Below are 70,114 nucleotides of genomic sequence, written 5' to 3'. Positions count from 1 at the left end.
TTAAGGAAGCCTGGAATGGGAGAGCTGGAGAGAACCTCCGAGTCTGGATTCTCCATTATTCTCTGATTCTGATCTCTCCCCTCCCGGAGGCAGCCAACACGCAGTCATCCCACATGTCTGAAGTGTTTTTGAACATTTCATTTTGCCAAGGAGATGCTCCGGGTCTTTTTATTATTTGTAATCAAGGAGGGCCTCAGGGAGGACGGGAGAGGGCAACGTCACACTGGAAACGAAGGAGACAGCAAAAGAAAAGGCTGAGATGAACGGAAGCATTTTCAGAAACCTTCCTAGAGCCCAGGTCTGGACACGTGGGTAACTCCCCAGCTCAGGCACCTTCCATGCTTCCCTATTGCCCTGAAGATCCAAGACAAACCCCTTGGACTGGCATTGAAGCGCCCTGACAGTTTGCCTTTGCAGCCTCATGGCGCATTCTAAACCAGCAGCCAAATGGATTCCTTCCTCTATTTCCTGAGCTCAGCATTTCCTCTCTTTGACCTCTGCGGGGCTAGCCTCGGTGCCGAGAAAGCATGCCCTTCTCGTGTGCCATCCATCATCCCCCTTCTCTTTCCTCAAGCATCAGCTCCAATGGGAAGGCTTTCCTCCTCCCCTCTTTTTGTCCCTCCGCAGATGACCTCAAATTTGTTTAACTCCAGCCCACCTCAAGTCAGAAAAACCCGAGTTCAAATCCAGTCTCCGATGCATATGTGACCCTGGCCAAGTCACTTAACTTCGGTGTTTCTCAGTTTTCTCATCTGTAAAATGGGGATATTAACAGTACCTACCTCCAAAGTTGTCGTAAGGACCGAATGAGATGATAATTGCGGAGTGCTTAGCCTGGCACATAGTAGGTACTATATAAATGTTGGCTATTTATTATTCTTATTCTCCAAACCGGGTGGTTATGGTGGTCTCTTTGCTCCTTCTGCTCAGTAGAATAGAAGCTCTCTTGGGGCTAGGTTGGGAACGGTGTATACATAAGATATAGGGATCCATAGATTTTTTGGTAATTTATTATTTTTAATATAATTAATATAATTTGATATGATATGATATGATATAATATAATACAATTTTTATTTTATTTTAAAAACATTTTCCCATGGTTACACGATTCGTGTTCTCTCCTTCCCCTCTTTCCTCCTCCCTCCCGGAACGGATGAGCAATTCCCCTGGGGTATCCTATAACTCTATAGATGCGTGTACATACCAAGGGTGGCTAGTTGGTACAGTGGATCGAGCACTGACCTGGAGTCAGGAAGACTCATCCTCAAATCTGGCCTCAGACACTTCCTAACTGGGTGACCTTGGGCAAGTCACATCACCCTGCTTGCCTCAGTTTCCTCAGCTGCAAAAGGAGCTGGAAAAGGAAATGAGGAAACCTCTCTAGTATCCCCAAGGGGGTCATGAAGAGTCAGAAAGAAGGGATAAGAATGGGGGTAAACCCTCTATGCACATACATAGATATTTTACATAGATAAGATGGAAGGTCATCTTAGAGGAAAGGCAGGCAGAAGCCTGGGAAAGTAGAGAGAATTTATTAAAAAAAAAAAAAGCCAGGAAAGCCGAATGTTCCATATGGGGCACAAAGGGCAGACGGGGAAAACTCTAAGACTGGGGATGCCCTGGTCAGTGTATTGGAAGGTTATCTTGGAAAAATAGAATCAGGGTTAGCATAGAGGGAGGACAGGAAGATGTTAAAAGTCTGGAGAGACAGGAGAGAACCAGACATGGGCTTTAGAAGCCAAAGAAAAGGTTTTGTCTTTGATCCCAAAGGCAATAGGGAGCCATGGAAGTTTCTTGGATGAGGGTTGACTGGATCAGACCTGAGATTTAGGGAAGTCCCTTCTGCAGGGGAGCAGAAGCTGGACCAGTGTCAGGAGAGATGTGAGGCAGGACTACCAGCCGTAAACTCCTATTGCAAGGGCGATGAGAAAGCAGGGATGGGGGTCTGAACCAGGCTGGTGACTGTATGAGTGGGGATGACCTCTGGGACAGATTCTGTGTAGGCAGGAAAGTAGAGATTTAGCCACAGATTGGATGTGAGGGATGAGCGAGGGAGGAATTGGGGATGATTCTGAAGTTGACGGCCCAAAAGGATGGTGACACTCTTGCCGATGGGCAGTTAGGTGGCACAGTGAATTCAGCGCTGGGCTTGGAATCAGGAAGACTCAAGTCCCTGAGTTCAAATCCAGCCTCAGTCACTTCCTAGCTGTGTGATCCTGGGCAAGTCACTTTACCCTGTTGGCCTCAGTTTCCTCATTTGCAAAATGTGCTGGAGAAGGAAATGGCAAACCATTCCAGTATCTTTGCCAAGAAAAACCCCAGTGGAGGCACAACTGAAAAATAACTAAATAACATCCTTGATAATAACAGGAAAGTCGGGAGGGATGGGGATAGGGGAATTGTGAGTTTTGTTTTAGACTTGATTGAGTAAGACCAAAGCACCTTTTCTGCAAGGTACCATCTTGGATTAGAGGTTCCTCACCTGTTTTGTGTCTTGGTCCTCTTTGACATTGGGTGAAGCCACTGGAACCTTCTCAGAATCATGTTTAAAACATTTTTTTAAATATTATTATTGACCCAGGACAATTCTGAGGGACTTGTGAGAAAGAACGTTATCCACATCCAGAGAAAGAACCGTGGGAGCGGAAACGCAGAAGAAAACCATACGATTTATCCCTTGTTTATATGGTTATGTGGTTTGGGGTTTGGTTTTAGAAGATGACTATTACAAAAATGAATAATATGGAAATAGGTTTTGAGTGAGAATATTTATATGTAATAATCCAGTGGAATCACTTGTCAACTCTCGGGAGGGGGCAGAGACGAGGGGATGGAGAAAACAGGAATCTCATAACCATGGCAAAAAATTTAAAATTAACTAATTAATTAGTTGATTAAAAATATCATCATTGGAGGAAATGCCAAATTTTAGTCTAGGTTTGTGAAAAGAAAGGTTTCATTCTTTCCCGATCTCAGTTCGTGGAGCAACGTCCATCAGATCTCTACTGGGAGCCCAAGCGAAGGGCTTTCTACGACTCAGAGAACAGCCTAGAACACTGAGAGATTAATCAACTCTCCAAGGTCTCTGCTTTAGTGTAGTGCCTGGCACCCAGCAAGCACGAACAATGGTGTGATTTCTTCTTTTTCTTTTTTTTTAATCGTTATTTATTTATTTTACTAATGACGTGTAATAACAAATTTCCACACGTCTTCTGAAGTTATATGATCTGACTTGTCTCCCTCCTTCCCTTCCTGCTCCCAGAGCTGGCTAACAATTTGATCTAGGTTATTGATGTGATTTCTTCAGGTTGTTGTTTTTAAACTCTCACTTTCTGTCTTAGAATCCATACTAAGAATCGTTTCCCAGGCAGGAGAATGGTAAGGGATAGGTGATGGGGGGTAAGTGACTTGCCCAGGGTCACTTGGCTAGGAATCATCTGAGACGAGATTTGAACCCAGAGCTGGCACTTTATCCACTGAGCCATTTAGCTGCCCCAGATGATCGACTTATTGTTGATCCAGCCCATAGGACTTGGATTTAATGTGATGACGTAATGTTTCTCAAAATTTCTATTGCAGCTGGGTGGCTCAGTGGATTAAGGGCTGCATCAAGAGTCAAAAAGACTGTGTTCAATCCCAGCCTCAAGCCTAGGGCCTATGTTCAAATGCTGCCTCAGAGACTTATTAGCTGTGTGACCCTGGGCAAGTCACTTCACCTCTGTTTGCTTTGGTTTTCTCAAATGTAAAATGGGGATAATAACAGTACCTACCTCTCAGGGTTGCTATAAAGATCAAATGAGATAATAATTGTATTTTTTAAAATTGCCCAGCATAGAGCAGGTACTATATAAATGCTTATTCTCTCCCTCTTTCTCTCTTATTCCAAAAGCCCAGTTTCTTCCCCCACCCCAAACCCTTATCTTCTGTCTTAGAATCCATTCTAAGGTTGAGGGGCAAGGGCAAGACAAACAGAGTTAAGTGACTTGCCCAGGGTCACACAGCTAATAAATGTCCAGGGTTGTATTTGAAGTCAGGTCTTCCTGGGCCACCTCACTGCTGCAATATCTTTACACACATCCCTTAGATTATATGCAAGTTTTCTGTCAAAGTTTAGTACAAATAAAATCTCATCTTTTTTAAAAAGACATTTATTGTCTCTTCCTCCCAGATCTCTCCTCCCTCTGATTAAACAAACATAAAATAAAACCCTGAGATATTTGTAGTGAAGGGCAGTCGATTTCTTAATTGGCCTTGTCCAAGATGCATCCTTCCTGGTCCCTCCTCCACACCTTCTCTCTGAGATTATCCTCAGACTACCAGGTCCTGATCTCATTTGTACATGATTGTTGGCATTATTGTCATCCCGCATAGTGCCTGGCCTCAAGAAGTACTCAACCTGGGGGCAGCTGGGTGGCTCAGTGGATTGAGTCAGGCCTAGAGATGGGAGGTCCTGGGTTCAAATCTGGCCTCAGACACTTCCCAGCTGTGTGACCCTGGGCAAGTCACTTGACCCCCATTGCCTAGCCCTGACCACTCTTCTGCCTTGGAGCCAATACACAGTATTGACTCCAAGATGGAAGGTAAAGGTTAAAAAAAAAAAGAAGTGTTCAACCTTAGAAAGACCCACTGCACCAGTGAATGCAAAAATCTTATTCTAATTTTATTTTGAAATACCAATGTTGGGGGCATCAAGTGGCTAATTGGATTGAGAGCCAGGTCTGGAGATAGGAGATCCTAGCTTCAAGTCTGGCCTCAGACACTTCCCAGCTGTGTGACCCTGGGCAAGTCACTTGACCCCCCATTGCCTAGCCCTTACTGCTCTTCTGCCTTGGAGTCAATACACAGTCAGAGAAGGAAGGAAGAAAGAAAGAAAGAAAGAAAGAAAGAAAGAAAGAAAGAAAGAAAGAAAGAAAGAAAGAAAGAAAGAAAGAAAGAAAGAAAGAAAGAAAGAAAGAAAGAAAGAAAGAGAGAAAGAGAGAAAGAGAGAGAGAGCGAGAGAGAAAGAAAGAAAAAAAGGAGGAAGAAAGAAAGGAGGAAGTGAGATAGAAAGGAAGAAAGGAAGGAAGAAAGAAAGAAGGAAAGGAAAGAAGGAAGAAAGGAGGGAGGGAGGAAGGAAGGAGGGAGGAAGGAAGGAAGAAAAGAGGGAGGGAGGAAGAAAGAAGGAAAGGAAAGAAGGAAGGAAGAAAAGAGGGAGGGAGGGAGGAAGAAAGAAGGAAAGGAAAGAAGGAAGGAAGAAAGGAGGGAGGGAGGGAGGAAGGAAGGAAGGAGGGAGAAGAGAAAGAAAAAGGAAGTCAGAAAGAAAGAGAATGAATGAAAAGGGTTTATACTATTGTCTTTTATTTTATTTGTCTTATGGATAAAAAATTATGCACTGTCTGTTGACACAGCTTCGTCCCTGAAAGGATTCTGAAATTCTAAGGGGTGCTGGGTGGTACAGAAAGTCTCATATTCTTGAGTTCAAATCTTACCTTGATTCTTATCAGCTATGTGATTTTGGGCAAGTTTCACTTAACCCCTATTACCTAGCCCTATCAATATACAATTGATACTAATAAGGTCAGGGAAGAAAGAAAGAAAGAAAGAAAGAAAGAAAGAAAGAAAGAAAGAAAGAAAGAAAGAAAGAAAGAAAGAAAGAAAGAAAGAAAGAAAGAAAGAAAGAAAGAAAGAAAGAAAGAAAGAAAGAAAGAAAGAAAGAAAGAAAGAAAGAAAGAAAGAAAGGAAGGAAGGAAGGAAGGAAGGAAGGAAGGAAGGAAGGAAGGAAGGAAGGGAGGGAGGAAGGGAGGAAGGAAGAAGGGAGGGAGGAAGGAAGGAAGGAGGGAGGAAGGAAGGAGGGAGGGAGGGAGGAAGGAAGGAGGGAGGAAGGAAGGAAGGAAGGAAGGAAGGAAGGAAGGAAGGAAGGAAGGAAGAAGGGAGGGAGGAAGGAAGGAAGGAGGGAGGAAGGAAGGAAGGAAGAAAGAGAAAGAGAAGAAAAGAAAGAAAGGAAGGATGGAAGAAAGGAAGGATGGAAGAAAGAAAGAAGGAAGGAAGAAAGGAGGGAGGGAGGGAGGAAGGAAGAAAGAAAGAAAAGGAAGGAAGAAAGGAAGGAGGGAGAGAGAGGAAGGAAGAAAGAAAGAAGGAAAGGAAGAAGAAAGGAAGAAAGAAGGAAAGGAAAGAAGGAAGAAAGAAGGGAGGGAGGAAGGAAGGCGGGAAGAAAGAAGGAAGAAGGAGGGAGGGAGAAAGAAAGAAGGAAGGAAGAGAGACAGAAAGAAAGAGAGGGAAAGAAAGAAGGAAGGAAGAAAAGAAAGAAAGAAAGGAAGGATGGAAGAAAGAAAGAAAGAAAGAAGGAAGGAAGGAAGGAAGGAAAGAAGGAAAGGAAAGAAGGAAGGAAGAAAGGAGGGAGGGAGGAAGGAAGGAGAGAGAAGAGAAAGAAAGAAAAAGGAAGAAGAGAAAGAGAATGAATGAAAAGGGGATATCCTACTGTCTTTTATTTTCTTTGCCTTATGGATAAAAAATTATGCACTGTCTATTGACATAGCTTGGTCCCTGGAAGGATTCTGAAATTCTAGGGGCAGCTGGGTGGTGCAGAAAGTCTCATATTCCTGAGTTCAAATCTTACCTTGACACTTATCAGCTGTGTGATTTTGGGCAAGTCACTTCACACTGGTTGCCTCAGTTTCTTCATCTGGAGTGGGAAATGCAAGCTAGCTGTGTGGCCCTGAACAAATCACTTTGCCTGGGTTTCCTCAGTTTCTTCATCTGGAAAATGAGCTGGAGAAGGAAATGGCAAACCACTTCAGTATGTCTGCCAAGATGATGAAGAGTCAGACATCACTAAACAACCTGCTGACTGGAGTATTTGACCAGAGCAGCGTATCTTTCTTCCCCTTTGTAAGCTTGCCTTAGAAGCTTCTTCCATTGTAGCACATCCCCCTTTCAAGGATGAGGATTGAACTTGGGACCTTCAGTTTATGAGACTGATGCCCTCTGCTTACTGTGCTAAGAAGGCACTTCGCTTATTATGCTTAGTACCACCTAACTGGGATCGTCATTTACTTTAGGGTCCATTATTCGGTCTGAAACTGCTAGCCTAAGATTCCCTTCAGGGTGGATTCTCAGGGACCAAGGACAAACTTTGGGGTCTCCAACTTATAAGCTAGTCCTAAAACTTGGGGTTCATCAGATCTTACTAGGCTACAAGTTTGGGGGTTCTAGATTCCACATTGACAGCCAATATAATAAAAATGACAGTCTTACCTGGGTAGCTGACCAGAACCAGCAACAGAAAATCTATACCTAAGGAGCTTCCCATTCAAAATCATCACTATTTCCCCCCAGGAGCCTGTCCTCTAGCCTCTCCACAAGGAGAGTAGTCATCCCAGGCACACACACTGGGAGACACACGTCTTCCTGTTTTGTTTTTTTTCTGTAACTTCCCATTTCTTATCGCCCATTACACTTACATAAAATTCTTCACTTAGCTATTCTCCAAAAGGTGGGCACTCCCTTAGTTTCCAGTCTTGTTCTATGACAAAAAGAGCTGCTAAAAATATCTGCTTTCTTGGATCTGCTTTTGTTTTCTTTAATCTTTTTATAGGGAATATACACAACAGTAGTTATCACTGGGTCAGAAGGTATAGATACACATTTAGTAACTTTTGGGATATATTTCTTTGAAAATTGCTTTCCAAATGAGGGGCTGTCTCTCTTTTCGGGAATGACTGAACAAACTGTGGTAACAAAATGTGGTGATGGAATACTATTGTGCTATAAGGAATGATGGACTGCTTGATTTCTAGAAGAACTCGAGAGACCTTCATGAACTGAAGTGGAGTAAAATGAGCAGAACCAGGAGAACATGGTACACAGTATCTGAAACATTGTGGGATGATCAAAGGTAATTGACTTTGCTACTAAAATCAATGTGTTGATCCAGGATAATTCTGTGGAACTTATGAGAAAGAATGTTCTCCACATTGTGAAAGGAAATTCTTGGTTCTCTTTGTCTATTCTCAGTTTACACTTGTGAAAAGGGAATCCTTTATTCTCTTTGCCTAGTTGGAGTTAACACTTTGGTTAACAATAATTTAAGTACCCCTACTTAGTACTTCCCAGATTGTGAAGACAGGATTAACTCTCCTTTGTCTACTTTTGAATTAATTAACAAAAATACACCCATACTTAACCTTAAAGTAAGGGAAGTCCACAAATTCTTACTACAGGAGTTTACATCTCCAAAAGGAAGACACCCCTACTTAACCTTAAGGGGGGAGGTCTGCAACCCACTGCTAAACTGGGTGATAACTCAGACACTTGTGAATCCTAAGAGGAGAGTGGATGCCTTTAGAGGTGAGAAGACAATCCCACAGACACTGCCCCTGGGCAGTGCTGGACAATTTGGAAATTATGATTGGCTCCTGTGAAGAGGGGCAGGGATAGGAAACCACCATAAAGGTCAAGAAATCCTTCAGCTGGGGCACTCTCATGAAGTTGAGTCTCCTGGATAGTGTCTCCTGGAGATAGTCTTTGAGGGAACTTCACTGGAGACTGTAGCTTGGATTGTGGCTTCAACTTAAATTCTGACTCCTGGACTACTTTGTTGGGTAAGTGACAAGGGCTGACTCTTTTCCTAGTTTCCTAAGAGACTAGCTTCCATGTTGAAGGAAGCTGCATGGTTACTCACTATCAGCCCTCCTGGCTGAGGACTAGTATAGGTATATTCTCTAACCTCTCTCATATTTCTCTACTTTATTGTTTTCCCTCTAATTTGGTAAATAAACTTCTGACTTGAGATATAATAATTTTGGAGACCACGTTATTTCATATAATTTAAGTCCAACCACTAAATTTAACCTTTACGACAACTAGAGAAAGAACTGTGGGAGTAGAAATCCAGAAGAAAACATGATTTATCACTTGTTTATATGGGTTTATGATTTGGGGATTGGGTTTTAAAAGATGACTCTATTACAAAATGAATGATATGGAAATAGGTTTTGAGTGATCATATATATATATCCCAGTGAAGTTGCTTGTCAACTCTGGGAGGGGAGAGGAAAGAGGGGAGGGAGACAACAAGAATCAGGTAACCATAGAAAAATAAAAATAAAAAAATAAATTAAAAGAATTATTTTCCAGAATATCTGGAATTGGCTGGAGTTGGAATACTCCAATGGAGTATTAGTGTGACTATTTTCCTAAAGCCTTCCTATCATTTATGTCACACACACACACACACACACACACATCTTTTTTTGGTTAACCTTGCTTGTCTGATGGGTGTGAGTTGCTTTTGTTTGCGTTATTTCTCCAATAATGAATGATTTAGAGTATTTTTCATAAGATGACTGATAGTTTCAGAAACCACCTATTCATATTTTTGACTCCTTATCTATTGGGACTGGCTCTTATTCTCCTGAATCCGAATCATATTTTTATAGAGCTTGGAGATGAGACCTCTCTCAGAGAAACAGACTGCCAAGATTTTATCCTAGTTCCCTTCTGATTTTCATTGTAATGGTTTTGTGTGAACACTTTTACGTTTTATAGAGTCCACACTGTTCATTTTCTTTTCTGGGAGCCTGCTATCCCTTGCTTGCTCAAAATTTCATTTTCTATCTATAAATCTAGAAAGTCAATCTCTTCCTTACTTCTCTAAAATGCCACCTTTTCTATCTAAGTCACTATCAGTTCAGAGTTTTTACTGGTATACAATATCAGTTGTTAGTTTGTCCTTCATTTCTGCCAGAGGACTTCCCAGTTTTCTCAGCAGATTTTGTCAAAATAATGATAGAGAAAGATAAAGAAAGAATTGATTAAGTACTGATTGGGGAGCTGGTTGTTGAAGTAGATAAAGTGCCAGGCCTGGAATCAAGTGAGTTCAAAACCAGCCTCAGACATTTAACCCTTTTGGCCTCAGTTTCCTCATCTGTCAAATGATCTGGAAAAGGAAATGGCAAACTATTCCAGTATCTTTGCCAAGAAAACCCCAGATAGGGTCAGGAAGAGTAGGACATAATTAAAAAGACTCTGCAACAGTGAGTACCTATTAAGTGTTACACAGTGAAGATATAAATATAAGCAAAAAGAAAGACCTCAAGGAAATTGCATTCTGTTGGAGAAAGACAGCCCACGAATGGAGTTGAAATACTATGGGGAGAGGGACAGCTAGGTGGCACAGTGGATAGAGAGTCAGGGCTGGAGTGGGAAGGACCTAGGTTCAAATCTGACCTCTGACATGCCACAAATTGTGACCCTGGGCAAGTCACTTAATCCCCATTGCCCTTCTGTCTTAGAGTTGTTACTAAGAAAGTAAGGGTTTAAAAGAAAAGAAAGAAAGATTTATTTAAAGTATTTAGATTTATCAAACATGAGGCAGCTGGTAGCACAGTAGGTCTCAGAGCATCAGACCTTAAGCCAGGAAGCCCTGAGCTCCAATTTGGCTTCAGACACTTCCTAAGCTTTGTGGCTTTGGGCAAGTTATTTAACCTCTGCCTGACTCAAATTCTTCGTCGTCAAAATAAGCACAATAATAGCATCTCCTGCCAAGGGTTGTAGAGTCTTTGTGAAAAGCTCTTAGCACAGTCCAGGGTACACATTAGGAGATGTGTAAATGCTTATTCTATGTCCTTCCTGTTGTAGATTGCATTGTTCATCTATTTCAATGATCCCCCTCCTGATTTTTAAAACAATATTAAATCCTTATTTTTTGGTAGAGTGGTTGGAGATTTGGTCCTGTTAGGGCTTACTTTCCCATTTCTCTCCATGATTTTCCTCCAGACTTTTGACTTTTTGTTCCTCCAGATGAATTTTTATTATTTTCTTGGCTCTACGAAATATTCTTTTGGAATAGCTTTGATTGCTACAGCACCAAATAATTGATTTATGTCATATGATCATTTTCATCATATTTACTTGGCCTGCGCACAAACCATGACTATTTCTCCATTATTTTCATCCATCTTTGTCTATATAAGGAGGGCTTTGAAGTTGCGGTTATCTATTCATCTATTCCTGGGTGAGATTCCCAAGTATTTAATAGATTCAGTTGTTATTTTGAATGGAATCTCTCCTGTCTTTTCTTGCTGTTTAGTTGCTAATAGAGAGGAATGCAGAAGATTTATGTGCATTTATTTTGCCTGCAACGTTATTAAACTTGTAATAAATATTGAAGTTTAATTGAATTGTTAGAAAGGATCTCAGAATAGAGAACATAGAATGTCAGTCTTAGAACAGGGAATGTCAGAACTGGGAACAAATCTAGAACTGGACTGTCAGAGTTGGGAGGGAATCTAGAATAAGAGTTGTCCGAGCTGGAGAGCCTTCAGAACCCACGTGATGTGAGCGCACTTTCTAGGGTGCGCGGCCCCTTTAAGAGCTCGCCCTTCCACCGGGAGGCGAGGCCGGAAGTGGTTCTCTTTTCTCCTCCCCTCTCCGTGTCCACGTGGTCCGTAGAGGAAGTGACGCGTGGGGGACCCAGGAGCTGCGGAGAGAGGGCGACGGCGGGGACACCGGAGGAGCCGTGGGGTCTCCCAAGTAGGTGAGCGGGGAGCGGCAGGGTGCCCTTGGCCACAGGGAGACTCTCGCGGGAAGGGACCGAAGGAATGGGTCCTGGGGATGGGGGTGCAGGGCATGGCCCGAGGGGGCGTGGTCGAGGGGGCGTGGCCTGAGTCCGAGCGGGTCCGGTGCTGGGGCGGGGCTTCTGGAGGGCGGGTCCTGAGCGGGGGCGGGGCCGCGGGGTCGGGGAAGCTGCGACTCCTCAGAACCTGGGCTGCCTGGGCTGAGTCACTCGCGGACCCGGGCCTGTCTTCTGTCTGTAGAGACCCTCGAGTCAACGCAGTCGCGGGGGCGGCCGGGACCGCCAGGCCAGAAGCATGGTGAGGACCCCGAAGAGCGGGCGCCTGGCCCTGGGGGTTTGAGTGGGGAACCTGGGGAGGGGACACCTAGTGCAAGCGCCCAGGGGGGCCTGGGAGCAGGGACCTTGAGCACAGGCATCCAGAAAGGGAGGGACCCAGGAAGGAGACCCAGAGTGCAGGCACCTAGCATGAGAAGGAAGGGGGAAAGAAGGCCCTGAGTGCAAGTAAGGGGGGGAGGACCCCAAGTGCAGGTGCCTGGATGGGGGCGACCCCGGGGTGCAGATGTCAGGATCAAGAGGAACCTCAGAGGAGGGGATGGAAACCCCAAAGATCAGGCCTCTGGTCCTGGAAAGTTGGGGGGGGGCCCTGGAGTGCCAGCGCCTGCATCTGGGAGCGATATGGAGAAGGGGGTTGGGGCCTCTTAAGAGCAGGCATCTGGACCTGGGGAGTCACTGGAGTGCAGACAGCAGGATCTGGGGGAACTATGGAGATGGGGGTTGGGGAGCCCAGAATGCAGTTGCCCAGACACCCAGTTTTGGGGAGGTATCATGGAGGAGGGGGCTGGGGACCCCAGAGTGCAGGCTCCCAGCTCTGGTGGGGGCCTAGAAAATCACAAAGAACCCAGGAGCCCAGGATCCTAATTACTTTGGGGTGGGGGCCCAGGAGTGAAGTTTCCAGCTTTGGATAAGAGTATTCAGGAGATGAGGAGCCCTGGGCGGGGTGGGGGGATATATCTTTGTAGGAAAAGGCTGGGTGGGGACCTAGGAAATCAGGCCTCCATTCCTGAAAGGGGGTCCCCAGCAGCGCAGGCTAGTAGGGGAGGGAGATAGTCTAGCCTTCCAGCCTCCCTCCTCCCCTGGCCCGTCAGGCCACCACATTGGACTTGAAGTCCAAGGAAGAGAAGGATGCAGAGTTGGACAAACGGATTGAGGCCCTTCGGAAGAAGAATGCAGCCTTGATCCGGCGTTACCAGGTGGGTTGCTGGTTGGCCTTCTTTATTCCCATGCCCCACAGGTCCCATTGGTGAGGCTCCCAGTCCCAGCATCTCTCTGTTCCTTTTCTAGGAGATAGAGGAGGACCGGAAGAAGGCTGAATTGGAGGGGGTGGCCGTGACAGGGCCCCGGAAGGGGCGCCCTGCCGAGAAGGAGAATGTTGCTGTGGACATGGTGACAGGGCCCCCAGTCAGGGTGTGGGGAAGGGAAGTCTCAGGGAGCTCTCTGTGGGAGCTGGGCTCTCAGGGGTGGGGTCTTGGATAGTGTTGCCTCTTGGCTTACCTGCTTCCCTTACCTGTCACCTACAGGAGAAGAGCATGGGCTCAGGCCGCCGGCTGCCTGCCCCTGCCCGGGCCCAAGGGAGCACTGGGAAGGGGGGCCGCAATGCCCCACAGCGAGGAGGACGTCCTGGTCTGGGTAGAGGGTCCAGGTACTGGGAAGAAGAGGTGGTAATCTATGTGGAGCCCCCACCAGCACGAAGCGGAGGAGGCCGAGGCCGTCGCAGCCGGGGAAGAGGAGGGGCGCCTTACCCTTCTGGGACCAGTATGGCAGCTGGGGATGCCTCAGCCCCAGACAAGAGATCCAAGGTACTGGGTCGGGGGAGGGCCTCTTCCCAGTTTTCACTCCCTCTGCCTCCCATTAAGATGTGGCCCTTCTCCTTGCCCCATAAACCCTTCTGTGTACACAGGTGATCTCGTTCTATCCCATCTTCTTCAGCAGCAGATAGCCTCTCTCCCCACTCTCATGCTCCCCCATTGTTGGCGGCTTCTCTGCTGACTACACCCACACTTCTCTTGGCTCTCACAGTCTTAAAAAAAACCTTCCCTGCTGGCTGTCATCCTTGTGTTTCTCCTCCCTTTTGTGGCTAAACGTCTCAAAAAGGCATCTGATGCTTCCACTTCCCTCTCTTCTTAACCCCTCATGGCTCTCATCATCCCACCCAGATGGATCTCTCCAAAGGGACCAGGATCTCTTAGCTGCCAAGTCCAGCGGCCTCTTCTCAGCCCTCATCTTTTCTGACCTCTCTGCAGTCTCGGATACTGTCATTACCCTCTTGTCCTAGGTTTTATCGCATTACAATACTTGTTCTCTTATCAAGTCAGATCAAACATAAACTCCTGTTTGACTTTTAAAGCCCTTCCTGCCTTTATAGTTTTCTTATGCCTTGCTTGCCCCTTTGCCCCCATGCACTCTACCGTTCAGCAACACTCCATCTCCCGACTGTTAAGGATAAATATAGGGGTTGAGACTTAATATATTTATTTAGTTAGTCGCCAGGGATTTAAAAATCTAAACCCAATGAAATACTCAAGTCAGAATGGAACTTATGGTGGTTTATTTACAATAGAAGGAAGAAATTAAGAATGAGAGAGAGAGGGAAAAGGGAATTGAATTGCTCTGGCCCGGGCTGAGCCAGGCAGGAGTTCAGAGGCCTCGGCCAAGGGACCTCTCCAGAAGCCAAGGGTAAAGAGAGTCAGCCTTATCACTCACCACATGACCATCTAAAGGAAAGCAGTCTGAGGTTGCATGCAGAGCTCCTCCAGGGTGGAGTTCCAGGGCCAAGTCCTCCAAGCATTCCTTTCAAGGAAGTGATGTGAAATATAAAGACAGTTCCTTATATTACTTCCTGTGTCTCCCATGTGCCAGTGGTGGCTTAAGCTTGGTTTAGGACAGCCCAGGGGTCAGTCAATTATTTCTGATTTGTCACTTGCTAGCACATGCTGGTCATAGGCCTTCCTCTCTGACACTTAATCCTTAAGTGGGGGTGTTTACATTTCTGGTTAGAATTCTAAAGACTAAGCAGGGTGGAGTAAAACTAAAATTCATACAACTGTGGGCATTTTCTCTGGCTGGAATTCCCTCATGCTTGTAATGCTTTCCCTCCTCATCTCCTCTTCCTCCTGGCTTTCCTGGTTTCCTTCAAGTCTCATCCTCTGAAAGAAGGCTTTCCCAATTTCCCCTTGACCTCAGTGCCTTTCCTCCAAAACTCTCTCCAGTCTGTAGAACCTCAGTCTATAACTTAAATGCTACTAGTTGTTTGTTTGTTGTCTCCCGGGATGGACTGTCAACTCCTGGAGGTCAGGGGCTGTCTTACTGAGCTGTATCCTGAATAAATGCTTGTTGATTGGACTCTTTCTCACCTTCTTGTTCTCTCTTTGTCTTGGATCTCTTTTCCCTCCTTCTCTCTGTGTTTCTTCTTTCTGACTTGACGTTGCAGGAGTGGGAGGAGCGACGTCGTCAGAATATTGAGAAGATGAATGAAGAGATGGAAAAGATAGCCGAGTACGAGAGAAATCAGCGGGTGAGTGGGAACCAGGAGACTGGAGGTGGTGGGCAGTCCTGCCTGGTCCCCAGGATGCTGGCTCACCGCTGCATACCCCAAACTCAGGATGGGCTCCCTGAAAAGAACCCTGTCCGGAATTTCTTGGATGATCCTCGTCGCAGTGGACCCCTACAGGAGTCAGAGCGGGACCGACGGGAGGGAAGCCGGCGCCATGGACGGAACTGGGGTGGTGCTGACTTTGAGCGTGTACGCAGCGGCCTGGAGCAAGAACGTTATGTGGGTGCTCAAAACTGAGTGTGGGCTGGGGATCTGGGAGGAGCTCAGGGAAGAGCTAGGCCCTGGCCCAGGGGATCTGGGTGGGATGAGCCCTGGGCTGAGGATGAACCACAAGGCTGACTCCTGGGTGGGGGGGAGGCTAGCAAAAGGCCACTGGTCTGGGTGCTTAGAGAGACAGGGGGATCCTGGGCTGCTTGGGGACAAGCTCCAATTTTACTCTTTGTTGGAGAGAGCAGGGGCGTCGGGCAGGACCAGGTGGGGACATGACACTGTCCATGACGGGCCGGGAGCGGGCTGAGTATCTGCGATGGAAGCAGGAGCGTGAACGCATTGACCAAGAGAGGTTGCAGCGGCATCGGAAACCCACGGGCCAGTGGCGCAGGGAGTGGGATGCGGAGAAGACAGAGGGCATGTGGGTGCTTTGTACCTGCCCTCCTTGTGGGCTTCACCCCCTTCTCTGCCCCTTGCTTACCTCTGGGGACCTCTCCTGGTTACTTTCCTATTTCTGGTCCCTTTTTGTTAAGTGATATTTTTTTTAGTCAATGAAAATCCACCTCTCTTTCCTCCCTCCCCTAAACCCTCCCCTAGAGAAACAAAGAAAAAGAAAACCCTTGTTACAAACACCTAAACAAGCAGAACCATCCCCAATTGGCCATAACCAAGACCCCTGTCTCGGTCTGTCTGTGTGGTGAGTCCATCGACTACCAGGTGGTGGGTTAGTGTATCTTAGCTCCATCCTGAGGTATCCTGGTTAGTCGTTCCCATTATGGTGTTTTTGTGTAAATTGTTCTCTTGGTTCACACTTTGCTTTGCATCATTCAGATAAGTCTTCCGAGATGTTCTGAGCCGCCCCCTTCGTCATTTCTTATATAACACAATTGCATTCTATCACAATCAAATACTGTAATTTGTTCAGCTGTTCCCCAGTTGGACAGCCCCTCCATTTCCAGTTGACAGAATGAAACAAACCGCTATAAGTATTTTTGTACATGAAGGTCCTTTTTCTTTTTCTTTGATCTTGTTGGGGAATAGACTCAGGAGTGGAACGGATCCCTGACTCAGAGGGTGTACACTATGTAGTAGCTTTGGAGGCGTAGTTCCAAATGTTTTTCCAGTCTGGCTGAATCAGTTCATAGCTCCACTAACAATGTATTAGTGTTATTTTTTCCTCCCATGATCTCTAGTGTCTGTCACTTTTTTTTTCTGTCATTTTTCTTTTTTAGCAACTTGGCCAAGCTGAGTGGTTGTACCTCAGAAATGTTTTCATTTCAGTTTCTCTACTTATAGGTGATTTGGAGCATTTTTTTTTTAAACCCTTACCTTCTTTCTTAGAATCAATACTGTGTATTGGCTCCAAGTCAGAAAATGGTATGGGCTAGGCAATGGGGGTCAAGTGACTTGCCCAGGATCACACAGCTGGGAAGTGTCTGAGGCCAGATTAGAACCCAGGACCTCTAGGCCTGACTCTCAGTCCACTGAGCCACCCAGCTGCCCCTGAAGCATTTTTTTATATGACTATTATTACCTTGGATTTCTTCTCTTGAAAACTGCCTATCCAATTGTTTGACCATGTAGCAACTTGGAGAATGGATTATTCTTATAAATCTGAATCCATTTCCCTTATATCTTAGAAATGAGATCTTTATCTGATAGATCTGCCCCAAAGATTTCCCCCCCTCCCCCATTATGTGCTTCTCTGTTAATTTTAGCAATATTGGTTGTTTGGTGAAAAACGCTTATGTTTTGTTTAATCAGAGTTATTCATCTTACTTTCTGTGCTTTTCTCTATTCCTTGTTTGGTCATGAATTCTTCCTCTAACTATATATCTAACTGGTAGTTTCTTCCTTGTTCTTTTAATTTCTTTATGATGTTACCCCTTATGACTAATTCATGTACCCATTGCCAGGCCCTAGAATTTCTGTTAGAAAGGGCTTTCCAGTTTTTCCAGCAGGTTTTGGAAATTTTGAGTTCATATCCCAGTACTTGGGATCTATCAAACACTAGGCTACTAGGTTTGTTTGCTTTTTGTAACTGTTCTGTGCCATGAATGGAGTGTTCTGTTTTTTACTGGGCACCAGATTGTTTTGATGTCACCTGCATGACAGGATAACTTGTGAGCTGGTACTTGTAGGCTTGCTTTCTACTTTTTTTCCATGACTTCTCTTGAGATTCTTGACCTTTTCTTCTTCCAGGTGAATTTTGATTTTCTTTTTTCCTCTCTGTAAAGGAATCTTGTGGTAGTTTGATTAATATAATACCAAATCAGCAAATGAATTTAGGTGGATTGTCATCTTTGTCCTATTAATTTGGTCCACCTATCAGCAGTTATTTAGATGTCTTCATTTGTGGAAAGAGAGTTTTATAATTGTATTCCTGGAGTTCCTGGGTGTGTCTTGACACAGATAGATGCCCAAGTATTTTTGGACTACCTGTAGTTATCCCAAATGGAATGTCCCTTCCTGGCTCTTACTGCTGGGTTTTGTAGGTAATAAACAGAAATGCAGATGATTGGTGTGGGATTATCTGACTCTTAAATCCTCAAAGTAAGCCGCTTGTCATCTGTAAAAAGGGCTCATTTTGTTTTCTCTTTGTCTGTCCTTGGACCTTTACTTTTTTTTGTCTTACTATTACAGCTAGCATTTCTGGCGCTGTCTTTAATTAGTAATGGTGAAAATGGATGTCTCTCTCTGTCTGTCTCTCTGTCCCTCTCTCTCTGTTTCTCTGTCTCTCGCCTTCCCTCTCTCCTCTCTGTCTGTCTCTCTGTCTGTCTCCCCCCCTTTCCCTCTCCCTCTCCCTCTCCCCCCCCCCCCCCCATTTGGGGTCACGGGCACCTCCATGATCTTGAAAATCCACATAAATTTTTTTGGCCTTCCCTTTGTACCAGAGAAGAAGTCTGAATTTTTCTATTTCTACCTTATATGCATTTTTGAGTTACTAAGCTTTTTAAGATATTTCTACATTTCTAGCCTTTTGTGTCTTCTGATGGCTTTCTCATTTTCATAAACTTTTAACTTTTTTCTTATTTTAACTTTAAAAAAGAAATTGTGTAAATGTATGGTATTAAAAGATAAAATATGTTGATATTTTACAATACTATACATATTTCTGAATTTATAAACATCTTTTATGTTGCCTCCTGGCCTTCACATGCCCTTTGTGGCTTCTACAAAATTCCCTCAAAATTCCTATTTAATTTCTTATGCCCACTTGTGATATATTGAAACTACAGTGAGAAAGTTGTGATATGGAAGTTCCAAGGCAGAAGAGTAGGAAGGGCCAGGCAGTTGGGATTATGTGATAAACCAGGAAGTGGATCAGGCTGGATTTGAATCTAGGACCTTCCATGTCTAGGCCTAACTTTTTATCTCCAATATATTAAAATACTTTTTTTCTGTAAGTATTCATTAGGAATATTGGTCTATAGTTTTCTCTCTCTGTTTTTACTCTCTTTGATTTAGGAATCGAGACCCTGTTTCTGCTATTAAAGTAACTTGGTAGGACCTGTCTTTTCCTATTTTTTTCAAATAGCTTTTGTAATATCAGAATTAATTCTTTATAAACATTTGCTAGAATTCATTTGTGAATCCATCTGTTTTCCAGAATATTTTTCTTTAGGAGTTAATTTTGGGTTGTTTTATATTTAAGACACTATTTCTTCTTTTGGTAATCTGAACATTTTATATTTTTGTAAAAAATTACCTATTTTGTTTAGATTGTGAGGATTTTTTTGGCATATAATTGGCAAAATGGTCTCTAATAACTTTATTTCTTTATTTGTTATAAATTCACCATTTTCATTTTTGATACTTTTTTATTTTTAAAAATCATTGCTTAATGGTTTGTCTATTTTGTTAGATTTTTTAAGTTCCTAATTTTATTTAGTAATTTAATGGGCTTTTTGCTTTTGAATTTTGTTCATCTCTTCCTCCTTTTTTTAATGTTCAGGATTTCTATTTTGGTGTTTGTTTGTAGTTTTTAGTTTGTTAAAAAATTTTTTTATTGTTGAATGCCTAGTTTGTTGATCTTTTTCTTCCTTTTATTGATAAAAATATTTAGAGATATAAATCTTCCCCCTAAAGACTGCTTTGGCTGCATCCCAAAAATATTGGTATGTTGTTTCATTATCGTTATTAACTTTAATGAAATTATTGATTGTTCCTGTGGTATGTACTTTGACCCATCCATTCTTTAGGATTGCTTTTTAGTCTCTAATTAATTTTTAATAGTTTCTTCAATGGCCCTTTGTTGAATATAATTTGATTGCATTGTGGTTTGTAAAAGAAGCTTTTAAAATTTCATGTTTTCTCCATTTGTTTGTGAGGTTTTTTAATGCCCTAAATAGTCAATTTTTGTAAAGGTTCCCTACACAACTGAGAAATATGTATACCCTTTTAATAATCTCCACATGTGTATTATATCTAACTTTTCTGAAATTCTATTCAGGTCCTTAACTTTATTTTTTTTACTAGATTCATATAGGCCTTCAAGGGGTACATTGTGTGGCCTCTTAGCATTATAGTTTTACTGTCCATTTCTCTTTTTTATAGAAGTATTTATATGCTATGCCATTTGGTTGTATTATTAATTCACTATGATGCCTCTCAGCAAAAAGTGGTTTCCCTGTTATATCTTTTTCATAAGATAAATAATATCTAATAAGGCTATTTCTGATGTTGCTTTGTCTGAGATTTTGATTGTTTCCCTGTGTTTTTTACTTCCGCTGAAGCATAATCCATTCTTCTATACTTTTCTTCATCTCATTCTTCTTCACAATTATGATGATTAATTGTATATTTCCTTCTATCCTGTTATGTCTTTCCTTCTCTGTTTTCTAGTCCCCTTTTTATGAAAAGAGAGTAGTGAGAGAGAGGGGTATTGGGGGAGAGGTGTGCCCAGCACCAATACTCTAGGCTGAATGAAATCTCTTCTCTCACTTCTCTTTACTTTCTCTGGTTCACAGCCCAATCACAGGTTCTTACCCTTTCTTTTTTATCTTTTAAAACTCTATGATCCATTCTCCATAACTAAAGTTTATTTTGCTTAGGAATAATTCCTTTCTAGATCTTCGACCCCTCTTATTCTCACTTTGGCCTTCTCTTCTTTCCTTCCCATTTTCTCATTGAGGGAAGTATATTTCTTTCTTTTTAATTTTTTTAGTTTAATTAATTTAGAATATTTTTCCATAGTTACATGAATTATGTTCTTTCCCTCCCCTCCTCTCACTCCCCTCCAGTAGCCAATGAGCAATTCCACTGGGTTTTACATGTGTCATTGATCAGAACCTATTTCCATATTATTAGTATTTGCACTAGGGTGATTATTTAGAGTCTATATGAGGGAAGTATATTTCTGCACAGATGTGTGTGTATGTGTGTGGTTTTTTTTTTCTTTTGGCCAATTCAGATTGAAATGAAGATCAAGTATTGCTTGTTGTCCCTACTTCCTTTCTCCTTGTTTGTGTAGTGTTTAACTTGTGCATCCCAGTCTCCCCTTCCCTCTGAGCATTTCTTTTCTTCTCCCTTGCCATTAAAAAAAAATCATCGAAACATTACAAAAACACTACCAGGTTTTCTGCCTTATAGGATTCCTCATGAAAAAATGTTCAGAGTGGGGACTGTTATCTCTTCATATTTATCCTCATTTAATGTGTTATGATTCTTTTGATTCCTGTCTTTGTATTTCCTTGGAATTTATTTATTTCATTAGAGGTCTATTGTTATTCCTCAGTAGGATTTGCTCAATTTTGCTGGTTGTCATTCTTGGTTTAAAGCTGTATCTTTTCCCTTCTGTAACCTCATGTTCCAAGCTTCCATTTCTTTAAAGTGTTGTCTACTAAATCTTGTGTAATACTGTCTGTATTTTATCAGTATTTGAATTCTTTCTTCCTGTCTGCTTGCAAGATTTTTTTCTTTGACCTGGAAGATCTGTTTTTTGGTTATAATGTTCCTGGGAACTTTTAGTTGTCCCCCCCATTTTTTTCAATTAGTAAAACCTACTTCCTATTTCCTATTTCTTTTTAATTGAGAAAAAAAGCCATTATAAACATGGATAATTAAGTAAAAAAAATTCCCAAATTGATCACATCCAAAAAAAATTCTAATTTTTGCTCTATGAGCCCTTCACTTCTTTTTCAGAAGGTAGGAAGCCTTTTTCCTTATGAATCCTCTGGAATGCCAATCAGAGTTCCTAAATCTTTCAAAGTTGTTCATTTGAATGTTGCTGTCCTTGTATAAATTGTTCTCTAGGTTTTTTTCACTTTACTCTGCATCCATTTTTACATGTCTTCCCAGGTTTCTGCAAAACCATCCTCTTTTAAGCATTTCTTTTAGCATAATAGTAGTCAATCATTTATTTACTATAACTTACTTAGCCATCCCCAAGTTGATGGGAACTTTCTGAATTTCTGCTTCTTTGCCACCATATATAGAGGTTTGTAAATATTTATGTATGTCCTTAGAGTTTAATTTGTTTAGGATTAACCCTTTCCTTTTATTCCCTCCTTTCTCTTTTTTCCTTGTTGCATGAAATGTATTCCTGTTTTCAGATGTGTGTATATATTTTTCGTTCCTTTGATGGAATCACATGACAGGTTCAAGTGTCATCTGTTACTTCCTCCTTGTTTGTGTAAACTTCTTGTATGCCTTTAGTATGTGATAATTTATCCTAACTTTCCTTTTTCTCTTTTTCCTCCTGCCTATCATATTCCTCTTCCCTTCCCTTCCCATTTCTTTTTTAAGCTCATTCAGATATAACAGGACCACACTAATTGATTCCTTCATTGATCTCTGGTGATAGGAGGGTTCAGAGGGGACATGTGTCATGTCCCCCATATTATAATGGAAATTCTAATTGGAATTGCATTCATTAGGACGTAAATGGTTTATCCTTGTTTAATCCTTTATGATTATTTGTTCCGGCTTACCTTTTTATATTGTCTTTTACTCCTGTTTTATAATGTTAAAATTTCCGTGCAGCTTGGGTGTTTTTTTCATTAGACAGGCTTGAAAATCCTCTTTCATTAGAGCCCCATTTTGTCCCTTGTAAAATTATACTCTGTTTGCTGGTTAAGTTATTTTTGTTTCCTTTATCTTCTTTAATATATTAATCCATGTTAACTACTCTTCTTAGTGATGACAGCTAAGTCTTGTGTGATTCTGGCTGTAGTTGCTCGGTACATGAATTATTTCTATCTGGTTGCTTGCAGTTCATCTATATATAGCTGTATATATCTATATATGTATGTGTAAGTTAATATTTTTTTAAATCTAGAAGCTCTTGGATTTTGGATGTGATATCCCTGAAAGTTTTCAAATAAATTGAAGGTTTCTTCTAGGAGGTGACATATAGATTCCATTTTCTCTTTGTCTTCTTTTCATCCTAAGAGTTCTGAGCAGTTTTACAATTTCTTGAAATATGATTTCTAGGTTTGTTTGTTTTTGGTCAAGGCTTGCAGGCAGAATATTGATTCTTAAATTATCTTTCCTTGCTCTGTTTTCCACTTCAGTTATTTTCCTATGAAATAAGTTTAGATCTTTAATTTTTTTTAGCCTTTTGATTTTAATATTTCATGTTGACTGATAGAATTGTTGGCTCTTATTTGGTCCATTCTTGTTTTGAAGGAGTTTGTTTTCTGGGCAAGGGTTTATATGTCTTGTGCCAAGCATTAATTCTTTTTCCAATCTGTTCTTCCATATCTCTCATTTCTTTTTCATTTCATTGACAAAAACATTTTAAAATCTTTTTTTCTAAGCTCTTGCTTAACATCTTCAAGGAATTCTTTTTGAATCTGTGCCCATGTATTGTTTTCATTTGAACCTTTGCTTTGAGACCTTTTGGAATCATTGTCTTGTGAGTTGGTTTCTTAAATCTCCCCAGAATAGCTCTTTATAATGAGATCCTTTAAAATTTTTTTTCAATTATCCAGCCCTCTTCCTGATCTCAGATTTTATTTTGTTCAGGTAAGGCCCTGTGTGCTTCTACAGGGATCGGGGCTGATCCTGCTGTTGCTTTCTGGGACGTATCGAGTGTTGTATTATCCCAGAATCTGAGGGATAGCTCAGGCTGGAGACCTGTAAGCTTTCAGTACCTGCAAAGTGGTTTGCTCTCTATCCTCTTGGCCTCAGTTCTGCAATTTCTTGACCTGTCTTTGGGTCTGAGCTACAGGTCTGTGTGTTTGCTGTATTCAGTTACTCTCGGTTATCAGGAACTTTGCAGGTTCAAAGTGACAGAAGTGTAGGCTTCCATCTGGTCTGGGATCCCTCAGCTGACTTTTGACTGGCCTGGAACTCAGACCCTGCTCCATTTCCAGGATCTGAGCAACACAGCTCCTGCTTGCCACTGGACTTGCCCCTTGTTCTGTACCAGCCCTGGCCCTGCGGCTGCTTCTCGCTCTGGAACGCCACACTTGGGGACAATTTCCCTCCTCAGTCTGCCCTAGATCTCTGACCCTGAATGGCGTAGAGTCGGGCATAGAGCTGCCAGGTGGCACCTGTTGTTGCATTCTACACAAGTAAAATGGCGCCCTTTGTGTCACATCTGGGAACTCTTCTTGCCTTGCTGTACACTTTCTTGTGTGGGAATGCTCAGTAGCACGTGCCTGGCAAGGCCCCATGCCCAATGCCCATCGACCTCACTGGCTATCTCCCTATGCCTACAGACAAATGACAGTGGATTTCCTTGTCAGGATTTGGCCTAGACTTGTTTGGAGGAGGTGTTGGGAGACGGGGGAGTTCGTTGTTCTTCTGCTTGCCACTTTGCTATCTTGGCTCCACATTTCCCCTCCTATGAGATCTGCGCAATTTTACAATTTGTTGAATCATGATGGTTTTTGGTTACAGCTTTCCAGCAGCCCTTGATTCTCTTTTTAAAATAATTTTTTGATACATTCTGCTTTTTTATAGCCCTGTAGCTTCCTCCAGTCTCCATCTCCTCCCAGAGAGCCATTCCCCATAACACATAGTATTTTTTTAAGACAAAAAAGATGGAGGAAAAAAATTAGCATAACTTTGTCATGGGGTGATGCACATATAACCCTTGTGGAATTCCCCACCTCTGAAAAGGGTTTGGATGGGGAGAATCTTCTCCTGGCTCTTCTTGGGGGGCCATACTTGTTCTCCTAGATTTCTCTGCAAAATGGTCTTACCAGTTTACATCTTAATCAGGAATGCACTTGTTCCTGTCTTTGCACAACCCCTCTGACATTGATTATTCACATCAAAAATGACTGTTTCTGCCAATTTACAAGGCATGAGGTGAAGCCTATAGGTTGTTTTTATTTGTATTTTTCTTCTTATTAATGATTTGGAACATTCTTGTGTTTTTTTAATAGTTTGCAACTTTTCTGAGAATTATTTGTTCTTATCCTCTGACCACTTATCTTTTGGGGAATGACTGTTGGTTGTGTGTGTATACACATAATGTATGCATGTATACAAATGTGTTTATGCACATATATAAACCTGTTTTTGTTTATCTTGGATCCCAAACCCTTAAAAGAAAAATTTGATACAAAGATTTTTTTCTTATTCTTCCACTTCCTGTCTTGCCCTGGATGTATTAATTTGTGCTTTTTGGTTTCATATAACGCAAAATATCTCTTTTTTTTCTTTTGGTTATAAATACATCTACCCATAGCTGGGAGAGGTATATGATCTATTTCTCTTATAATTTTTTTTTGTAGCATGATCTTGAATATTAAGGTTGTGTATCTGTATAGAATATATTGTGGAATATAATGTAAGGTAGTAGATTAAGTATAATTTCTACCAGACTGATGTCTAGTTTTCCCAGCAATTTTTTCTAAGTAATTTACATTTTCCTATTCATCATAATCTATTGATTTTTAAAAATGAGTTTTTGTTGATCTTTTCTGTTTCAGGTTCTTCGATTTTTAATTATAGTTTCTTGATCTCTTTTCTAGTTGTTTCTGATATGAAATACTTTAAATGTTTTTTTGTTTTTTTTCAGCCTTTTCATCACTTGGTCTTTCATTTGTCTTATTGCCTCACAGAGTCATTAACTTCTATTTGGTCTTTTCTAATTTTCAAGGATTCTGTTCCTTGGGTAAGGTTTTGTACCTTTTATACCTGCTTGTTACCTTTCTAGTTCTTTCTCCCATAGTTCTCATTTCTTTTGCAGTTTCTCCTTCTTGTGTTCTCATGTCTTTTCCAGTTTTTTACTTTAGAACTGTCATTTCACTTATAAAATCATTTCTAGCCCTTTTTAAACTCTTGCTTCATCTTTTCCAGGAATTCTAGTTGAACTTGTGGTCAAGCTGTGTTTTTCTTGCAGGCTTGTTTGTAAATGATTTAGAATCATTTTCTTCTGGGTTTGTCTTAAGCAGCCCTGTCGCCTTAACAGTCTTTTAGAGTGGGATTTCTTTTTTGTTTGCTCATTCTTCCAGTCTTTTTCACTCGGGCTCTGTGTTAGGGCTGGACCCTGCCTTTCTGGAGGGAGTATCTTGGCCGTACTTGGTTGTATTGTGTGCTCTTTAGGGCACCCTAGTCTCAGGGCATGGAATGTTTTGTTATCCCAGGATTTCAAGGATAGCTCAGCCTGGGGACCTGCGAGCTGTCAGTGGCTTCAGTCTATTCCAGGGCAAAGTTTGAGCTGTGCTCCTGGTCTCATTCCTGGATTTGTGTCTGAGCAGCAGGCCTTGGAGCGCATGCCTGGTTGGAGCTTCAGAAGACTAGCTGCTCTCTCACTCAGTCACAGGCAGCCTTCTTCAAAGCTCTGGCAGGTTCAGAGTGGAAGAATTGTAGGCTCCCTGTTGGTGTAGGCTTCCTCCTCTTTTTTTTCTGGGCTGAGGACTGAGCCTAAGATCGTGCACCCCCACTGGTGTCTGAGCCCCTTTTGTGATTCTGGACTGGCCCTTCTGTGTGCCAACTCAGCACACAGCCTTGAGCCCCCTCCTGACCCCTCGGGGTGAGCCTGGACCCTCCTATTCTCCCACATAGCCATGGCTCCATGACCGGACTTCCGTGTATTTTCTAGGTGTTTTTGGAGTTGTCATGGGGAAGAGCTGGGCTGCCCTTCCTGCCGCTCCTTGCTGGGTCTTCCTGGGCCCTTTCTCTTTTTCTCATTTCCCCGCCTGCCCTTTATTTGCTCAGCCTGTTCTCCCTCACCTCCCCGTCTCTCCCTCGGCCGCCTCCTCCCCCCTTTCTCTGCTCTGTCTTCACTGCCCTATTCCTGGCTGCTTTCTATCATCTCTACGCCTTTGCCTTGTCGCCCTTTCCTGCTTTCCCCCATCAACGTTTTCACTGGCTAAAAGTTGGTCTGTCTTCTCCAGGTTCAAGGATGGCCCTAGCACTGCATCAGAGCCACCTGCACATCATGGTTAGTGTCCAGGGATGGATGGGGGGTGGGGGAAGGGCTTTGTTCCAGGCTGGGGAGGAGGTTGGCTTGAAGGCCCGTCTCTCCACAGATGAGGGCAGCAGCCGACCCCCCAAACCCCCAACCTTTGGGGACTTCTTGTCCCAACACAAGACAGTGCCTGGCAACCGTAGGAGGAGGAAGACAAGCCGTCCTCGGGTCAAGGGGCCCCCCCGGGGCTACAGGTGAGAATCTTCTGCTTGAGCCTGTTCCTGCCCCTGTTCCGGGAGGATGTTCCTGCCTCTGAAAGAAATGGGGGTTCACAAAGGCTGCTGGGGGTTATCCCCCTTCTTCCCAGTCCTCTTCCTCACTGACTCATGCCTGATTCCCCCAGCCACCATGATGACCGCTGGGAGCCTAAGGAAGAGGTGGAGGACTTGCCTGCGGCTCCCCAGGAGCAGCCCTCCGTCCCAGAGCCAAAGGTAGGGAGGAAACAGCACCCCAGCTGGCCAGATGCTGCCAGGCTCTGAGGGGAGGATGGGGAGGAGGCAGGGACGGGGAAAGAAGATTCAGGCCTGCCCTGCTCTCCTTACCCAACAGCCTGAGGCCCCCAGCACAGCCCCAGAGCCCACAGCTCCAGAGGAAACCGAAGCCACAGCTGATGAGGATGAGGACCAGTGGGAGGATGTGAGTGGTGACGATGACGAAGAGGATGATGAAGAGGATGGAGACTCTGGGGGGGAGGAGGAGGAGGAGGAGGAGGAGGAGGAGGAGGAAGAGGAAGAAGAGGAGGAGGAGGAGCAGCAACAGCAAGCAGGTGCTGGTGGCTCAGGGCAGGCCCCAGGACCCAAGCAGGGGAGTCCTGCCCCTGAGGCCCCAGCCAGCCCCTTTTCTCCTGCTGGAGGCCACCAGCCGGTGTCCGACTGGGGAGAGGAGATGGAGCAGAGCTCACCGAGAGCCACCCAGCCTGATCCCAGCTCCAACCCTGGTGCCACCCCCCCTGGGGAGGGGAAGTGACCGGGGCAGGGTGCATGCTTGGCTCAGAGAGCCAGCTCTGGCTCTCATTGATCTAGTCCCATCCCCATTGCAGAGTTGGGGCATGTTGGGCCCTAGTGTGAGATCTGGGGGGTCCGAGGTTGCTTCTCCCCATCATTCCGTCCAGCACTTCCCACAACCCCCCTGGAAGTTCTGGGTCATTCAGCCTCCCTGCTGGGGGACATGGAGGCAGAGGGGGGAGGGGGTGGTGCCCTAGGGACTGGGGGTGGTGGATTCATCCCTTCCTGGTGCAGGTCGCTGTCCCTAATGCTTGGATCCCTGCCTCGGTGGTACGGGAGGGAAGGGGCTCGGCCTTTCTCTTCATCCTGCGCCCTCTCCCACCAATGTTAATAAAAGAGCCCGCTGTAAGGACCTTGGGTGCCTCCTCTCCTTGCTTTGGGGTCTGTGCCGGATGGGGGGGGAGGGGGGGCTCCAGCACGCCTGGCTTCTTCCCCTTTCGGGGCACCAGTGACCCCATCTTGCCGCTGGAATCGGCCTGGGCTCTGGAGGATGTAGACCTAGCAGAGAGGTGGGATGCTCAGGCTTTGGGGTTCTTGATGAGAAGTGGGGTGCAGGCTGAGGGTCCGCTTTTTGACTGCGGGGATAAGATCTCTGGGGGAGTGGAGGGTCCTGGCGGAGGTTAGAGTCCTAGCCACAGAAGGGGGCGGGGCTAGAACGTCGGGCTCCCTTTGAATTTAGAAGGCTTTGGAAATTGAGGGACCGGTTTGGGGGCGGGGCTAGCACGCTGCGCTTTGATGGGGGCGGGGTTAGGCCAAATCTGAAGAGTGACTGGCGGGCTTGGGGGCGGACTCAGGAGTCTGCGGGGCTGCGGGCTCGGGCTCGGGCTCAGATTCGGTGCGGGCAGGCGCGGGAGTGGTCGGGCCGAACCAGGAGCAGCGGTCCCGGCTCCCCGCAGGGATGCGCGGCGGCGGCGGCTCCAGCGGCGGCGGCGGCTGCGGTGGCGGCGCCTCGGAGCCCGAGCCGGGTTTCGAGGCGGTGGGGAGCGAGGCCCCCGCGGGCCGCTGGTTGCGCCTGGCGCCCGTGTGTGCCTACTGCGTGTGTGTGTCGCTGGCCGCGGCGCTGCTGGCCGCCTACTATGGGCTCGTGTGGGCCCCCGCGGCGCCCGCCCGCCTCGCCGCCAGCCCCGCGCCCCTCGGCGCCTGCCTCCACCCTGCGGCCCCCGGGCCCTCCTGTAGTCCGGCCGCCCTCGCCGCCGCGGGTCAGGCGTCTGGGGCCCGCGGCCCCCCGAAGCTGCCGCCCGGGATCCCGCGCCGGAGTCGCCGCCGCCGCCGCTGGAGCCACCGCGGCCGCACCACGAGCCCCGGGTAGATAGACGAGGCGGCTCGACCCGGCGGCTGCCTCGACCCCAACCCCACCTGCAGCCGCCACCGTCTGGGCCTCGGAATCGCCGGAGGGGCGTCGGAACCACCGCCAAGATCCCGACGAGGGCTCCACGCGCGGCCGGACGTGCGCTTCCTCCCCGGACCCCCCTCCCCCGGACCCCCTTTCCCCGGCCCAGCTGGAGGCTTTGTGCCTCCAGATGTGCATCCTCTTCCAGATGTGCACCTCCCTCCCCCAACCTGCACATCCCCTACCAGATGTGCGCCTTCCTCCCCCATCCGCACCCTCCAGCTCAGATGGAGGCTCTCTGCTTCCAGATGTGCGCCTCCCTGCCTCATACCCCCCCCCCGAACCCCTCCCCTTCCAGATGTGCGCCTCCATCTCTTGGAGCCCGGACATCTCCCCACCTCCCGCCCCGACACCCCCATCTCTGATGGAGGCTCTCCGCTTCCAAATGTTCACCCCCCCCCCCAGATGTGCAGGCCCCGCGGAATGGGGGATAGCGAAGGAGGCGGGGCGGCCTTCCCCCGGCTGCCTGAGGCCTTCTGCGATGGCACCGGGGACCCTTCTCGTCTACATGGCCGGGTCCTTCGGGGCACCCGGAGCCCAGCCGCGGACCAGCCTCGACTTCCCTGAGAGGGAGGCCGCGGGAGCCTCTCGGAACAATCCCTCCCCGTGGTGACTTCCCTGCCTCGTCTAGCGCTCCTGTCCGGGGGTGTGTGTGTACGTGTGTATATGTGTGTGTATGTGCTTCCTATTTGAAAATAAACTCCTCCATTCCCCAGCACTCTGATTTCTGCGTGTGAGCTAGCTCCGTCGGCTGCAGCGCCTCCGGGGGCGGGGCGGGGGGGCGGGAGGGGGCTTCCCGCACTTGGCCGCCATCTCCTCCCCCCCCTCGGAAAAGGATGCCATTTTCCAGTTTTGGACCTTCGTGGCCATCTCCTCCTCTCCAGGCTGCATTGCGTCCGAGGGCCCCGGGGGGTCTGACGCCCGCGATATCGGGGCTCCACACCTTCCCCCGCTTGGTGGGGGCGGGGGCGGGGAGCTGGGGAAAGAAAGGGGGCCGGATTAGAGCCGGGAAAGTGGGCGGGCGGGTGGGTTTACAACGCAAAGGCCCGAGGCTGGGGGGTGGTCGCCGACTACACCACCAGGCCCGAGGGGGGTCGGACAATGAGCACGGAAGGGAGGACTTCCGCGTCCTGGAGAGCTCCATCCTTCCAAGGCCTTCAACCACCTGCTAGTCCCCTCCCACCTGAGGAGCGGAGGCGCTGCCTTCCCAGGCCCCGTAGGGCCCCCCCTTGGAGGGCCTCTGGCCGGGCTCCCTCGCCCCCTTAAGGCCCCCGAGACTCGGGGGACGTTCGCTGCTCGTCCAGGGAGACAAGGAGCCGGGGCTCACTCGCTTCCCATTGGAAGTGGAAGGCCGGGGGGGGGGGGCTCCCCCTCATCCACACCTCGGGGATAAAGAAGCTGCTTCCCCAGGAAGCTCGAGAGAAGGGCAAGGACACAGCCCAGTGGGAGCCGAGGGCACGCGGGCTACCCGCCTCTCAGGAGAAAAGTGACCCCAGCTGTGTGGCTTTGGAAAAGTGGCTTCCAAAAGGGCCACCAGGAGGCGCCGCGGAGTCAGGAAAACCCGAGTTCAACTCCATCCTCAGAACCTATAAGCGTCCCCCTGTTTGCCTCAGTTTCCTCATCTGTAACAGGAGCTGGAGAAGGACATGGTAGAGTACCTCTGCCAAGAGGAAGGAAAGAAAAATGGCTGACGCCTCCGGGTTGCTCCCCCCCCCCCCATGCCCAGGCAGTTTCTGGGCACTTTGTCCTTCCCACCAGCTAGAACTTGGCTGGGAGCCAAGGAAGGGGAGCACTTGTTGAATATTCCAGCACAAAGCAAGTTGTTTTTATTCATCAGACTAAAGGGAAAAGCCAGCCAACATGCTTTAAAGTGTCCACAGTTTTCTTCCATTACAAACTTCAAAAATGTTTCTCGTAAAAATAAGAAATAAAAAGCTTGTAGGCTCTGTGTGCGCAGCCCCGAGACCCCTGGGTGAAGCTGCCTGGTCCCCTGGGAGCACCCAGAACCAGCTCCCTCCTCCTTCCCCATCTCAGCCTGCCTCCCGCCCCTCGCCGAGCCCTTCCTGCTCCCCAAATCTGCTTTCCCAGAAGTCTGGCAAATGGATTGCTGGTCACTGATGGTCGATTCCGGGTTCAGCTGTTCTGGACCCACTTGGGAGGATGGGAGGGGGCGTTCCTGGGCCAGTCCCGGCGCCACCCGCAGGGAGAGAGCCAGAGGAGCCCCTGGTGGAGGGAGAGAAGAGAGAGGATTCGGCCTGGTCACTCCCCACTGGTCTGGGGTAGGAGGTGAGAGACCCTCCTGAGAGTATCCTGGGGAGAAGGTTCCTTCTAGGCGCCCCTCAGGGACCCCAGGAACTCGGTTTGGGAGGCACTGTGGGCTCCATGGGCTAATTTGGCTTTTCTAGTCACTATGATGGAGGCAGGCTCATGAGCAGGTCAGACTGTGTCATTTGGAACCAATTATTGGCGGGGGGACTGCGTGGTTCAGCGGATTGAGAACCAGACCTAGAGATGGGAGGTCCTGGGTTCAAATCTGGCCTCAGACACTTCCCAGCTGTGTGACCCTGGGCCAGTCACTTCACCCCCATGACCTAGCCCTGACCAGTCTTCTGCCTTGGAGCCCATACACAGTATTGATTCCAAGACAGTAGGTGAAGGTTTAAAAAAAGAAAAGTCCTAGCTGTGTGACTGTGGGCAAGTCACTGAATCCCCACTTTCTAGCTCTTCTGGCTTGGAACCAATACATGATACGGATTCCAAGCTAGAAGGGAAGAGTTAAAAAAAGAAAACCCAGCCCATTCCCAACCCTGGTGTGGGAGGCATTTCTAGACCTCACACAGCCACCAAAGGGCATCGATAAGCCATTCTCGCTGCGTCGGGGTCCACTGGCCTCTCTGGGTTGGTAACTGATGGCTTTGCCAGGTCCTTCTGAGCCTCGGCCTCTCACGGTCGCAGATTGCTTGCTGTGCCATGGCTAGGAGCTGGAGCCGGAGCCTGGGACCATCCTGGCGTCAGAGCCCGCCCAGACTTCCCTGGGAAGGATGGCTCCATTGAGAGGATTCTGCCTTTCCTGAGCTGGTCGGGCCAGAAACTTGATCTGTCTTTGAGAAGAGAAAGGAAAGTTCAAAGCGTTTTCCCTGGCAGGGAGGGCAAGAGGGAGAGATTCACATCTTCAATCAGAAGTTAGCTGGAGCAGAATCCTTGATTCAAATCCACCCAGAGGCCCTTCAATAGCCCAGAGTGCACGCCGAGCTTTGGGTTCAAATTCAGGTGGATCCGGGAGAGTTGAGAAGGTTTGAGCGTTCAGAAATGGGAGAGGCACCTTTTCAGTTTTAGCTATTCTCCCAAACAAACAAACACCACTGGTACCGGTTGGTTCCGAGGACCTCCTGGTAACCCCAGAAAGGATGATGCTGAATTTTTTTTTTTAGATTTTTAGAAATTTAGATTTTTTTAGAATTTTCTTAGACTCCTGAGCGGAGCCCCAGACCTGGGTGTATCTGCTCCCAAGGCTGACTCTCCTGTAAAGAGCAAATGCCAAGGGGTACAGCGGAGCCCCAGAAGGGAATTCCCTGGAACACTTCCTTAGAAGGAGGCTTGACCACTCTTGAGGGACCTTTATTAAGTCATTGAGTGAGGGGTAGTTAAGTCTCAGCAGTGGATGACTTGGGGATGCTCGTGAGTCAAGTCCTCCTTGGTCAGGACTAGGCTGAGCATCCTTGTGGCCATTGTCTGCCCTAATTTATCCTCCAGGGGCCACTCTGTGATAGTCTACAGTGGGTGGCCCCTTCAAGTCCCCTGAAGGGTAACGGTGGGGTCATGCTTCCAGGGACCCTTCGGGGCAACTATTGGCTCCCTAGAGTCAAGGATGCCCGTGTTGGCTCAGCCAAGGATGGCAAAGGCATGAGCTGTTAAACTCTGCCAGAGCTGGCCTCAGTTGGCTCAGATGCACCTGAGGGGCTGGTTCTGCCCAAAGCACGGACCTTTGGACCAAGACACTTAAAGGGAATTGAGCCTGGCTGTTGATAACTCTCACCCAGACCACGTGGATTATTGGCTCTGTTGGGCAGCTTTACGTGAAGCACGTTCAGGCATCCCTTCCCCGCCACAACTTTCTCCATCTTGGTTTTGACATATGGCGGGTTGGCATAAGAAATCGAAAGGGAACTCTTTGGAATGGCAGGCAAAGGTTAGTCTGAAAGGTTCCAAACAATAGAGCCTGCGGCCAATCCTTAACCCAAATATTACAGTGCCGTGGAGTCATCGCCCCATAAAAGACAAACAATTCAGATTTCTTCTCTGGTTCAAAGAAAAGGCCGAAAACTTTTCCGTGACTTTTCCAGATGACCCCACTCCCCCCTCAATGTGGAAGGGATCCCCGTAATTCATTTAGCTCCCCATAACAGCAGAGAGGAGCTCCTCCCTTCTCTCCTGCCCTATCCCACCCTCTTCCTCCTCTTCCTGATTCTCCAAAGGCTTATATTCCATTTAAAAGGATTTTACTCCCTGTGTAAACAGAGGAAGGCCAATTGGACTAATGTCTGTTCAAGGAAATTTCAGTGCTGCTTATTTAACTAATAATGCTGCCTGCAGGAACCTAAACTCCTTATTATTCCTCCAGGGAACAGTCTATTGGCAGTTTTCTCCCCCTTTCAAGACATGCTTGTCCAGGATGTGACTCATGGAGGTATATCTATTGTTAGACATCACCTCCCTTTTGGTCCCTCTGATCTTGCCTCATGTCCCAGTGGGAACACGCCAAGATTTCAGGATCCTGTGGATGTGGTCTTGCTGGGCATGTCTTTCTCTTTTCTTCTTTTTAATTGAAAATTATTTTAATTAATTAATTTAAATAATAAATCAATTTAAATAAATAATTTAATTAATTAAAATAATAAACCAATTTAAATAAATAATTTAATTAATTCAAATAATAAACCAATTTAAATAAATAATTTAATTAATTAAAATAATAAACCAATTTAAATAAATAATTTAATTAATTCAAATAATAAACCAATTTAAATAAATAATTTAATTAATTTAAATAATAAATCAATTTAAATAATTAATTTGGGCATTTCTTAATGATGAACCTTCCCCTCCATTATAAAAGCTCCTTCATTCCTCTTCTGTGTGAGGTCATTTACCCCATTCTATTCCTTCTCCCAATGCATTTTTCTTTCTCAGCCCTTCATTTTATTGTTTTTTAGATAACATCCCATCAAATTCAACTCATGCGCTTGCTCTCTGTCTATGTATACACACTTCTAACAGCCCTAATGATAATAAAGGTTTGAAGAATTACAAGAATCATCTTCCCATGTAGCTATGTAAAAAGTTGAACCTTAATGAATACCTTTTGATTTCTCTTTCCTGTTTTATGCTTCTTTTTTCCTTTGAAAAAATGCTTTTTATACTTTCCTTTTTATGATTCTCTTGAGTCTTTGTTATTTAAGAGTCAGAATTTCCATTCGGCTTTAGTCTTTTCAAGAGCAATATTTAAAAGCCGTCTATTTCATTAAATACCTAGTTTTCCCCCTAGAGGATTATACTCAGTTTTGCTGGGTAAGGGATTCTTGGTTGAAGTTCTTACACCTTTGCTCCCTGGGATTTTATATTCCAGGCTTCCTTCTGATCCTTTAATGAAGAAGCTATCAAATCTTGTGTTAGTTTTACTATGGCTCCACCACATTTGATTTTTTTTTATTTTGGCTGCTTGCAATATTTTCTCCTTGATCTGGGAGTTTGGGAATTTGGCTATACTATTCCTGGGAGGGAGTTATCTTTTTAGGATCTCTTTCAGGAAGTGATTCTTTCTGATGGGTTCTTTCTATTTCTTTTTTACCCTCTGATTCTACAATATTAGGGCAGTTTTCCTTGATAATTTCTTTTAAAAATTGTTTTAATTTAAAAAAAAATCCAAGATGGAAGTCTTGGAACTTCCCTGCAGCCACAAGCACTAGTGGGTGCTGGTGCTCCTCATCTCCTTGAGACCTTGACTCAGGACTGCAGCCTGGATCTGTGTAAGGCAGTGTGGCATTCCGGAAATTGCCTTCTGAGCAGTTCTCTGACTCCCCTTACCATGGCTGAGAGCTCTGAAAGTCTTGGCTGCAGATTCAGCTGCCCCCAAAACCTATTGCCAAGGTGGGGAGTGCCTTGGCATGTTGCTCTGTGCTCCATTTCCACCCTGGAGCAATAGATCTTTTGAGTTGGTCTTCCAAATTGTTTTGGGCTGAAAAATTATTTCACCCATTTTTTGGTGTAGGTTATGCTGCTGCAGAATTCACTTTGAGGCATTATATCATGGTTTTCTGTAGGATAGTTTGGTAGAGATCAGGTGAATCAGTGTACCTTCTCCATCATCTTGGCTTTGCCCCCATATATTATATCAACCACAAGGTAACTTTAAATGAGGAGTGAGTTTCAGCTAAAATAATCTTGAATATAAAGAAATTATTAATAATTAGCTTATAGTGAGGCCATATTTTTGAACCAATTATTCACTGTATGTGTGAAATGGTATTTACTATATATGAGTAAAAGTTCAGATTATAATTATTTTTATATGAAAGTTCAATAGGATGCCCTAATCCTTTTTTTTTTAACCCTTACCTTCTGTCTTGGAATTGATATTGAATATTGGTTCCAAGGCAGAAGAGCAGTAAAGGCTAGACAATTGGGGTCAAGTGACTTGCCCAGGGTCATACAGATAGGAAGTGTCTGAGTATAGATTTGAACTCAGGACCTTCCATCTCTAGGCCTGGTTCTTTATTCCCTTTGCCACCTAGCTACCCCCTGTGCCCTAATACTTAAGACATGAGAAAAATAACAACCTATCCCTAACTTGTAAGCAGTACATTTTTGCTGTGCCAGGAAAAGTCTTTTCGGACTCAAATCTGCTACTGCTCTAAGTTTTGATTTTAGGTAGACGGTTCTGACTTCTTAGTGCAACATTCAAGGGAAAATGCCAGGTGCTCCTGAGGTCTGAGAACTGTAATAGATTTGTCTCTGGGGACACTGAGGGTTTCCTGTGGGTGCTGGGTGTCAGAGATTAGGGCAACTTCCTAGGAGGACTTAAGCCACTATTGCTTCCTCTTCTCCTCCCTTCTACCCTCCCTCCTTTAAAAACCAGAGTAACTGAGCTCTGGGGGGTAAAACGGGAACAATTGAGGTCAGAGCCAGAGATTGGATCAAGATGGAAGCAAGTGAGTCTTCCCTTTTCTCAGCCCCCCAGAGGCCCCTTCCTTTCTTCAGTCTCCCCATCTTCCCTTCTCACTGATCCCTAATTATGTCTCTGACTCCCCTTCTGTTTTTCAGGAAGCCCATAAAAATGTCTCTTAGTCCCCCTTCTCTGTCCCCGAGTATCCCCTTTTTGTCCCTCCAGTCTTCCTGTTCTGTCCTTGTTTTCCCTCTCTCTGTTCCTCAATCCCCCCATCTCTGGCTCTGTCTCCCCTCTGTCCGGTCTCTCCATCTCTGCCCCCCAGTCTTCCCTGCTCTCTCTTGTCTCTGCCTTTCAGTATCAGTCCTTCCTCCTCTATGTGCTCTTTGTCTCTTGGTCACCCCGTCTCTCGGACCCTTCCCTCCCTTCTCCCTCTATTTGGAACCCTTCGTCTCCAGCCTCTGGTCCTGGCTCCTCACTCTCCTGCTCTCCTGCTCTCTCCTCTGGCATCCCTCTGCCTGTCCTTCCTTCTCCTCTCCTTTCTTTCATGGTCTTCCCTCTTCCCCTCCTTAGACACTTCTACTTCGGCCTGTCTGTCCCACCTTCCTTGCCCCCCTGCCCCGTCTCTCCCATCGGTGGCTGACAGCCTCCTGCTTCCTCTCCTCCATCTCCGCTTCCTTCTCTCTCCGTCTTTCTTGAAAAAACAAAACCATTTTACCTTCCATTGCTGGGTGTAGCTCTCTGAAGATGAGAACAATCACATAAGAAAGGAAGAAAAAAGCCGTGGCTTGGGGGATAGAGGACCAGCTTTGGGGTCAGGAAGGCCCAAGTTCAGGTCCTGCCCCTTCCCTCTCTTCCCACCTAAAATCTGAGCCTGTGGCCCCGGCCAGCTGTGAGGTCCAGCCACATCCCTGGGCTTCTCCTTTCCCAAAGAGAGCTGTGGTAGAGCTGCTGCCTTGCTGGAAGGAGCTTCCACACTACGAACGCCCTCCTGGGCAGAATCTGGGCCGCTCGGGCCGGTTCTTCTTTCCCGAGTCGCTCCTCCTTCAGAGAACGAATTTCCCTCTGGCTTCGCCTGAATTCCCTGTAGGTCGGGTCACTCCTGCCGATTACCCGACAGGCTTCTTTCCTGCTAGTTGGGTGACTTTTGGCACAGAACTTCTTTTTGTGTGGTCAAGCCCAGCTCTTCTGGCCGGTTACATCTCTGTAACTTCATCCGTAGAGGGAACTTGTGATGTGGAAACTTCCTCCATCCTTGTGGGCCAGTGAGGACGCTTCAAATGGTGTGTGTGGCCATCAGTCCGATTCAGCGTCCCAGATGGGGGCTCCGGCTTCTGGCCAATCTCTGGTGTGCCCCTTCTCTCCCTCCCTGGGCTCTGGCCCCACTTGGTGTAGACCCTCCTCATCCCCTCCTGTCTGGGGGTCCGCCTACCTCCCCTCTCTCCCCGCTCCAGTCTGTCCCCCAATCGGCTGTCAAAGGGAGACTCCCCAAACCCACATTTGACTCAGCCACTCCCCAACTCTGTAAACTCTCTAACTAACTAGTCCGTCTACACTCCATCACCTCTGGTGGCTGCCTGGTGCCTCCAACAACCCCAGTCTGGCCTTCATGGCCTCTTCCACTCTTCTTGTTCCTTCCACCCTCCCCCAAACCCCCAAGACCTGCCACTCAGCGACACCCCCTCCCTGGTGTTCCTTCGGCCTCTAGACGTGTCCCCCCTGGCTTCATCTCTGGCTGAGCCCAAAGCCCAGGAAGCCTTTCCCGATTCCCTTACTGCCCGTGGCTTCTCTGCTGACTCCCTCCAATTGATCTGTTTGCATATGGTGGTCTCCCCCATTAGGCTGCATGACTCCCTTTAGCCTAAATTGGTATCCTGAGTGCTTAGAGTAGACTTAATAAATAAATAAATAAATATATACAGATAGATATATTTTGTGGGAAACTACATCATATTTCTTTTTTTTAAATAATATTTTATTTGATCATTTCCAAGCATTATTCATTAAAGACAAAGATGATTTTCTTTTCCTCCTCCCCCACCCCCCATAGCAGACTCGTGATTCCACTGGGTGTCACATGTTTTCTTGATTTGAACCCATTGCTTTGTTGATAGTATTTGCATTAGAGTGTTCATTTAGAGTCTCTCCTCTGTCATGTCCCCTCAACCGCTGGAGTCAGGCAGTTGCCTTTCCTTGGTGTTTCTATTCCCACAGTTTGTCCTCTGCTTATGAATAGTGTTTTTTTCTCCTAGATCCCTGCAGATTGTTCAGGGACATTACACCGCCACTAATGGAGACATCCATTACGTTCGATTATACCACAGTGTATTAGTCTCTGTGTACAATGTTCTCCTGGTTCTGTTCCTCTCGCTCTGCATCACTTCCTGGAGGTTGTTCCAGTTCACATGGAATCCCTCCAGTTCATTATTCCTTTTAGCACAATAGTATTCCATCACCAACATATACCACAATTTGCTCAGCCATTCCCCAATTGATGGGCATCCCCTTGTTTTCCAGTTTTTAGCCACCACAAAGAGTGCAGCTATGAATATTCTTGTACAAGTCTTTTTCCTTATTATCTCTTTGGGGTACAAACCCAGCAGTGCGATGGCTGGATCAAAGGGTAGATATTCTTTTGTCGCCCTTTGGGCATAGTTCCAAATTGCCCTCCAGAATGGTTGGATCAGTTCACAACTCCACCAGCAATGAATTAATGTCCGACTTTGCCACATCCCCTCCAGCATTCATTACTTTCCTTTGCTGTCATGTTAGCCTATCTGCTAGGTGTGAGGTGATACCTCAGAGTTGTTTTGATTTGCATCTCTCTGATTATAAGAGATTTAGAACACTTCTTCATGTGCTTATTAATAGTTTTGATTTCTTCATCTGAGAACTGCCTATCCATGTCCCTTGCCCATTTGTCAATTGGAGAATGGCTTGATTTTTTGTATAATTGATTTAGCTCTTTATAAATTTGAGTAATTAAACCTTTGTCAGAGGTTTCTACGAAGATTTTTTCCCAATTTGTTGTTTCCCTTCTGATTTTAGTTACATTGGTTTTGTTTGTACAAAAGCTTTTTAATTTGATGTAGTCAAAATTATTTATTTTACATTTTGTGATTCTTTCTATGTCTTGCTTGGTTTTAAAGTCTTTCCCCTCCCAAAGGTCTGACATGTATACTATTCTGTGTTTACCCAATTTACTTATGGTTTCCTTCTTTATGTTTAAGTCACTCACCCATTTTGAATTTATCTTGGTGTAGGCTGTGAGGTGTTGATCTATTCCTAATCCCTCCCATACTGTCTTCCAATTTTCCCAGCAGTTTTTATCAAATAGTGGATTTTTGTCCCAAAAGCTGGGATCTTTGGGTTTATCGTATACTGTCTTGCTGAGGTCGCTTTCCCCCAGTCTATTCCACTGATCTTCCTTTCTGTTTCTTAGCCAGTACCAAATTGTTTTGATGACTGCTGCTTTGTAATATAGTTTAAGGTCTGAGACTGCAAGGCCCCCATCATATGTGTTTTTTTTTTCATTATTTCCCTGGATATCCTTGATCTTTTGTTATTCCAAATGAATTTTGTTATGGTTTTTTTTCTAAATCAGTAAAGAAATATTTTGGGAGTTCAATGGGTATGGCACTAAATAGATAAATAAGTTTGGGTAGGATAGTCATTTTTATTATATTGGCTCGTCCTATCCATGAGCAGTTAATGTTTTTCCAATTGCTCAGGTCTAGTTTTAGTTGTGTGGAGAGTGTTTTGTAGTTGTGTTCATATAGTTCCTGTGTTTGTCTCGGGAGATAGATTCCTAGGTATTTTATTTTGTCTAAGGTGATTTTGAATGGGATTTCTCTTTCTAGTTTTTGCTGCTGAGCTGTGTTGGAGATATATAGAAAAGCTGATGACTTATGTGGGTTTATTTTGTATCCTGCAACTTTGCTAAAGTTGTTGATTGTTTCAATTAGCTTTTTGGTTGAATTTCTAGGATTCTTTAAGTAGACCATAATATGATCTACAAAGAGTGATAACTTGGTCTCCTCCTTGCCTATTTTGATGCCTTCAATTTCTTTTTCTTCTCTAATTGCTACTGCTAGTGTTTCTAGTACAATGTCAAATAGTAGAGGTGATAATGGGCATCCTTGTTTCACTCCTGATCTTATTGGGAATGTATCTAGTTTATCCCCATTGCAGATGATATTAGCTGATGGTTTTAGATATATACTGTTTATTATTTTTAGGAACGACCTTTCTATTCCTATGCTTTCTAGTGTTTTTAATAGGAATGGGTGTTGTATTTTATCAAAGGCTTTTTCTGCGTCTATTGAGATAATCATGTGATTCTTGTTGGTTTGTTTGTTGATGTGGTCAATTATGTGGATGGTTTTCCTAATATTGAACCAGCCCTGCATCCCTGGTATAAATCCTACTTGATCATGGTGGATGACCCTTCTGATCACTTGCTGGAGTCTTTTTGCTAGTATCCTATTTGAGATTTTTGCATCTATATTCATTAGGGAGATTGGTCTATAGTTTTCTTTCTCTGTTTTTGACCTGACTGGTTTTGGAATCAGTACCATGTTTGTGTCATAAAAGTAGTTAGGTAGAACTCCCTCTTTGCTTATTATGTCAAATAGTTTGTATAGTATTGGGATTAACTGTTCTCTGAATGTTTGATAGAATTCACTTGTGAATCCATCAGGCCCTGGGGATTTTTTCTTAGGAAGTTCTTTGATGGCTTGTTGGATTTCATTTTCTGATATGGGATTATTTAAGAATTCTATTTCCTCTTTTGTTAGTCTAGGCAGTTTGTATTTTTGTATATATTCATCCATATCACCTAAATTGGTGTATTTATTGCCATATAATTGGGCAAAGTAATTTCTAATGATTGCCTTAATTTCCTCTTCATTGGAGGTGCTGTCCCCCTTTTCATCTTTGATGCTGTTAATTTGCTTTTCTTCCTTCCTTTTTTTTATTAGATTGACCAGTACTTTGTCTATTTTGTTTGTTTTTTCAAAGTACCAGCTTCTTGTCTTATTTATTAAATCAATAGTTCTATCACTTTCGATTTTATTAATTTCTCCCTTAATTTTTAGGATTTCTAAATAAATATATATATATATATATATATATACATATTTTTAAATTTAATTTAAAAAACCTTTATCTTCTATCTTATCAACAGCTCTAAGACAGGAGGGCAAGGACTAGGCAAAAGGGGTGAAATGACTTGCTCAGGGTCATACAGTCAGGAAGTGTCTGAGGGCAGATCTGAACACAGGTCCTCTGGCTTACCATCTACCAGTCACCCAGCTGCCCCCCCTTAATTAGTATTTACTGACAGTAGGCTTCCTGACTGCAAGACCAACCCTAATACTACATGACACTCGCTTTCTGTTTCCAATTTCTTTTCCTTTTTTTAATTAAAAAAATTTTTTAAACCCTTCCCTTCCACCTTAGAATCAATACTGTGTATTGGTTCCAAGGCAGAAGAGCAGTAAGAGCTAGGCAATGGGGGTTAAGTGACTTGCCCAGGATCACCCAGCTAGGAAATGTCTCAGGTCAGATTTGAACCCAGGACCTCTTTAGAGGCAGCAAGAAAGCCCCTGTCACAGTCCTTGTCCTCAAAGGGCTTCCATGCTACCCATTCAGCTCTGTCTGCCTCATCAGCTTATCTAGAGGCTTTTTTTTACACCCCCAACCCCTCTCCCCCCGCAGTAAACTGACCATAAAAGAGAGGATGCATGTGAATGCCCTGAATTGAGGAAAGAGAGGAAAGGAACCTTCCATCATGCATTGATTGTAATTTTTTAATTTAAAGGAAGTCCATATAGCTCAGGGAACTCTGATCTTAGAGGCAGAGGACCCGAGTTCAAATCTAAGTCTTCAACTTCCTCCCTGCTAGAACCTGGGTGAGTCACAACCTCTGTGGGCCTCAGTTTTCTCCTGTGTAAAATCAAAGGGTTGGATGACATCATCTCTAATGTTCCTTCCACCTGCAGATCCAGGATCCCAAAGTCTCTTGAGGTCCACCTTGCCCTTTCTTCTTCCCCTCACCATCCCTATGTGGTATTCTTGTCTATTTCTTCTTCCAGATAGAACCAAAGATCTCAGAACCAAAAACTTGATTTATACAGACCATGTTTTCTCTGGAGAGGATCTTTCAACAAGCATGCTCTTTGCCCCAGTTAAGCGTTCCTCTGCTAACATTAGAAATGGGCATTTTCCTAGGTCTCTCTACAAAATGGGAAAAGCTTTCTTAGTTCCTAAGCAAACATTCAGGTGGACAGAGCATCAAGGTGAGGACAATTGTTTATCCCAAAGGCAGCAAGGTGGCTCAGTGAATAAAGAGTACTAGACCTAGAGTCGGGAAGATCTGAATTCAAATCCTGCCTCAGATACCAACTAGTGACGGGCATGTCATTGAATCCTTGTCTGCCTTCTGTTTCCTCATCTCTAAAATGGGGACAATAATAGCACTTACCTCTCAGGGTTGTTGTAGAATTATTGAAATTCTCAAGAGAGTTTCTTTCTTTCTTTCTTTCTTTCTTTCTTTCTTTCTTTCTTTCTTTCTTTCTTTCTTTCTTTCTTTCTTTCTTTCTTTCTTTCTTTCTTTCTTTCTTTCTTTCTTTCTTTCTTTCTTTCTTTCTTTCTTTCTTTCTTCTCTCTCTCTCTTTCTCTCTTTCTTTCTTTCTTTCTTTCTTTCTTTCTTTCTTTCTTTCTTTTTTCTTTCTTTCTTTCTTCCTTCCTTCCTTCCTTCCTTTCTTTCTTTCTTTCTTTCTTTCTTTCTTTCTTTCTTTCTTTCTTTCTTTCTTTCTTTCTTTCTTTCTTTCTTTCTTTCTTTCTTTCTTTCTTTCTTTCTTTCTTTCTTTCTTTCTTTCTTTCTTTCTTTCTTTCTTTCTTTCTTTCTTTCTTTCTTTCTTTCTTTCTTTCTTTCTTTCTTTCTTCTCTCTCTCTCTTTCTCTCTCTCTTTCTCTCTCTCTTTCTCTCTCTCTTTCTCTCTTTCTTTCTCTCTTTCTTTCTTTCTTTCTTTCTTTCTTTCTTTCTTTCTTTCTTTCTTTCTTTCTTTCTTTCTTTCTTTCTTTCTTTCTTTCTTTCTTTCTTTCTTTCTTTCTTTCTTTCTTTCTTTCTTTCTTTCTTTCTTTCTTTCTTTCTCTCTCTCTCTCTCTCTCTCTCTCTCTCTCTCTCTCTCTCTCTCTCTCTCTCTCTCTCTTTCCTTTACCTTCTATCTTGGAATCAATAGTGTGTATTGGCTCCAAGGTAGAAAATTGGTAAGGGCTAGGCAATGGGGTTAAGTGATTTGCCCAGGGTCACCCAGCTGGTATAAGGATAACATTAGAAAATACATATTATTTTATTAGTTTAGAGATAAGAACTGGAGTTTGAAGCAGAGCTGAGAGAGCATGTTGATTTCAGATGTTGACAGTTAAAACTGTTTTTCTGTGTCAATTACTCTCTGGCAGTTGGCAGAGACACACACTCAGAGACTCTATGTCAGGGCTGGAGGAGGTAACATCTTTGCCTCTCTCTCTGTCTGAGGCAAAGATCTGAAGGAGCTCAGTGTTTTCATTTCCCAACTTGGGAAACACTACTGACTATCTACTATAGTTTTTTATAAATTAACTCTGAGAAGACCAAAGAAAAACCTGGTCTTTGGTTTGGACTCTGAGTCTGTTAAGGCTCAGAGTCCTAGTCTTGATGCTTGTTGAGACTCAACCAGCTAGCCTTTGCTATTTATAATTTGAAGGTGAAGTTAAGATTTATAAGGATAATAGTAGTAGTTCTTATTTAGGTTGTATAAATTTGGTTTAGTCAGATCAGGGAGTAGTGTAGCCTGTGAAACATAGGAAAAGCGGTTCCTTGTAGAACCAGGGAGTTTATTTGGGTGAATTTAGAATCCCTTAGAATTAGAAATCCTTTATTTATCCTTATATATTTCAATAAACATTATATGTTTATAATAAGAGTCTCTTTAGCATCCTTGAGCCTGGCCCTGAAGGGAAGCTAACATTTGAGCTTCACTTCATCACTGATAGATTACATCCATCAAAAGTATCCGAACAGTTGTTTTTTTTTTAAACCCTTACCTTCTGTCTTGGAGTCAATACTGTGTATTGGTTCCAAGGCAGAAGAGTGGTAAGGGCTAGGCAATGGGGGTCAAGTGACTTGCCCAGGGTCACACAGCTGGGAAGTGTCTGAGGCCAGATTTGAACCTAGGACCTCCCATCTCTAGGCCTGGCTCTCAATCCACTGAGCTACCCAGCTGCCCCCATATCCGAACAGTTTTGAACCTATACTGGAACAATTTTTCCATCTAAACATTTTATTTTTATAACTCACCAATTTATTTTTACACTGGGAAGTGTCTGAGGCCAGATTTGAACCCAGGACCTCCCATCTCTAGGCCTGGCTCTCAATCCATTGAGTTACCCAACTGCCCCCAAGAGAGTTTTCTTAATTTAAAAATAATTCATTAAGTGACCAGTCAAAGCATCCTGATTAAGATCAAAGGATTCTCTCCGCTCCCCAAAGACATCTGAAATTCCTGGTCCAGGCACCTATAGGCACTGTGGGGAACTTATTATTTAACCCCTCCTTTGAACATCCCAAGACATCTCTAACTGATAAGCAGCTACCTAGGAGGTGGTCCATCAAGCCCTCCACCCTTCTCTGCACTGAGAGATGGACGGGCGATTTGTTTGTTCCATACACAGAAGAATAATCATTTTTTCCTGTTAGCCCAAATCCTGAGACTGGATGGAGTCAGGTCCAAAGCATGGCTCAGGAGAAACAGTACAGCATATGAAACATGAATTCTTAAATTAGTGAGGTCAAATGAGATACTATTTGTTAGAAAGGGCTTACGTGGTGCCTGGAACATAGTAGATACTTAATAGATGTTTGTTCCTTCCTTCCCTCCCTCTCTCCCTTCCCCTTCCCATTCTACTGTCTTTTCTTCTTCCCTCCTTCCATCCAGGACTTGTACCCAGACACAAAGCACATAAGAGAATGCCTTTCCTATCTCCAGCGGGCCTCCTCTTTAAGGCAACCACATGATCCCCCCCGTCTGGGCATCCCACCCCAATGAAGTCTTCCAATGACTTCAGGGTAAGAAAAGCCATTAAAATGCATCAAACAGCTGTTGGGAGGCCAGTTGACCTCCAAGGAGACTCTCTTGCCATGAGGCAGGTTGTCTAGTGGGACCCCCCAGCCTGGGGCTCGCTTGCCTTTGGGGAAACATTTCTGGAATGTTCTAGAAATGACTCCATCCCCCAGAGATTACAGTACAGTTACACATCCCACAGACAGATTACGAAGATAAATGATTATGAAATAGAAACATATGCAAGCTACAAGTCATGACTTGGGCCCATCCCAATGTAGCCTGCAATTTCAGGAACTTCCGATAAGATAAATGAGATACTAAAAAGCAAAAGGACTCAAACAATAGTTGATTTGTGAAAACAGACTTCATTTCTCCTAATCTTATAATGAATAATAGTATTATCTGACATCTTATGTTTGCCAGCATTTGCATATAGAGCATTTGGTTTTGTTAGTCAATAAGTATTTATTAAGAGCCTAAGGCTCAGTGGATAGAGACCCAGAGCTGGAGACAGAAGGTCCTGAGTTCAAATTTGGTCTCAGACTTCCTAGCTCTTTGACCCTGGACAAGTTATTTAGCCCCAATTGCCTAGCCCTTACTACTCTTCTTTCTGGGAACCAATACTTAGTACTGATTCTAAAGATAGAAAGTAAGAATTTTGTTTTTTAAGAGCTTCTACTATGTGCCAGGTATTGTAGCAGGGTCAGGAGAAACAAAGACAAAAAAAAACCTTGTCCTCAAGGAGCTTACAGTCCAATAGGAAGTCAACATACAAATAACTATGTACAAATAAAATCTACACAGGATAAATGGGAGATGATCAACAGAGAGATTAAGGGAGATCAGGAAAGGCTTTGATTTGTAAAGGAGAAGCCTAGTAAATTTGACCTAAGTCTTATACATTATTTAATTTCCAATCATCTCTTCTTCTGGGATTCCAATATTTTCCTTGCATGGTATATGTGGGACCTTTCTGACTTCAACTTCTTTGGGACCTTTGCCTACTAAGGGCACAGATGCTTTAGCTACATTTTTCCCTTGGCATAATTTCAAGTTGATCAATCAACAGCTCCACCAACAATGTATTAGTGTGCCCTTCTTCATCAAGCCCCTCTAAAATTCTCTTCCTCTCTTTTGTTGTCTTTGCCAGTTTTCTTGGTGTGAGATATAATTGGAGAATTATTTTCATTTGCACATTTCTTATTATTCATAATTTGGAGCAATCTTTTTTATGGCTGCATCATTCCATTGAGAAGTTTGTTCACATCTTCTGATTATTTAATATTGGGGAATGTTTCTTGGTCTTATATATTTGTAATAATTCTCTTTTTTTGGAGTTTAGAATATTATCAGAGCCATTTGAAGAAAACTTTTTTTTTACCCAATTGACAGTTTTCCCTTGACAACTAAGTCAAGTCTTCCTGACTCTAGGCACGGCCTTCTATTCACTGAGTAAAACACTTAGCACAGTGTCTTCACATAGTAGATGCTTAATAAATGCATGTTCCCTGCTTTTCCTCCTTCTGTGTATCCTAAATGCTCTGGGTTTGTGTGTGTGTGTGTGTGTGTGTGTGTGTGTGTGTGTGCGCGCGCGCGCGCGCGCGCGCGCGCGTGCGTGAATGTTGTTCAATTCTATTCTACATAATTGAAATTAGTTTCCTCTGTTTCTGGTCCTCAGGTTTCCCCCCATCCCTTCCCAGCTTATTTCTCTATCTTTCTTTTTGTAGGTTTCTTCTTCCATCCTTTATCATCCCTTCCCTCCACTCTGCCCCTCAGATCCTCTTCTCTTTGACTTCTCTCCAGCTCTTGGCCCCTCAGACTTTCCTTTCTTTTTGTTTCTGTTGTCCCCTTCCTCCTGTCTGTTTCCCTTTTCTCTGTCCCTTACCACCCTGGCATCCTCTTTCTCTATCCTTTGGTCTTCCTCTCTCTAAGCTCATTCCCCTTACTTGTTCCCCATGAACCCTTTTCCTCTGTCCTTCTTCTCTCCCATCCCTCAGTCTCTGTCTTGTTGTGTCCATCAGTCTTTCCCTTTCTGTCCACCAGTTCCCTCTATTTGGGACACTGAGGCTCCTTCTCTTTGTTCCTTACTCTCTCCTTCACCTCCCTTGCCCTTCTTCCTCCTTCTGTACAGACTCCAACTTCCTCTGTTTTCTTTTCCAGCTCTTTGATTTCTGCCGTCTCTCTCCCTCCTCATTTCCTCTTTTGGCCCTTCAGCATCTCCTGGCTCTGTCGTTTAGCCTCCAGGCTTCTAGAAACAGATGCTCAGATTTAGAGAAGGTCAGAAATGACCCTTACAATATCCCACATGAGTGACCACTCCAGCTTTGTTTGGATTCTTCTGGGGGGGTGGGAGTGGGGAGGAGGCCTTACCACCTTCTAAGGCATCCCATTCTATTTTGGGACACCTTCCACCGGGGGCAAGTTTTTCTTGCTTCCATCACTGCTTCTATGGATCTGTGATCAATATGGGCAATCTCTCCTGTGTTCCAAATCCATCCCATCCTGATCTTGTCCCTATTCTGAGCACAGAATCTCAAGCCTTTTGATTTACAAGGGACTATAGCCCCCCCCCCCCCCATTTCCCCTCTGAAATCACTTGAATTTTTAAATTTATTTTTTATTTCCATATAAGACCCCAAAACATAAACCCAAATAAACAAGTGATAAACCATATGTATTCATCTATATTCAGACTCCAAGAGTTCTTTCTCTGGAGGTGCACAGCATTCATTGTCAGAAGTCCCTCAGAATTGTCCTGGATCATTGAATTGCAGAGAGTAGCTAAGTCTTTCACAGTTGACCGTGCCCCAATATTGCTGTTACTGTGTATAAAGTTCTCCTGGTTCTGCTTATTTCACTCTGCATCCGTTCATGTAGATCTTTCCAGCTACTTATGAAATCATCCTGTTTATCCTTTCTTACAGCTCAATAGTAGGGATTCAATCTAATTTCTTAAAAAGCCTTTATTAATGTTTTAAAGTGTTTTATTGAGACAGCAAAGTGAATGTAGAATGTTAGATTTGAGCTGTACTTAATCCCCATTGCCTAGCCCTTACCACTCTTCTGCCTTGGAGCCAATACACAGTATTTATTCTGAGATGGAAGGTGAGGGTTTTATATATATAAGATTTGGAACTAGGAAGACCAGAGTTCAAATTTGACTTATGTGATTCTGGGGCAAGTCACTTCACCTCTTCCTGCCTCAGTTTCTTCATCCGAAAAATAAGGAAAATAATAGCATACCTACTTCCCAAGGTTGTAGAGAGGCACAAAGGAGGTAACCTATGTGAAGCACTTTGCAAGCTATGAAGCATTATAAAAATGCTAGCTATAAGTATTTTTAAATCATTATATTTTAATTTTTCTTAATTATATGTAAACAAAACTTTTTAACATTCATTTAAAAAATATTTCCAAATTCTTTCACTCCCTCCTTCCTTGAAAAAACCCCAAGCAATTTCACAAAGATTATCCATGGGCAGTCACACAAAATATTTTCATATTAGCCATGTTGAAAAGAAACTGTAGATTAAAAAAAACACAAACAAACCCCCCAAGAATAATAAAGAAAGTTAAAAAGTCTGCTTTACCTTCCGTCTTGGAGTCAATACTGTGTATTGGCTCCAAGGCAGAAGAGTGGTAAGGGCTAGGCAATGGGGGTCAAGTGACTTGCCCAGGGTCACACAGCTAGGAAGTGGCTGAGGCCGGATTTGAACCTAGGACCTCCCGTCTCTAGGCCTGGTTCTCAATCCACTGAGCTACCCAGCTGCCCCCAATGTGTGTGTTTTTTTTAAGCTGATACCATTTTTTGTCTCCATAGAATTTTTCAACTTAGCAAAGACATTCAGTTAAGCAAAACAAATGAACCCACTGGCTGGGTCTGGAGACGTGCTTCTTTCTGCAGCTGTGTCCCAATACTTCCATAATGAGAGGAAGAAGACATGAGAGCATTGATATTAGGGATTTTTTTCCTTTTATAGATCATGGCTCTAGAGCTGAGACAGACCTGAGAAATCCACCAGATTCCAAGCTCCTCATTTTTACAGTAGAGGAAACTGAGGCAGGCAGACTTGGCCAAAGACCCACGGGTAGAAAGGGACAGCTGAGATCAAGGCAAAACCTGCCTCTTTATGTTCTCTATTTGCTTCTGACTTTGCTCTCAATGTCCAAACAGATCAAATTGAAATCCTCTTTCCCCAGGACAGCTTTATTATCATCCCCCCCACCCCGAGTCTTTTCTTCTCCAAGCTAAACAATCAAAACAGGATTTTTTCCCACCCTCTCCTCATTGGCTCTAGCCTCAAGTTTCTTGTTCTCTGCAAATCCCCCAGTTATTAACATGAGGGACCCCAATGTGAACTCAATACTTCAAACAGGATCTGAGAGGTAGGGGGAATAGTGTTGGGTCTGGCTATTACTTCCCTTATTCTGGATGTTGGGTGTTACTCATATCATAGCTCTGACTCATATGAAGACTGAGGACATCTGAGCAATATTTCACATTCCCCCCATCATGTGAACTGGAGTCTGGATGTGCATCCCTCCTTAGTCTTGTACTGAAAAAAGCTGGTTTCTTTAGAATTAAATATAGTCCTTCATCTTCTTCTCATTTATATTTCAGGGTTTCTTCCCCATCCCTTACCCCAAGATTTGGCCTCTCATTTTCATTTGATTCATCATTCATTTCCCCTCCGAAAGATTTAACCCATCATTCAAACTTGTCAAATTCTTCTTCCTTCTTCTTCTTCTTTCTTCTCAAACCCTTCCCTTCCATCTTAGAATCAATGCTGTGATCAGATTTGAACCCAAGATCTTCTATCTCTAGGTCTGGCTCTCCATTCACTAAGCCACTCAGTTGCCTTCTTCAAATTCTTTTAAGATACAGATTGTTGCTTATAATATGTCCCTATCACCTGCCATTTGGATAACTGTCACCTAGGCTTTCGTCTGGGCCATTGGTAAAAGGGTAAAGGGCAGAAAGCTACAGACAGGCTTGTGGATTTTTCTCCAAGCTGACTTTATGTGTTATTTATTTACTTCTTTTTATTACTACTCTTTGGGCTGAGGCTCAAACTGGCCAGAGTTGTGACCTGAAAAATCTAAATTAATTTGGTCTCCAGGGAAAATCCCAAATAATAAAATACCCAAGTCAGCTGGAAATTATGGTGATTTTAATTAATATAGAGAGAAGGAATTAAGGAGAAGAGAGAGGGAGAGGAAAGAGTTAATTTAAATTGCTCCAGCTCAGGCTGAGCCAGTCAGGAGTTAAAGGCCTTGGCCAAAGGGGCCTCCCTGAGCCCAAGGGAAAAGGAAGTCAGTCTTACCCAAGTCGCCACTAGACCGTCTCAAGGAAGCTGTCTGAGGGAGTTCCTGCAGGCTGAGTTCCATACCTGAACTGAACTTCTAGGCTGCTCATATAGACCTTTTCACCCTTGTGGCTCCTCCTCTAAATTTTCACATCTACCAATCACATCAAAGGCTTTCTCCAGGACTGCTCATACTTTTAGTTCTCACCTTCTTTGATTAGATTATATCTTTAGAGTTAATTAACACTTCTTTGTTAAGTTCACCTTTTGTTAGTTACTTGACCTTTTTGTGATTAATTTAACCTTTATAGGTACTTAACATCTTTTTGTGTTAAGGTCTAAAAATAGACTTAGCTTAACATTCTAGCTTCACTATAAGGTGAGAACTAAGTACCTTTATTGTTCAATCAGGAGATTACAACTTTATCTTCCCCTAAAGTACTGTCTAAGTAGGGTGGAGTAATTTTAAAGTTCACACCATCACCTGCCATTTTGATAACTGTCACCTAAGCTTTCGTCTGGGTCATTGGTAAAAAGGGTAAAGGGCAGAAAGCTGCAGACAGGCTTGTGGATTTTTCTCCAAGCTGACTTTATTTGTTATTTATTTACTTCTTTTTATTACTGCTCTTTGGGCTGAGGCTCAAACTGGCCAGTTTCAAATCCTCCTAAACATTGCAAAAACTACCCAGGCCATATTTCGCCTCATCTATGAGGCCAGCATGGGGTATGTTTTCCTAAAACTTAACAAACTGGGCTTACCTCCTTTACTGAATCACACATTCTTATTATTTATTACGTTTATCATTTATTATATTATAATATTATTTATTATTGGGAACATTTTAAAATTTAGAGGGGATATTAGAGCTAACTAATTGGCATACTGGTCTTGGAAGAGTCAGGAAGAGCTGAGTTCAAATCCAGATTCAGGCACTTAGCTGTGTGACCCTGGGTGAGTCACTTAACTTCTCTTTGCTTTAGTTTCCTTATATGTAAAATGTGGATAATATCCCTGCTTCTTTGGGTTGTTGTGAAGATCAAGTGAGGTATTATTTGTAAAAATGTGCCTGGTATATAGGAAGCACTAAATAAATGCCTATTCTCTTCCCTAAGCTAGCTCCTCCCTTTTTTTCAGATAATAAATTGAAACCCAGAGAGGTCCAAAGTCACATAAGTAGTGAGTAGCAAAGGCAGGATTTCAGCTCAGGTCCCATGACTCTAAGCACAACTTCCCAAGTTTAGCATCATGCCTAGCCATACTTTGTTGTTAATGTTTTATAACTTTAAAAAAAGTGTTTGACCTCTTATCTAGTCAGTAATAGTTGTCAGTCTTACCTATTTATGTCAATTCCTTCTTTATTTTGGATATCAAAGTTTTATCAGAGAGTTAATGCAAGGATTTGTTCTCAGTCTTTCTTCTTCTAGCTGCATTGATTTTATTTATGCAGAAATATTATAATTTTATAATCAGAACTGTCTATTTTCTTTTATAATCTCTTTATCCTTCATTGGCTAAGAGTTCCTCCTCATTCTCAATTTTCTAAAAAATGATTTAATTAAGATATCTAAATGGAGCTTATTGTAGTATATGGTGTAAAATGCTGATATCAACTTAATTTCTGCCTAATTGTTTTCCAGTTTTTGTGTAAGGTTTTGTGGAATAAGGAATCTTTCCCCCAGGCATTTCTTTTTCAGGACTTTTTCTTTTTTTTAAAGCCTTACCTTCTGTCTTAGAATCAATACTATATTGGTTCCAAGGCAGAAGAGCAGTAAGCCTAGATGATTGGGGATAAGTGACTTGTCCAGGGTCACATAGCTAGGGAATATCTGAGGCCAGATTTGAACCCAGTCTCCAGGCCTGGCTTTCTATACCCTGAGCCACCTCACTGTCCCCAGGGTTTTTTCAATACTGAACTGCTGAGTTGGATAAATCTTGAGACTTCCTTCTTTAGCTTTTTCACATGTGAGCGGTTTCTGATGAAACCAAGTCACTATGTCATCTCTATTTTTTCTACCATATGCTCACAAGCCATGCCTTTAACCCTTCCTAAATTCTGCCAGAGAATGAAGTCAGGGCTTACTGGTCTATAAGTTCATCCTCTATTCTCTTCCCCTTTTTTCAAAATCAAGGCAAAACTTAAACCCTTCTCCCTTCCTGTAGTATTTCTTCTATCTCTGTGATCTTTCAAATATCAAATAATTGAGTCTCAGCAATCACAGATGCCAATTCTCTCAGGACCCTGAGATGTAGTTTATTTGGGGCAGAGACTTAAACTCATCAAGGGTTTCTCCCTCTACTTAAAACAAACAAACAAACAAATAAACAACAACCAAAACAACCAACTGGCTCCTCACTTATCTGCCCTAAGACTTATGGGACACTCAGATTTCAGTGACAATTGACATGTTTTTCTTAACCTATTGCAGGAAGAAGCACTTCTTGTTTTTCCTCTGTTTGCTCAACCAACTGTTCTCTGTTATGCTTCCCTCCTCTCAGTCCTGGATTTCCCCACAACATTACAAAAAAAGGGTATTTCAAAGCCCAAATGAAATAATACTTGCAAGCTTTGCCAATAAACTTTGCAAACTTTAAGAAGTCATGCAAATTCCAGGTTTGTTATTGTTATTAATTAGCCTTTGTCTAATGATGACTTGATTCTTGGAGTCTTTTTATTACCTTTCTACTGAGATCCCAGATAGTGCTGATAGGACAACACACAAAAGTGTGCTGATCAATGTTTAACAACCATGTTCTGGGTAAGGGGAAAAGGGATGTTATGAACACGCCCTTTTAAGTTCAGTATCTATTATTGATGCTTTCTTAAGTCTAGACTATCCACAAAACAATAAATCAAGCCCTGATTTGTTAGAATCGATGATTTCTGAGTTGTAAATGCTTACAATGAACCATAAACTCTAGTGAAGGTTACTCCTAATTCCATTGCACCCCGATTCTGAGGATTTCTATTCTTACATCATCTCTTTTCCTTTCCTCTTTGTTTTGGTCCTCAACAAAATCAACACCCTTATTCTAGAGATCATTTCTTTGTTGTTGTTCCCTCTCTCAGGAATCATATTTAAAACATTATTTAATTTATGTCTTATGTAGGAAGGACATTGAGTTTTAAAAAATTTTTAATACTTTTATTTCAGAATAGATCACTCCCTCTTTCCCTGTTGAGCCATATCTTATAACAAAGACTGGAAAAGAAAAAGGGAAAATGCAATTCAGTGAAACTAACCATTGGACTCACCCATCAATGCCTTAGTTCAAGCCTTCATCATGCCACAACCCTGGACTATTGTAAAAGCCTCCTAATTAATCTCTTTGTCACAAGATTTTTCCTATCTCAGCCATCCTTTGCCCAGCTGCCAAATGGATTTTCCTTCCGTAAATGGTAGCTCTACTCAGTAGCCTTTGGCAGCTTGATGTTACCTTTAGGACTAACTAACAACTCTTCTGTTGGATATTTAATGACCGTCACAATTTAGCTCCCACTGTACCTTTTACTTGTCATGCACAACAACCCATCTCCCACTTCTTTGCTTTTCTACTGACTGTGCCCTATACCAGGAATGCCATTTTGGCTGATGCCCATCAGAGAATCCCTAGATTACTTCCAGATTCAGCTCAAGTGCCACATTGGTCAAGAAGGTCTTTTTTAGTCTTTCCAGCCATTGGTGCCCCTCTTTTACCCCCCCCCCCCATTACTGTGTGTGTGTTTTGTATGTACCTGTAGATGTTATGTCTTTTTTTTAAAACCCTTACCTTTAGTCTTGGAATCAATACTGTGTATTGGTTCCAAGGCAGAAGAATAGATTGGATATATATATATATATATATATATATATATATATATAAATCTATTAATTCTACTCCTATAGACCAGATGCCTCCATCACCACCACCAACACCATTATCCCTGTAGAGAAGGGATTGAGGTACATTTTCTCATCTCCTCTCTAAGATCAAGCTTGTTATTATAACTATGTCTCTGAATGAAAACTCAAAAAAAACTTTTCATGGCTGCCAAATCATGCCATTTGCTCATATTAAGTTTATGGTCCACTAAGACATCCAGATTTTTCCAAATGGTATTATAGTCTATGAAGCTTCCCCAAAACTGTATTTGTGAAGTAGATTAAAAAAAAAACTCTTATCTTCCATCTTAGAATCAATACTATGTATTCGTTCTAAGGCAGAAGAGCAGCAAGGGCTGAGCAATGTGGGGTTAAGTGACTTGCCCAAGGTCACACAGCTGGGAAGTGTATGAGACCAAACTTGAACCTCAGACCTCCCATCTCTAGGCCTGGCTCTCAATCCACTGAGCTACCCAGCTGTCCCCAAGTAGATTTTTTTTAAACCAAAGTGACCATCCTTGGTTTGGGAAAAGTCGGGGTCACAAAAGTATGCTCTTTTTGGCACAGTGAATGGAGTGAAGGAGTTGGAGTCAAGAAGACCCCCGCTTATTTCATTCAAAAGTGACAGAATGCCTGAATTCAGGAGTCTGTCTACCAAGCCACACTCAAGAAATGTATGAATGCAACTACAAGACCTTTTCATAAATAGTGCTTCGCACATAGTAGGTCCTTAACAAAAGCTTGTTGGAGCAACTTGACCTAAATAATTGTCGAAATACTAATTACTCATCTAGGTTCTGCCACAAAATGACAGTCATGCCAAACTACCAAAGAATTATTTTATAGATCCAGAAAAAGAATAATGCAGTTTGTTTGAAACAGATTTTTAACTTTTTTCATGCCAGAAAGAACAGGACAAGCATGTGGTAAGCACTTCCTTTGTGCCAGGTACTGTGCTACTTGCTTTACAAATATCTCATTTGATCCTCACTCAACAGCACAAAACAACTCATAACCTTCATTTTTCAGATGAAGAAACCAAGACAAAATTATGTGATCTGTCCAGAGTCACAAAGCTAGTAAAGTGTCTCAGGGTGGATTTGAACTCAGGTCTTCTTAACTTCAGATCTGGTGCTCTATCCCCAGAACCATCTAGCTGCCAAGGCCCCATTTGGCAATCTGGTACAAAGCTCCTGAGCCCTTTCCAGAAGAATGTTTTTACATACCTTTTTTTAAAACCCTGACCTGCCATCTGGGAGTCAATACTGTGTATTGGTTCTAAGGCAGAAGAGTGGTAAGGACTAGGCAATGGAGGTTCAGTGACTTGTCCAGGGTCATACAGCTGGGAAGTGTCTGAGGTCACATTTGAACCCAGGACCTCCCATCTCTAAGCCTGGCTCTCCATCCACTGAGCTACCCAGCTGCCCCCTTGTTTTTACATACTTAAAATATGTTGTTGCTACTTAATCCTTTTGGGTCATATCCAACACTTTATGGCCCCCTTCAATGGTTCTCTTGGCAAAGATACTGGAGTGGTCTGCCACTTCTTTCTCCAGTTGAAGAAACTGAGGCCAAGAAGTGACTTGGCTAGGGTCACATAGTAAGTGTCTGAAGCCAGATTTGAACTCAGGAAGACGAGTCCCGGCTCCAGACCTGGAGCCTATCCCCTGCTTCCTCTGGGTGTCCATTATTAACGGTCCTGTGTTCCTTGTTTGCTTCCTACCAGGTAATGAGTATTTCAAGGATAGAGACTACTCTGATTATGCGAACTACACCTACGATAATACCCCTGTGGATGGGGTCAGGGAATACACAGTTTACCAGATAATCTCCCTCCTGGTCTTTTTTGTGGTCTTCCTCTTGGGGGTGCCAGGCAACGCTCTGGTAATCTGGGTGACAAAACTGGAGAGCCACAAGATGGTGAATGCTGTCTGGTTCCTGAACTTGGCTACCGCCGACCTCTTCTGTTGCCTGGTGCTCCCGCTGTTGGCCGTCCCCATCATCCGGCACGGGGAATGGCCCTTGGGCGAAGTCTCCTGCCGCCTGCTGTCTTCCGTGATCCTTCTCAATCTGTACACCAGCGTCCTGCTGCTCACGCTCATCAGCCTGGACCGCTGCCTGCTGGTCGTGAAGCCCATCTGGTGCCAGAACCACCGGAGCGTGACCATGGCCAAGGTGGCCTGCGGCGTGACTTGGGCGCTGGCCCTGGTGCTGACCATTCCTTCCATGGTTTACCGCAGGCTGAAGGAGGACCTCCCAGGCTTCTGGGAGTGCGGGGTGGACTACCGGGGGAACCGGGAGGCGGAGGTAGGCATAGCGGTCACTCGCTTCCTGTTTAGCTTCGTCGGTCCCCTCCTGATCATCTCCCTCTGCTATTTCCTTCTGCTCAACCGACTGTGGCGCCGCCAGGCCACTCGCTCCCGCAAGACCATCAAGGTGGTCGTGACTGTGGTGGTGGGCTTCTTCCTGTGCTGGACCCCCTATCAGATTGTGGGGCTCCTCATCGCCGTGTACTCCCCGAACTCCAGCGTCTTTGAATGGATGCAGCTCTTCGACAGCTTGACCATTGCTTTGGCGTATGTGAACAGCTGCATCAACCCGGTCATCTACGTGGTGGCTGCTCATGGCATCAAGGACCGCATGGCGCGCCACTCCATTTGCACCATGATCCAGAAGGTGCTGACTGAGGACTCTGTAGGGCGAGAAAGCAAGTCCTTTACGCGATCCACAGGGGCTTCCGAGGAGAATCTGTGACGATCGGGAGCTCGGAGGGAGCCATCTGGAGGAATGATCAAGTTGCAGCTATGGATTCCGGAGTCTTCCTCTTCTCCTAAATCACTGGCTTCCGGGAGCCTCCAGCTAGAGGATGAGCTTCTTGAGGGCAGGGGCTCTTGTTCTACCTTTGTTTGCCTTCTCAGTGTTTATCACAGAGAAATCAATAAATGAGATTCCTGTCTACCCCCCAGATAATGCTTCCTCTATGGCCTCCCCTCTTGGAGACCTTCTAGGAATGCCCTCAGCCCCAGGGGGAACCCACTTCTAAAGTGTTTTTGGTATCCTCTTTTCCTCTTTCTCCAGGAAATCCTTTCACATGGCACCCTGCCACCACCATCTTGTTTCAATAAATATTTGAGAATTCGAATTGATTACAGTTGAATGGGAGTTCAGGAGATGATGGACGTTGCCTAGTGCCCCAGCAGTTTGGATGTTTAAGCACGGTCTAAAGATGCCTGTTCCAGAATTGGAGTCAGGAGGACCTGGCCTCAGACACTTCCTAGCTGTGTGACTGTGGGCAAGTCACTTCATCCCAATTGCCTAGCCTTGCCATTCTTCTGTCTTAGAATTGATGCTGACAGAAGGCAAGGATTTTTTAAAAACTTTATTTTATTCCAATGACAAATTTACACATAAGTTTTTCATGGTTACACGATTCATATTTTCTTCCTCCCCTCTTCCATCCCCCTTCTTGGAGTAGGCAAGCAATTCCACTGGATTATACGTGTATTATCACTCACTACCTATTTCTATATTATTCATTCTTTTTTTAAACCCTCACCTTCCATCTTGGAATCAATACTGTGTATTGGTTCCAAGGCAGAAGAGTGGTAAGGGCTAGGCAATGGGGGTTAAGTGACTTGCCCAAGGTCACACAGCTGGGAAGTATCTGAGGCCAGATTTGAACCCAGGACCTCCCATCTCTGGGCCTGGCTCTCAATCCACTGAGCCACCAAGCTGCCCCCCTATTCATTCTTATAAGAGAATAATCTTTTAAAACCAAAACCCCAAATCTTATAACCAAATAAATAAGTGATAAATCACATGTTTTCTTCTGCCTTTCTACCCCAACAATTCTTTCTCTAGAGGTAGATGAGCATTTCCCCCCTCCCCCCATAAGTCCCCTAGAATTATTCTGGATCACCATACTGCTGTAAGAAGCTAAGTCTATCACATTTGATCATTCCACAATGTTTCAGTTACTGTGTACCATGTTCTCCTGGTTCTGCTTATTTCTCTCTGCATCAGTTCATGGAGGTCTTTCCAGCTCTTTCTGAAATCATCCAGCTAATCATTCCTTATCACAAAATAGTATTCCATCACCATCATAGAGCACAATTTGTCGACCATTCTCCAATTGAGGAACATTTATTTAGTTTTCCAATTATTTAAGAATTTAATTTTAATTTTTAATTATGCAATTATTATGTATATAATTAATTATTAAAGAATTAAGAATTTAAAATGATGACTGCTTCCCTCACCCATTTACACTGGAGAATCTGCCTTGGGAGGGTAGCTTGCCATGTCATCAGACACCCAGTTGAGTCAAGGTTCCCAAAATTTCAATTTGCTGAATCTTTGCTTTAAGAAAATAGAAGTGACTAAGAGGAATCAGGGTGGGGACACCCTATTCAAGAAAGGGAAATTAGATGAAGTTCCAGCTCCCAAACTTTTCTCCTTCCACCCCCAATTTTAACCCCTTCTAGTTCTCAGCTGCTCCCTCCAAAAAGCCTTTCTGGATGGTGAACCAATTCTTCCCTAAGCCCTCCCCATAGGGCAACCCTCATCTCACCTTTCTTTCCCTTTCATTGATGTCCAGAAATTCAAACTCATTTTATGGAGGAAGAATTGTTTGACAATAACTTATCTGAAAAACAAAAAACAAAAAAGAAGAGGAGAGGGTCTTAGTGGACTGCAAGTTCTATATGAATCAGCCAGATAAAGGGGCTTTTGGAATCCTTTCAATAGGCTGGTTCTGAGATCCTGTCTTTATCTTGGCTTCTTTCCCTATCGGAGTGAGAGAATTTGTTCCATCCCAATTTTTACTTGGTCTGGGCTACGTTTGTCTGCCTGTCTGCCTGCCTCTTTTCTGCTCTAGTTCTTGCCCAGCTCCTTAGCCAGGAAGGTGATTATCCCTTCTCCTGCCTTTGAAGGTCCTCCCATCTCTAAACTCTTATCTTGGTCCAGAAGGCTTCTAGGGAAGAGGTAAATAAAGCATGGATGCCCTAGGCTCTCGTCTTTCTTCGAACCCTGACTTTAGGGCAGTCAAGGGCCTTAGATATGTCATTGCCTTTTAGAGGAACTGAAAATGTGTGTTTCCTAGGATCATAGATTTCAAGTTGGAGGGAGTCTCAGAGTTATCTCCTCCAACCCCTTCATTTTAGAGGAAAATGAGGCCTAAGAGAGAGGAAGTGACTGTCCAAGGACATGCCGGCAGTAAGTGGCAGAGCTGGGATTTGAACTCAGGCCCTCTGCAGCCCAATTCCCATAGACTTGGCACTGAATTCTTCCCTCCCTGTCCTTTCCCTGGTAGCAATCAATACTTAATAAATGCTGACTTCCACAAGGCCCTGTGTTCGAGCTAGAAGGGACCTTATAATAGGGGACTTAACCCTTTTGGAAGCCTGGTAAAGCCAATGGATCCCTTCTCAGAATCATTTTTAAAAATTCATTAGTGATGGAAATGCTAAATTTCTATAAGGGGTGAGTGAAAATAAAGAGTCCCCCCCCAAAGTTTGTGGACCCCCTGAAATCTATCCACAGGGTCCAAGTTAAGAAGCTCAGTCTTATGTAACATATAATGCCAGGGGCAGGTAGGTAGCACAGTGGCTAGAGCACCAGACCTGGAGTCGGGAGGTTCTGGGTTCAAATTTGGTCTCAGACACTTCCTCGTTGTATGACCTTGGGCCAGTCACTTAGCCCCCATGACCTAGCCCTTGCTGCTCTTCTGTCCTAGAACTGATACTAAGACAGAAGGTCAGGATTAAACAATAAAATAACAGAGCATACAATGTCCAAGCTTACAAGGTCCTCAGAACTAGCTGCAGTGGGTGGAAGGGGCCAGCAAGTACTTATGGCTTGGATGGGGTCAGAAAAAACCCAAGGAGATCTGTCCTCTGCGGAGACAGTGACTTCCCTCTTGTCGGGGATGTGGTGGAAACGGAGCGCTTTCAGGTCCTTTCCAAACGGAAAATTCTGTGACTCAGTGAACGTGGATTGTCAAAGCTGGGACACTCTAGTCCCCCCTTTTTTTTTTTAATTAAATCCTCGCCTTCTGCCTTAGACTCAATACTGTGTATTGGTTCCGAGGTAGAAGAGCGGTAAGGGCTAGGCAATGGGGGTCAAGTGACTGGCCCAGGGTCACCCAGCTGGGAAGTGTCTGAGGCTACATTTGAACCCAGGACCTCCCGTCTCTAGGCCTGGCTCTCCATCCACTGAGCCACCCAGCTGCCCCCTAGTCCCATTTTTATAGAGAGGGACATTGGGGCCTAGAGGAGGGGAGGCCCTTTCCCAAGGCCTCACAGCAAGTCGAGGGCCCCAGGCCCAAGGGCATCGGAAATCCCAGGCGCCATTTCTTCTTTCCGCAAACATTCCACAAGGCAGGACTACGGGGAGGCGGAGGCAGGGCTCGGTAAACCTGGCAGCTGTACCCTCGGGCAGATGGGCCCTGGACCAGCTGTGCCTGATAAGGCTCCGCCAGGGCGCAGGGAGGCAGGATCAGAGGAGTGGGAGAGGGTGGTGGGGGCTAGGAGGGCTTCTGAGGCAGACACTGGCGGAGTCCTGGGCAGAAGGGAGGAGGGAAAGAGGAAGGGAGGGGGCCGAGGAGAAGCTGCCAGCCTCGAGGTGCCCCAGGAGGACGGCGGGCTGGCCTTCTGAAGGGTGCCGGGGTACCCCGGGGCGCCGAGAAGCCTTCGGGCTCCTCCCGGGCTCCGGGATCCCCGGCCCAGCGGAGGGGTGCTCTCGGGCTCTGGGCCTAGGTGGGCAGTCCCGGAGGGAAGGGCGCCCCATCTCCGGAGGCTGCCTGCCAACCCCTCGTCCTGGAAGCCAGTGCCCAGAAGAGAGCTGACTCAGGGCAAGCAGAAGGGCCACCACACCCTCGCTGGCATTGGCCATTGCGGCCCTTCCCGGGAGGTGGAGAGTGGATGAGTGTGTGTAGACCAGCGGGGAGGGCGGAGGAGACCCGCCCGGAATCCCACGAACTTTGGTGACGACCTCACTGAAATGGTAAGATCTGGGGTGACGGGGGGGGGGGGGGGGGGGGGGGGGGTTGGGGGTTGCAGACTGGGAGCCGGGGAGAGGAAACGGGCTGTTGAAATCCCCCTCCGCCGCCCATTTCCTCATTTCCCCATCCCCACGCTCTTCCTGCCGCCCAGAGCTTTCCTTTCCTGTCGTGCTGCTGAACGACGGATCTCTGGCTTTGGGGCCCCTCAGCCCCGGGGCAGCCCCAGCGCCCCCCCTCCCCCTCCTCCCCCTCGGAGAACTCCCCGCTCAGCTTTTCCTGGCGGGAGTCTCCCTTGTCTGAAGGACTCCCGGCCGCTTCCTCCCCGGCCTCCTGTCCCACCCTCTCCTTTAGTCCTACTTCCCCACCAGGGCCTTCAGCCATCTAAAGCAGTATTCAGGGAGCAGCCCAACCTGACCAAAGGACCTGCGTCCTTCCCACGACATCATAGCACAACGTGAAAGGCAGAGCTGGGGGGCTCTTAGAAAGGGGAATGTCAGAGCTGGGAGGGAGCTTAGAACAGGGAATGTCAGAGCTGGGAGGGAGCTTAGAACAGGGAATGTCAGAACTGGGAGGGAGCTTAGAACAGGGAATGTCAGAACTGGGAGGGAGCTTAGAACAGGGAATGTCAGAGCTGGGAGGGAGCTTAGAGCAGGGAATGTCAGAGCTGGGAGGGAGCTTAGAGCAGGGAATGTCAGAGCTGGGAGGGAGCTTAGAACAGGGAATGTCAGAGCTGGGAGGGAGCTTAGAACTGGGAATGTCAGAGCTGGGAGAGAACTTAGAACAGGGAATGTCAGAGCTGGGAGGGAGCTTAGAACAGGGAATGTCAGAGCTGGGAGGGAGCTTAGAACTGGGAATGTCAGAGCTGGGAGGGAGCTTAGAACAGGGAATGTCAGAGCTGGGAGGGAGCTTAGAACAGGGAATGTCAGAGCTGGGAGAGAACTTAGAACAGGGAATGTCAGAGCTGGGAGGGAGCTTAGAACAGGGAATGTCAGAACTGGGAGGGAGCTTAGAACAGGGAATGTCATAGCTGGGAGGGAGCTTAGAACAGGAAATGTCAGGACTAGAAGGGCTTGAGAACAGGGAATGTCAGAGTTGAGAGAAGCCTTGGAGCAAGGAATGTCAGATCTGGGAGGGAGCTTAGAAAAGGGAATGTCCGAGCTGGGAGGGACCTTTAGAACAGAGGATAATCAGAGTCGGGAGGGCCTTAGAATAAGAGACACTGAATCATAACATGAAATATTGGCCTTTTTTCTATGATTCTATAATTTCTACCCTCGTCTCACTCATCTAGGACTGTCTTTCCTAAAGTGTGGTGCCCAGAACTAAACACGATCCTCCAAGTGGACCCTGACTCTCCCAGTGGAACTAATCGCTCCCTCTCTTTGTATACTCTATTGCTATTTTTAAAAATTCAATTTTATTTTCAAATCCTCACTTTCTCCCTCTATTTCCACCTCATTCCCCATTGAGAAAGCAAGAAAAATAAAACCCATTAGAGGCATGTATGATCATGTAACACAAACTCCCATTTTGGTCATATCCCCAGACTACATCTATGAGTCTAGTAAATTCCCAATGCAGCCCCCTGCCTTATCTATCTATCTATCTATCTATCTATCTATCTATCTATCTATCTATCTATCTATCTATCTATCTATCCATCCATCCATCCATCTATCTATCCTATCCATCTTTCTGTTTTTCTTTCTATCCATCTATCCATCTCTCTGTCTGTCTGTCTGTCCGTCCGTCCATCCATCCATCTGTCTGTCTGTCTATTTATCTCTTGCTAGCTAGCTTACCTTGAGCCTATCACCTCTCCATCAGGAGTCCTCTCCAATTGACACTCTATCTCAATTAAGGCAACTCAAGATTATGTCAGCTTTTTTGCCCATGAGACTACATTGCTTGTTTCTGTCAGGGTTATGGTTCCACTAAGACTCCCAGATCTTTTTTTTTTTCATATAGTCACTGTCCAGATACATCACCACTATCCACCTTGGGAACCCCAAAGCAGGCTTTTCTATTCAGGGATAGAATTGGGACCCCAGTGTTCTGTCTCCAAACCTTTTTGTTCCTTAGCTGTTACTTCCTTGGTTTCATTTTGTCTCTTTGGCTCAATAAGATCTTTTGGGATTCTGGTTCTGGGCCTGAATGACCTTGGGGTGGTCCCCTTTCTCTTCACTAGACTCTAGGTTTTTTTTTTCCCTCCATCAAACGAAGGCCTTACCCTTGACAGTGTCTGAGAGAGCCACACCAGTCTATGGCTCTCATTTCTTTCCCTCCATCTACACACTCTTCCTCCCAGCATCACATCTTCACCCAGGGCAGATGGTCCTCAGTAGAGAAGGCCAGAGGGAATTCGTGGATCACGGGGTAATTAGATTAGCAGACCCCTGAAGCGCCTCTAAATCTGGGATTCTATGATTCTAATAAATTCCCAAAGTAGCCTCTTTTCCAGACTCTAAAGCAGCCCCGTGGTGGTCTTCCTCTCCCTCCTCAGGGCCCCCTGGGTGCTGTGTACGGGACCAAAGTGGAGAACGCCTCGATAAACTATGAGTATGAGGACTATAGCCCGGGTCCTGGCCTGCCTGTAGACTGTGGGCCGGGTGGCTCCTGTGTCTCTGTGGACCCTCTCCAGGTATCTCCTCTGTTGCTTTATGCGGTCATTTTCCTTGTGGGAGTGCCAGGAAATTCGATTGTGGCCTGGGTGACCGGGACAATAGCACATCGATCGGCTCCGTCCATCTGGTTCTTGAACCTGGCCATAGCTGACCTGCTCTGCTGCCTGTCCCTGCCCCTGATGGCCGTGCCAGTCATCCTTCGAGGTGCCTGGCCCTTTGGCTTGGCCGCCTGCCGCCTCCTGCCCGCGGCCATCCTGCTCAACATGTATGCCAGCGTCTTGCTCTTGGCTGGTGCCAGCATCGGCCGATGCCTGGCTGTGCTTCGGCCAAGGAGGGCCCAGGACCGTCTGTGGCCGGTGTGGGCAGGCTGCGGAGTCGCCTGGGCACTGGCGCTCCTGTTTACGGTCCCCTCCGTGCTGACCCGACGGCTTCACCAGGAATACTTCCCGGAGCAATATGAGTGTGTCGTGGACTATGGCGGGTCCCACGAGGTTGAGTGGGCTGTGGCTGGCATCCGTTTTGTGGGTGGCTTTCTCGGACCGCTCGGGATTGTGGCCAGCTGCCATGGAGTCCTGCTGGTTCACCTGAGGGGGCAGCCGAAGCCCCAGATCCTGCGCCTGCTGACCTTGGCCGTGGTTGGCTTCTTCCTTTGTTGGGGACCCTACCATGTGGTGGGGCTAATGATAGCCGCCTCGGCCCCCCATTCCGTGCTCCTGGCCAACGCCCTCCAGGCGGAGGCTCTGGTGATAGGCTTGGCCTTGGCCAACAGCTGTCTCAACCCCGCACTGTTCCTGGTCTTGGGCCGGACTCGGCTCAGGAGGTCCCTTTGGGCCGCCTGCCGCCTGGCTCTGGATGAGGATGTCGAAGAGGAGGAAGCTGATGTGCCCAGCAGTAAAAAGTCTACTAGTGAAGAACTGGCCTCAGAGACGGTCTAGATTAAGGAGGGGCAGGGATCAAAGCTCGGCTCTGCTGAGACTGACCGTGGCCGTTCCGGCGCCTCTCCCTTTTGCCATCTATAAAATGAAGGTCACCAAGCGGCAGCCGCCCTTTTGATTCAGGGTGCCATCGTCCACCCAACGCTTGGCCAAGGACAGCGAGGAAGGGCCCAAGCGCACAAAAATACAAATATTCTTACATGTTAGTACGTCTTGTTGTAGCAAAGAACTAGTAGCGAAACTGGCCTTTATCCATTCTGGTTCTCATCGATGAGTACAATGGACAACAACCAACCGTGCCAATGGCGGAATGGGATGGCCGAACCAGTTGTGTCGGAGGAATGAAGTTTGGGGAATTTATTACATATAAGAAAGGGAGGAACATGGCAGGTTCGGAGAAATGCGGAGAGTCTTTTATGAACTGATAGGGAGTCAGAAGAACAATGCTCACAACAGCAGTGGGAGAGGAGATGGCTCTGAAAGATGGCAGAACTCTGACCAAAGCGGGGACCAATGGCGGCTTCAAGAGACTGATAATGAAATGAATCTCACTGAGCTTCCATGTGAGTTGGCATCAGGCAGGGAATATTGCCCCTGCTCTAATGACCGGGACCCCTTTCACCCTTTTCACCTCTCATGTAATATTTTGTTCCTTGAGTAGAAGTTCCCTACAAATGGTTATAAAGACAGTTTGTGTGATTGTCCTGATATTCGATATTAACTTTTCAATAAAACATCTCATTTTAGAGCATTAAATCAAGGGTCTTGGCCTCTCTGATCCCTTCTAGAACCCGATCCTAAAATCCTTGGATGCTTACGAGGCCCTTGACTCTGTGTCTTATCCCTAGGAAGCCAGGAGGCCAGGATGGTACCTTCTGGGCCCAGTAGAGCCTCAGAGAACTGCCTAAGCTCCAGTGACAGGATTCAGCCATTGGGCACTTATGAAGCACCAACTGAATACTCGATAAGTAATCACTGTTGATATGAAAACAAACCAAATTTCAGTTCCTTTCCCCAAAGAGCTCACTTCTCAGTTAATATCCTTCACCCCTCAGTGGAGAGCTCTTGATCTTCCAAAAATTGCTGCTAACAAAAGTTCATTGATTGACAAATTGACATTCAGATATTTGTCTAACCTACAAATGGCATTCACCCAGAATGTCTCCTGGCCCCTATGAGATAGAGCCAGGCCTGAATTCTATTCTCCCCTTTAGGGAAAGCCCAATGTGTTTTGCAGAGTAGGTGTTAAAAACAAACAAACATTAGTAGGGGCCACTAGGTAGTACAGCAGATAGAACTCCAGGCCTGCAGACAAGGAGGACCTGGGTTCAAATCTGATCTCAGACACTTTCTAGCTGTATGACCCTGGGCAAGTGACTTAACCCCAGTTGCCTAGCCCTTGATGTTTTTCTGTCTTAGAATTGATACTAAGAGGAAAGGTAAGGATTAAAAATATATATAATGAACATGTCTTCTCTCTCCTAGAAGACTGTCACTCTTTGGGGACAGAGACTTCATTTTCTGTCACCTTTATCTCTCTTTCAAGGCTACTCCCACCCCCCACACTAAAAACACATGAGTCTCTGTAATAGATAATATTGGAGGGGGTATATTTGATGGATACAAAAATAACTAATAGATAGTTATCTTCTTTTGCCTACCCTCCTCCCTCTGTATCTCCCTTACTTCCTCTTCCAGCCTCTTCTTCCCTCTGCTTCCCTTTAGCTTCCCCTTCCCATTTTCTCTTCCAACCTCCTTCTAAGTCACACAGGATGAGCTATGATGTTTCAAATGACACAGTCTTTATCTTCTTCTTTTTTTTAAACATTATTTTATTTGGTCATTTCTGAGCATTATTCATTGGAGACAAAGATCATTTTCTCCCCCCCAAATCCCCCACCATCCCATAACCGATGCTCTATTCCACTGGGTATCACAAGTGTTCTTGATTCGAACCCATTTCCATATTGGTATTTGCACCAGAGTGTTCTTTTAGAGTGTCTCCTCAGTCATATCCCCTCAACCGCTGTAGTCAGGAAGTTGCTTTTCCTCAGTGTTTTTACTCCCACTGTTTGTCCTCTGCTTATGAATAGTGTTTTTTCTCCTAGATCCCTGCAGATTGTTCAGGAACTTTGCATTGACCCTAATGGAGAAGTCCATTACGTTCAGTTGTACCACAGTGTGTCAGTCTCTGTGTACAATGTTCTCCTGGTTCTGCTCCTTTCGCTCTGCATCACTTCCTGGAGGTCGTTCCAGTCTCCATGGAATTCCTCCACTTTATTATTCCTTTTTACACAATAGTACTCCATCACCAACATATACCGCAATTTGCTCAGCCATTCCCCAATTGATGGGCATCCCCTCGTTTTCCAATTTTTGGCCACCACAAAGAGCGCAGCTATGAATATTCTTGTACAAGTCTTTTTCCTTATTATCTTTTTGGGGTACAAACCCAGCAGTGCTATGCCTGGATCAAAGGGCAGACAGTCTTTTTTTTTTTAATTTAAAAACCCTTACCTTCTGTCTTGGAGTCAATACTGTGTATTGGCTCCAAGGCAGAAGAGTGGTAAGGGCTAGGCAATGGGGGTCAAGTGACTTGCCCAGGGTCACACAGCTGGGAAGTGGCTAAGGCCGGATTTGAACCTAGGACCTCCCGTCTCTAGGCCTGGTTCTCAATCCACTGAGCTACCCAGCTGCCCCCCAGACAGTCTTTTAGTGCCCTTTGGGCATAGTTCCAGATTGCCCTCCAGAATGGTTGGATCAATTCACAACTCCACCAGTAATGAATTAATGTCCCTACTTTGCCACATCCCCTCCAGCTTTCATTACTTTCCTTTGCTGTCATGTTGGCCAATCTGCTAGGTGTGAGGTGATACCTCAGAGTTGTTTTGATTCGCATCTCTCTGATTATAAGAGATTTAGAACACTTTTTCATGTGCTTATTAATAGTTTTGATTTCTTTGGCTGTGAACTGCCTGTTCATGTCCCTTGCCCATTTATCAATTGGAGAATGGCTTGATTTATTGTACAATTGATTTAGTTCTTTATAAATTTGAGTAATTAAACCTTTGTCAGAGGCTTTTATGAAGATTATTTCCCAATTTGTTGCTTTCCTTCTGATTTTGGTTATATTGGTTTTGTTTGTACAAAAACTTTTTAATTTGATGTAATCCAGATTATTTATTTTGCATTTTGTAACTCTTTCTAAATCTTGCTTGGTTTTGAAGTCTTTCCCTTCCCAAAGGTCTGACATGTATACTATTCTGTGTTCGCCTAATTTTCTTATAGTTTCCCTCTTTATGTTCAAGTCATTCACCCATTTTGAATTTATCTTGGTGAAGGGTGTGAGGTGTTGATCTAAGCCTAATCTTTCCCACACTGTCCTCCAATTTTCCCAGCAGTTTTTATGAAATAGTGGATTTTTGTCCCAAAAGCTGGGATCTTTGGGTTTGTCATATACTGTCTTGCTGAGGTTGCTTGCCCCCAGTCTATTCCACTGATCCTCCTTTCTGTCTCTTAGCCAGTACCAAATTGTTTTGATGACTGCTGCTTTGTAATATAGTCTGAGATCTGGGACTGCAAGACCCCCTTCCTTTGTATTTTTTTTTCATTATTTCCTTGGATATCCTTGATCCTTTGTTCTTCCAAATGAACTTTGTTATGGTTTTTTCTAAATCAGTAAAAAAAAAATTTGGGAATTCAATGGGTATGGCACTAAATAGATAAATAAGTTTGGGTAGGATGGTCATTTTTATTATATTGGCTCGTCCTACCCATGAGCAGTTAATGTTCTTCCAATTGTTCAAGTCTAGTTTTAGTTGTGTGGAGAGTATTTTGTAGTTGTGTTCATATAGTTCCTGTGTTTGTCTCAGGAGATAGATTCCTAAGTATTTTATTTTGTCTAAGGTGATTTTGAATGGGATTTCTCTTTCTAGTTCTTGCTGCTGAGCTGTGTTGGAGATATATAGAAATGCTGATGACTTATGTGGGTTTATTTTGTATCCTGCAACTTTGCTAAAGTTGTTGATTATTTCGATTAGCTTTTTGGTTGAATCTCTAGGATTCTTTAAGTAGACCATCATGTCATCTGCAAAGAATGATAACTTGGTCTCCTCCTTGCCTATTTTAATGCCTTCAATTTCTTTTTCTTCTCTAATTGCTACTGCTAGTGTTTCTAGTACAATGTCAAATAATAGAGGTGATAATGGGCATCCTTGTTTCACTCCTGATCTTATTGGGAATGCATCTAGTTTATCCCCATTGCAGATGATATTAGCTGATGGTTTTAGATAGATACTGTTTATTATTTTTAGGAATGACCCTTCTATTCCTATGCTTTCTAGTGTTTTTAATAGGAATGGGTGTTGTATTTTATCAAAGGCTTTTTCTGCGTCTATTGAAATAATCATGTGGTTCTTGTTGGTTTGCTTGTTGATGTGGTCAATTATGTGGGTGGTTTTCCTAATATTGAACCAGCCCTGCATCCTGTAAATCTTGAAATCTCTCAGACTTGTGAATGTTAAAAATTTCCCCACCGGGGAATTCTTAATTGGAACAAATTCCCTACTGAGAAACATTCCCCATTTTGATATGAGAACTCGCCAGGATCAGAAATGGGAGGACCTCTACTCCAACCGTACTTAAGATTGCTTTAGGGGAAAAAAAACTCCTTGCTAAACAATGAAAGTACTTGGACCCATGCTTATAATAAGGCAAGGAGTTCTTTGAGCCAGGCCTGCTTTTTAGAATTGATACAATGAGATGCTAGGTACCCAAAAGGGTCGGGCAAGTTTTCTCTTGATGAGATTAGTTGACTCAGCTGTGTTTTCTCTCGTTCAGACTTACTGAGGAGATTGGTCGACTTAGCAGGAATTTAGATGGGCAGTCTTTTGGAAAGCGTCTACAGTGATTGGTAGATGTAAGGACTTAGGGGAGGTGACATGGGAGGAAAACCCCTATATAAGAAAAAGCAGAATCT

At 44.6% G+C, this 70,114-nt stretch overlaps 4 protein-coding genes across 7 annotated transcripts; all 4 read left to right on the top strand.

The window, feature by feature from the left end:
• The first annotated feature begins 11,401 nt into the window (after positions 1–11,401).
• Positions 11,402–28,105, top strand: CCDC9 (coiled-coil domain containing 9). 4 transcript variants are annotated; one of them, XM_007491959.3, is made up of 12 exons: positions 11,402–11,514; positions 11,799–11,855; positions 12,703–12,807; positions 12,899–13,000; positions 13,135–13,413; positions 15,045–15,128; positions 15,216–15,386; positions 15,623–15,798; positions 26,675–26,721; positions 26,810–26,942; positions 27,092–27,179; positions 27,298–28,105. In XM_007491959.3, the coding sequence occupies exons 2-12, from the start codon at positions 11,853–11,855 to the stop codon at positions 27,712–27,714; spliced, it is 1,605 nt and encodes a 534-aa protein (XP_007492021.1). In that variant the 5' UTR covers positions 11,402–11,514; positions 11,799–11,852; the 3' UTR covers positions 27,715–28,105. The 4 variants fall into 4 exon arrangements, with proteins under 4 accessions (XP_007492021.1, XP_056652225.1, XP_007492020.1 ...); XM_007491958.2 differs by having other exon boundaries at positions 11,404–11,518; XM_056796247.1 differs by lacking the exons at positions 12,703–12,807; positions 12,899–13,000.
• A 419-nt stretch (positions 28,106–28,524) lies between these two features.
• On the top strand, positions 28,525–29,860 carry INAFM1 (InaF motif containing 1). Its single transcript, XM_007507899.3, is given in 2 exon segments — positions 28,525–28,851; positions 28,853–29,860. Coding segments are annotated over 2 exon segments (414 nt in total). The 5' UTR covers positions 28,525–28,650; the 3' UTR covers positions 29,066–29,860.
• A 6,410-nt stretch (positions 29,861–36,270) lies between these two features.
• C5AR1 (complement C5a receptor 1) lies at positions 36,271–58,395 on the top strand. Its single transcript, XM_007491957.2, has 2 exons — positions 36,271–36,350; positions 56,304–58,395. Exons 1-2 carry the CDS (start codon positions 36,341–36,343, stop codon positions 57,329–57,331), a joined length of 1,038 nt encoding a protein of 345 aa, XP_007492019.1. The 5' UTR covers positions 36,271–36,340; the 3' UTR covers positions 57,332–58,395.
• A 2,573-nt stretch (positions 58,396–60,968) lies between these two features.
• On the top strand, positions 60,969–65,892 carry C5AR2 (complement C5a receptor 2). Its single transcript, XM_007491956.2, has 2 exons — positions 60,969–61,579; positions 64,081–65,892. The coding sequence occupies exons 1-2, from the start codon at positions 61,577–61,579 to the stop codon at positions 65,134–65,136; spliced, it is 1,059 nt and encodes a 352-aa protein (XP_007492018.1). The 5' UTR covers positions 60,969–61,576; the 3' UTR covers positions 65,137–65,892.
• Positions 65,893–70,114: the final 4,222 nt, after the last annotated feature.

Source organism: Monodelphis domestica, chromosome 4 (genome assembly GCF_027887165.1).
Source record: "Monodelphis domestica isolate mMonDom1 chromosome 4, mMonDom1.pri, whole genome shotgun sequence".
Lineage (NCBI taxonomy): Eukaryota > Metazoa > Chordata > Mammalia > Didelphimorphia > Didelphidae > Monodelphis > Monodelphis domestica.
This window is presented reverse-complemented; position numbering and strand designations above follow the sequence as displayed.

Coding starts and splice junctions, on each gene's coding strand:
- CCDC9 (XM_007491959.3), top strand. Junction 12,808..12,898: donor CCTTGATCCGGCGTTACCAG/GTGGGTTGCTGG, acceptor TTCCTTTTCTAG/GAGATAGAGGAGGACCGGAA. Junction 13,001..13,134: donor AGAATGTTGCTGTGGACATG/GTGACAGGGCCC, acceptor TGTCACCTACAG/GAGAAGAGCATGGGCTCAGG.